The sequence below is a fragment of the Helianthus annuus genome, chromosome 15 (genome assembly GCF_002127325.2).
Source record: "Helianthus annuus cultivar XRQ/B chromosome 15, HanXRQr2.0-SUNRISE, whole genome shotgun sequence".
Lineage (NCBI taxonomy): Eukaryota > Viridiplantae > Streptophyta > Magnoliopsida > Asterales > Asteraceae > Helianthus > Helianthus annuus.
Genome location: NC_035447.2, coordinates 25,268,981 through 25,341,069, shown reverse-complemented (window position 1 = coordinate 25,341,069; position 72,089 = coordinate 25,268,981). Strand labels below are relative to the sequence as shown.

The 72,089-nt window shown below is 36.6% G+C and overlaps 3 protein-coding genes and 1 long non-coding RNA gene across 4 annotated transcripts; 2 read left to right on the top strand and 2 right to left on the bottom strand.

The window, feature by feature from the left end:
* Positions 1-31,323: 31,323 nt before the first annotated feature.
* LOC110898432 lies at positions 31,324-33,916 on the bottom strand. Its single transcript, XR_002569398.2, has 2 exons — positions 33,730-33,916; positions 31,324-31,633 (listed from the first exon to the last, which is right to left on the bottom strand). It is a non-coding gene; the product is annotated as an uncharacterized LOC110898432 (long non-coding RNA).
* Positions 33,917-45,921: 12,005 nt separating this feature from the next.
* Positions 45,922-50,364, bottom strand: LOC110898431 (protein LONGIFOLIA 2). The gene is made up of 5 exons (XM_022145216.2): positions 49,946-50,364; positions 48,990-49,039; positions 47,604-48,905; positions 47,394-47,523; positions 45,922-46,649 (listed from the first exon to the last, which is right to left on the bottom strand). Exons 1-5 carry the CDS (start codon positions 50,088-50,090, stop codon positions 46,072-46,074), a joined length of 2,205 nt encoding a protein of 734 aa, XP_022000908.1. The 5' UTR covers positions 50,091-50,364; the 3' UTR covers positions 45,922-46,071.
* Positions 50,365-52,313: 1,949 nt separating this feature from the next.
* Positions 52,314-54,466, top strand: LOC118487435 (protein FAR1-RELATED SEQUENCE 5-like). The gene is made up of 4 exons (XM_035984278.1): positions 52,314-52,506; positions 52,644-52,691; positions 53,471-54,272; positions 54,349-54,466. The coding sequence occupies exons 1-4, from the start codon at positions 52,314-52,316 to the stop codon at positions 54,464-54,466; spliced, it is 1,161 nt and encodes a 386-aa protein (XP_035840171.1).
* A 12-nt stretch (positions 54,467-54,478) lies between these two features.
* LOC110901169 (protein FAR1-RELATED SEQUENCE 5-like) lies at positions 54,479-62,562 on the top strand. Its single transcript, XM_022148014.1, has 4 exons — positions 54,479-54,607; positions 54,689-55,171; positions 61,719-61,805; positions 61,903-62,562. Exons 1-4 carry the CDS (start codon positions 54,524-54,526, stop codon positions 62,560-62,562), a joined length of 1,314 nt encoding a protein of 437 aa, XP_022003706.1. The 5' UTR covers positions 54,479-54,523.
* Positions 62,563-72,089: the final 9,527 nt, after the last annotated feature.

The window sequence follows — 72,089 nt, the reverse complement described above, 5'->3', positions numbered from 1 at the left end:
TTGTGAGTGATTCATTAATATTATATGACAACAAAGATTTGGAAAAATTATCATCTAGTTCTAATCTATAGAGACCACCATCCAGAATGCCAGTACCATAAACAACGGAATCATAGAGAATAGAGAGTTTGCGATGACCATGAGAAACGACAAAACCGTCACTTTGGTCCTGATACAAGGTTCCGAGTTACCTCAGGAACATATAAGGTATCATAAAGTTTAATACATAAACCAGTTTTCAAAAATAATTGTAATGTTCCTATGGCCTTCACTTCTAATTCCCGATCATCCCCAACTTTAAGTGTTCTTTGGTTTCTTCCCAGCTTCCGGATTGTAAGGAATCCCTGAAGTGAATTGGTAACATGAACCATAGAACCAGAATCAAACCACCAAGAATTAGCAGGAACATTTAAATTAAAGGACTCAAGTATCATGAAAAAATCGTTACCTTTCTTAGCCAGCCACTCCTTGAAGTCAGGGCATTCCTTTTGCTTATGTCCTGTCTTCTTACAGAACTTGCAATAGGGTTTGCCTAAGGAGTTCTTAGAGCTGGAAGGTGTACTTGTATTAGGATTTGGATTTGGATTTGGCTTTTGAACCTTAGAAGCATCCTTTCTTTGATAAGAGTTCTTCCTCTTCTTTGAGCTGGAGGTGGTGAAGTTTGCAACATCAGTAGTGCGATCCATCTTCATACGCTCTTCCTCCTGCACGCACATAGCAATCAGCTCACTCATCGTCCATTTGTCCTTCTGACTGTTGTAATTGATCTTGAATGCTTCATAGGACGAAGGAAGCGAAGTGATGATGAAGTGAACAAGAAAACCATCACTGATTTCCATCTCAAGGCCCTTCAGCTTATTGGCCATATCATGCATCATCATGATGTGTTCGCGAATGCCGCTCCTCCCATCATATTTAGTTGTCACCAGCTTGAGGATAAGAGTGCTTGCGTGTGCCTTTGATGTTCCCTTGAATTGATTCTCCATAGAAGCCAAATAGGTTTTAGCATCTTCAGAATCAGGAATGGCCCCTCTGATTGAGTTATGAATGGACTGCTTCATGAACATGAGAGACATGCGGTTACACCTAGTCCATTTATCATGGACTATTTGCTCAGCAGCAGTACTTGTAGCGGTAAGGTCCGCTGGCTTAGTCTCTCTTAAAGCATAATCAAAGTCTAGCAATCCTAGTGTAAGCATGAGGGCATCCTTCCATTCAGCAAAGTTATCACCAGTCAAAGGTGGAATCCCGCAATTGGGTGCTGATAGTGGAAATAAGATGAGCAAGTTATGATACAAAAGAAGAAGTCCTAATGTGATCTAATGGGTATGTTATACTAAGGCAGGCATAAATAATGACCATTTTAATTATGAAGCTGTGATAATGTCTATTACTAACATCAAAATAATAGACTTAGTTAAAAATTCTACTTAAACGAAGACAAATCAGCTTTGGCCAGAAGTGTAATCATTTAAGCATGTGTGCAAAGTAATCGTGACAAATCAGCTTTGGCCAGAAATGAGACAATCACTTTAGTTATGCACTTGTCAAGCCTGCTAAACATAAATGAATTAAATCAGCTTTGGCCAGAATTAAGACATTTCACGTTTGTAATGCATACTCAACATAGCTTTCATAATACTTGAACAATAAATAGATGTATTAAATCAGCTTTGGCCAGAATTAATACATCAGAAGCTCATTCAAGTGAAGCTATTTTGGTTTTGTAAAATTATCTGATTCTGATTAATTAATTAAGTGTTAACAAAACCAAGTATTTTTAGTTCACATTTAAACAGCCTAAGTTTTGAGATCTCGAGTGAGGTCTCGAGTCATGGTCTCGAGTTAGGTTTCGACTAAGTTTTGAGATCTCGAGTTAGTTATGAGGTCTCGAGTCGCAACCTTAGTCTCGAGTTGTAGCCTTATGGTCTCGAGTCGCAACCTTGGTCTCGAGTAGTACAGATTTGAGAGCCCTTATGATTTTGAGTCGAGACCTTGTGGTCTCGAGTCGAGATCTGATGGTCTCGATTCGCAGTCTGATGATCTCGAATCCCTGTTAACAGCTGTTTTTGTGATGATAACTGAAAACTCGAAATTTTAGGGATTGTGGGATAGTGTTACCTGTTTTATTGCTGATCTAAATTATCAAAAGATTTCGTAATAATAACTGATTATCTCTTTAACAGTTTTTTCGAAACCTTTAATAGATAAAATTAAGATCAAAACAGTAAAAACACCCACTAATCTAAATTATATTCCAAATCTTGGGGAATTTTCGAGTTTTCTTAGAACATTATGATGAACCCTAACAAAAAATAAAAACATAATCTGGGATCTGAAGTCTAAATTTTATGATTTCAGTTAACAGATTTCGGATACTAGGTTACCCATTAAGATTTCGAGTCAATTTATCAATCAATTATTTTCCGAAAACAGGGATTTCGGTAACAGGACTCGAAACAGCCGTGATTTTTATGAACTTTCAAAATTCCGTTTTCCAGATTTTTGATCCCAGAATAATGGATACAAAACCAGAACTGATTAATCAACATATGCTCTGATACCACATGTTGGATCAGTTCTGTTTAAGGGTAATGGAAAACATAAATTAACATACCTGTTACAGCAGACATGCCAGCAGAGAATCCAGTCAGAGATGCAGCCATTGAGTTCGACATGATTGTCAGAATGATCTGATTCCTCCTTAGGGTGTAAGTTAATGATGGTGATGAAACCGAAAGTAGGGTAGTTTCGGTAATGGGGAGAGAGACGAAATATTGATGTTATGAGGGTTTTTTGATTGTGTAATGTGTGTAACCCTTTAACTCTCTAATAAGCCCCTTATTTATACACCCAAGAGGAAACCCAATTAGTTAATAAGGGTAATATGGTCCATCAACAATTACCAACTAATTATTAATAGGTTATTAATATATTTTGATCTAATATAATATAAATGATTATATAGGCTACAAGATTAAATACTACATTTATATATTTAATCTCACATGCATTACATTGTTAAAATTGGCTAATACAAAAACTAGGCATAGTTTTACTATACAAGTGACGTGAAATAAAGGTAATAAACTATTTAATGAAAATTGTGATATACTATCGATCGAAGGATATGAGCACTACAATACATAACTAAAACACAATTTTGAAAGACATTGGAACTACTACTTGTGATACAATGCTCAAGTATGAAAACTACAATAAATTGGTGTGTGCAAAAGTGAATATTCCAATAAGGGTTTCACGTGTGTAAGTTTTAAATTTATAAATAGATTTTCATCATATTACTAATCCACATACACCTAGCCAAGTGTACATATTATATAATATCGGTAGAATCAAGTATTGATCTAGAGACTCAGTAGCTAAACATTGTCAAAAGAACAGAATAGAAAAGACAAACAAACTAAGCCGATTAACGCGAATACACGCTAATTAGGTTTGTATTCTTGATCCAGACTGCAAGATATCTTCAATTAAGCTCCAAAACCCTCCAAATATGAACCAAGTTCGCCTTTAGTAGTTGTCTCTGGTCGATCCCCTAAACAATGGTTGTCATATATATGTTCTTATATAGGCAATATTTTAGGGTTTCTCGAACATGGCATGCGATCCATATGACACCATACACAATGCAATGGTAAGTTGGTTAAATAACTTCTTGACCAACATATCAACTTTTAGGAACATACAACAGAATGTAATTACATATAACTCGAATGTATAAACATGTTGCCCGTATGTTGTCTTTATTAACACTTAGTTTTGCCAGCTTCACCAAATTCAACACACGTTCACTGCATCAAAACCTAGCAAATCACAATAAGTACTAAATCTAAATTAATATTATACAAAACTATTTAAAATAAAGGAAATTTTTTATTATATTTATGTATAATTAGAGCAGATTACTAACCACAATAGAATGTTTAAGTATGCAAACTTGTGTACATATTCCTTCCAACATTAGTTATGTATTTACACCTCTATTAATTAGCTTTCTAAGTCAGTAGCATGAACATCTTATTTACGACATATCTCCCATGGCCTAGTGGTAGGAGACTTGGGTTTTCCAATGGAGACTCAAGTTCAATTTTGATAAAAGGGCTAAATATGTTAAGTTTATAATTCTTGTGGCTTAAACTTGTGTTTCTATTTATGTACAGTGAAATAAGTGCAGGGGCATATTGGATAAGGGCTGCAACTGAAGGGACTGGAGTTGCAACATTTCAGGGGTTCCGATCGCCTCTGCCTTTTGTGTGGGGTTTAATGTGTAACTTTGTTGGCTGGAAATATAAAAGAGAAGTATCAGGAGTTACGCATCAATGATTGCAGTCTGTTTCTTCTTTGTCTCTCTCATTATCAAATTAGGGTTTATTCATCTTTTTGTATTTGTCTTGTTGATCATCTGTAGTGATCATTGGTCTGTATATCTTCTTGTGATCAACTGATTGTCATCTGTTGATCCGTGTATTTGTATTGTCTTCAAGATCTTACTATCGTAAGATCTAAGGTTTGGATTTGGGGTTTTTGGGTTGGTTAATCAATAAGATTTTCGTCACCGTTTTTTGTCACTATTTCTGCTGTTGTTTCTTGGTCTGTGTTGATATTATACCATTTTTACATGGTATCAGAGCTTTGTAGCTCTTGATTGTGTCCTGTTCATATCAATTTTCGATCGTTCTTGGTATTCTTGTGTTTCTGGGCTCAGAAACTATTGCCGGTGTTTCTAATTCGATTCTTGTGGTTCTTGAAATTAGTGTTGGGTTATTGTTGTGGCTAGTTCAGGTGAGATCTGAGTTGTTGAAGAATATTGGTGTTCATGTGCGATTAGGAAGAGAAACCCTAGTCTAGGGTTTATACGACGTTTGGAGATTCACTCGAAGTTCTTGGAGCTTGGAGTTATTCTCAAGATCTGCGTTGGTCTCTATAACTCTTGAAAGTTATAGGGCAAACCAACCTGGTCTTGGCTGTGGATTTTTTATCAGTATCTAATAACCCTAGAAGGTTACGGATCTGATCTATTGTAGAGGCTTTGGTGAGAGCGCTCCTATCTTTTATCTTTTTTATTGTTTTTTTGTTTCTGCATCATATTGTTGCTGAGTCTAGGCATCCCCTGTTTACCGGACTAGTCGGGCTGGCACTTGATCGAGTCTACTTGCTATTTGTTGTATTGTCTTGTTTTATTATTGTTCTGTTTATAGTCTGTGTAGTGTTGGCTCCTGTGTAAAAGTTTGTCCAGGCACCATTTGAGTGACGAACCTAGAATCTTGACCCTGACACAGCTTCGCCGTTGTTAGGTTTTCTTTGTGCTATTGTTGTTGTTATATTGTCTGATTTTTTTTCTTGTTGATTATGGGTGATAGTAGTACTTCTCAGACCGTGATCAGCAAACTGGACATTGGGGACCCATTATACTTGCACCCCAGTGATTCCAGTAATTTGACTATAATTAGTATCAAGCTGAAAGGGACTGAGAATTACTCTATTTGGTCTAGTGCAATGAAACTTGCACTAGAAGCCAAGAATAAGTTTGGATTCATTGATGGTAAATGTGAGAGATCCACTGATGATCATGTTCTAGCTAATCAGTAGGATAGATGCAATTTAGTGGTTTTAACTTGGTTGTTAAACTCAGTCTCTGAGGAGTTTTTTTTGGTCAAGTTTTTTCTAAATATGCCTCAGAGGTTTGGGATGATCTTAAGGAAACCTATGACAAGGTGGACGGGACTGTCGTGTATGATCTTTATAAAAAGATAAATGTAATTTCTGTAGGATCGTTTGCTGACCCGAACGAGTCGTTCAGAGGTTGTCTCTTGCATTTCAGATGCGGAATAATAAGAAATGCAAGTAGATATAGCTTGTTCTTTCTCCTAACTGCTTGTTTTATTGATTTGAAACGTTTTACAGTGCAATCGTCACACCGGCAGAGCTTCGGCGTGGAATCCGATAATCACTACTGAGGTCCGCCCTAAAGACCCCTATATATAGTGGATTGGGTCCGCTCATGTGACACATGTCCATAAGAGCGAACCAGGCATGTCCACATGAGCGGTCCATACTTGACAAATAAGCGATCCAGGATCAACTGACTCTATGAGCGGACCTGATTCCTAAAACCTATACAGACTCCCGTTTTCTCGTAAAACGTGCCCTATGTTATACAATACGATGTAAGACCTGATCCTAGACACCTAGACGCAATCAACAGATGTAGTGCACTAACAGACTCCCCCTCAGATGTTGATGGAGTCGCCAATACACCTTGACTTCAAAACTATATCTTCACATCTTCAGTCTAGATCAGTCTCTGGGCTTAATCTTCTTTTAATCTTCAGACTCCCCTTCTCGATTTACTGGCATTCTTTTGTTCTTCAGTAACATCTTCAGGATCGTTGTCTGAACTTCACAGGCTTTCAGAATCGAATAGCTTGACTCTAAAAACACTCTAATTCTCTTGATCAGATCTCTTGATTCCTTAAGTTCATCAGCATCAATGATAAATGTGAACTTCAATGATCAAAATCTGATTCTACTCATATTTTTAGAATTGATTTCCAGGATTGAAACTTTGCTCTCTTCCATCAGAGATCTTCAGGAATTGAAACCTAGCTACCTGCACAATCTCAACCCCGAAATAAATTTTCTTTCACAAACATTTCAAACAACTATTCACCAACACATGATTACTTTCATATGACTATGTTGAACCACATGAAGAAGATTAGATTAACAAAAACAGTTAGATTTACACAAACACTCCCCCTCAAATGCTGCTCATCATGTTTAGCACACGGAATTTTGAAAATCAGTTTTCCAACATCAGCTGTCGAAAATCTTTTTGACTTTTTCAAAATTTAGCTAAAACACACTAAAATCTTTTTGGATTTTCAATATGATGAAATAAAATGCAAAGAATGAAATATTTACAAACAATATTTTTGTGAATTCGTGCAAGAGGATCATATCAGTTTATGAGACCTATCACCAACACCGTTAAGCTAGATTACATTTTAAGTTTTAAACAATTTACCTAGATTGTCAGTATGTTTGTCCTCTTAAATTCTCAACGCAAATTTCAATTGATTCGAGATATGATATTAATGTTTTAGAGACTTAAACTTAATTGTGTATCATTCCACTTGAATATACTCCCGTATCCAGATCCCAAATATTCAATCTTACAGGTGAGTATACCACAACTGATATCTGTATAGGGGTAGATGCGAAACCGTGAGAGCTCAGGTCAGAACTTCCGTTCAGCAGAGAGATGACGGCTCGACTTTTGGTGGGTCCCCTTTAGAGGATCTTTTTTACAATAGCAATGACTATCAATTTTATTGTTTAATCAGATTGCTGAGGGCTGCGCTTTTTCAAGCATATGCAGAAAGCATTATCCAGGGACTAGGTCAGAACTTCCATTCAGCAGAAGTCCCAGGATAATACCCCAGATATCACTGAGTATAAAGACCTAGTATCTCAGAATACGGGACCTTTCAAACAAGATTTCGGGGGTTACCCATATATTCAAGAATAGTTACCCACGAATCAAGAAAGTTTGAATTTAGGTTTATATCTCGTTTCAATTTACTAAATGTGCGAAAATCTACTGACATATCCGCAGTAAGATTGTTTATCTCATTTTAACTTTACATTTCTTTAGCATGCCGTGACAGTCCACTGATGTACTATCATTTCCTCTTTTCACAACGAAACTCATTTTTGAATTTTATCATGTTTTTGTCTTTTTCAAATTTTCAAATGTTTTTGGATTTTCTGAAATTACCCTACTCCCCCTAAAATGCAAACACATTTCAAAGAAAATTTGAAAACTTCTAGACTCTTGACCCACTAGAAACATGAAAAGTAAAACAAACTGTACAGAAACTTGACAACTGACATCGAATCACATCAAATCGCCATTCACTTGTTTTAATCAAAATGATTTTTCCGGAAAATGAGTTTGAGTTGATAAAAACCACTAGTAGGTCTATCATTTTAAAAACGGGGATGTGGTTCATCATCTTATCTATTTATCTTATATGAATAATAAATCAAGTACAACTTAATGTCCCTGATTTATCATTTGCAGTTCAGAATTACTGTACCACTTGTAAATGTAAACTCTTCAAGGTATAACCAACAATACCACTTGTAGATCAATAATACCACTTGTAGGAATGTTACGTCTACACCACCATTTCACCAATCAGGATGCCGATTCCTGCTTCGCAATTACCAACCTGGAAGCTCCGGCGTAGTCCTTTCACCTGCAAAACATTAACAACATTATTCAAAATCTTTCAAACAATCTCTTCAAACACTAGAAAGATGCCGATTCCTGATCCACGATATAAACTTGGGATCTTCGGCATAGTCCTTCGACTATCATGGAAAACAAACTTCCATCCAAGTCTTTTCAGGCTTGATGGCCTTCAACTCTTGAGCCGTAGGGTTGTATGTTGCTTTTTTAGTTGCGTAAAAATCTTTTACCCCTTTAGCTCTCCCACTCAACATTTTCCCAAATATCTTTTTAACATTTCCGTTGAATGTTTTCTCGACATCAAAATCATTCTTTTCTTTATAAAACTGATTAGAAATCTCAGTTTTTCCCACTTTCTTCTTTACTTCCTCAAACTTCAATGATGGAAACTCCTCATCATTCACTAAAATCTTCTTCTCAACCTGTGGCTTTTCTGGCTTTGTGGAACCAGATTCATCGCCGACATTCACATCAACCTTCTTTGCAACCCATGCCTGATTGTCTTTTCCTTTCTTCTCATACCTGTTCTTCTTTGAACACTCACCAACCTCGAATTTTTAATTTTCAAAAACTTTATGTCTATTGGTTGTTGTGTCAACATCAACAACTTTTTCTTTCAACTTCTGAGAAACTCCCTATTTTGATTGGACACTTTTTGAACAATTCCATGCAATATGACCAGTTTCATTGCATCTATAACAGGTTCTAGTCTCTCTTTGATAACAAATATCAGCTCCCTTCATCTTTCTTTCAGCAAGAAACTCTTTATTAGACTGTCTCCAGAACGGTTTCTGCTGTTCCTCCTCAGCACTTCCACCTGACACAAATTCAGATTTTGTTTTAGAAATTTTCATACTTTTATCGTTTTCTGATGGAACAAAACCAAGACCTTTCTTTTTATAGCTACTATTCTGGTTAGGTTTCTTTTGAAAACCAGGACCAGAATTGTTGCCCCTTTTCTTATTTAAACGTTGCTGAACTCTAGAAGTGTATTTTTTAGATTTTTCAAAATTTTTCAAAACTTTTAATTCTGGAATATTAATTTCTATAAGTTTGAAAGTTTTGTTTATTAGTTCCGTTTTAATACTCATTATTGGGAACTCTTTATTGTAATATAATTTGTCCGAACTATTCAAAGTATACACAACTTCGAATGTTTCATCATTCAAATCTGCTTTTGACAATAAAAATTCTTTACTATAAGACCGTTTATCCGACGAATTTTGACTGTTGACTGACGACTTTGACTTTCCAAACCCAGATTTCGACTCAGACTCCTCATCAGTATCCAACACCTGATCGACAACCTTTTTGATTAATTCAGACTCATGATCCATATCGGACGAAGTATAAGTGACATCAATGTTATCAGGTAAAACGTCAGTTGTGTCGGTTTTAAGCTTTATATTGACTGCTTTTTCCAATTGCTCCTCATTTGGTCTCCTAGGTGAATAACCATCCCAAATCGGAGGCGGACATTTGTTGTAACTAACAGTCGATTTCTTACCACAATCTTTCTTGTCTTTTAACTTCTCATCTTTAAAAACTTCCATACCTGCAACAGTTGGGTAAATACGATCAATGAGATAATCAGAACTAGAATAACTTTGCAATAAGCGTCTAATTCTCTCATTCTCTATCTTTTCTGTCTCCAACTCTTGCTTCCACTTAGCACTCTCTTCGATGTAGAAGTTTATTGCCTTTTGTTTTGTCATTAAAACTGCATTCAACATCATCAATGCTTGTTCTCTCTCTGAGTTTGTCTTTTGAAGACCAGTTACTGTTTTGTTCAGAACATCATATGATTCTTTCACATAGTTGAGATTGAACAATAACTGCTCCTTCTTCTTCTCATACTCAGCTATGATGTCGTCTTTAGATGCACAATTCTTGCAAGCTTCCAAGCACTTCTCACACGGCTTGACGACTTCAACAATCTTTTCAACTTCGATTGTTTTAACAACTTCAACCACTTCTTCTACCTCAATCACCTTTTCTTCTTTTTTTACAACCTCAGTAATCTTCTCAGCAGCACTTTCAGCGTTTTGAATATCACCTTCAGATTTAGATTGTTGTTCTTTAGCAGCTCGTTTCTCCTTCAGTTTCTCCATTCTTTCTGCAAAATAAAAATGAAAACTTTCAGGAGAAAGATGAGTTTTTGCAATATTTATATGTTTTTCTTCTTCATCATCACTACTGCTGTGATCAGGTGATTGATCAAATTGTACAGACTTATCAGAATCACCATCTGATACATCGGAATCAGACGGTGTTTTATCAAAAACAACTTCTTTTTCTTGAATATTTTCATTTTGTACATTTTCATCAGAACTTTGTGATTCTTCATCTGAACCCTGTAAACCTTCATCTGAACTTTGTGACACTTCCCCAGAATGTTCTGAAAGTTTATCAGTACTGTCTAAACTTTCATCAGATGATACAGACTTTTCATCTTCGCTTTTCACAGTCTCTCCAATAGATTTCATCCAAGTAGCAAACAAATCTGGCTCTCGGACAATCTTGGCAATGAAGGCTTTGAACTCTCCCTTTTTATCCACAAACATATCCCAACTAAAACCTTCTGGTAGTTTCTCATCATCTTGATCACTAATGCGTGCTGCTGTGGCTTCAGATGATATGTAATTACTCCAGCTGAAATCTACCAAACATGCTCTCTTCGGATCTTCAATCTTTCTTCCGTGAGCTGTCTGCGGTTCTTGGGATTGACCAACTTGCTGATAGATAGCTTTGCGATAGTAATCATCTTTCCCGAATGGATTCTGTGCTCCACTAGCTTCTCTTCCTTTACACTCCCGCTTGAAATGGCCTTTCTCCCTGCATGGAAAACAAGTAACTTTAGATTTATCAAAACCTAAAGTAGAGACATGTGCATCAAGAAAGTCATTTCTCCCGGTAATGGTTTTGAATTTCTCAGCTCGTCGAAGAACACTTGCAAGACACCATTTAATATCCATGAGTTCCATTGCTTCGGCATCTATTTGATCGTAATCCTCTTTGGTAAGCATAGGATTTCCGATCCGACCAGCAACAAGACCCTCATAAGATAACAAAACTGAACCAAGAAGTGCCATGTGATCTTTCGCAGTGTCTTCAGAGAAACTTTGGCTTTCTGGAAGGTTAAGAGCTATGTTGCACTGAATCACATATCCGTTTCCTGTTTTTGTACTCTGAGACTGAAAACTCGTGTTAGTCTCTTTCGGATTCACACTTGGAAACGATGAAAACCCGCTGCTACTCTTGTTCGAACTCTGATCAACTTTCTCAGATGAATCACCAGCACTGAATGCAGTTTGTATCTTCGAACTTCTTTCAGAATCAGTGACTGGAACACTACCCCGGTAGTACATCTTCACGTCCTGTTGACCACTCGGACTATTCATCCTAGCAATCTTCTGCTGCTCAAGATCCTGACTCTCAATTTTCTCAATGAACTGTGAAATTGTCAGCCCGTCATACACACCAGTATTCTTTAAAATCATCAAATACGTTCCCCACTCTTTCTGAGGTAACGCGTCAGCCAATTTATCCACCCATTCTTCACGACCTTTTTCAACTCCCAACATCGATAACGATCGCACCAAGTGACAGTATCTCTCGATTAGCTTTTTAGTATCCTCTCCCGGCAAACTGCTAAACAAATCGAACTCTTTCTTTAACAATGCCTTCTTGCTTTTGATCATGTTTTCACTTCCCTCGAATTTAACCTTAAGAGCATCCCATATCGACTTCGCAGTTTTGTCATGCTGTAACAAGATGAATATATCTTCCTTTATTGCCTGCTGCAACAAACTAATCATCATTTTCTCGGCTCTATACATTGCACGTTCTTGATCGGTAAATTCGGATATCTCTTTAATGACTTGCAAATCTGTTCGAGGCAAAGTGTACTTCTTCAGTATGCATTCCCATGATCTGAGATGGTTTGCCTGAACCCAGCTTTCAAACCGATCCTTCCACCCATAATACTCCTCAATGCTCATTAATCTAGGGGGCTTTTGAGTCGTTCCCGTCTCGTTTTCTAAATTCATAGCTTGAGCAATTGCAGCTGGAGTAGTCGATGTAGCAAAAGCGTTATAAAACTCGGAATCCATATTAACGAACGAATTGACAAATGAGCGAATCAATTAAATTGTTCAGATAAGCGGATGTCCGTTCGAGCGAACCAACAGATAACCAAAAGAGCGAACCAAACTGATCCAAATGAGCGATCTAAGCGATCCAGAAATGATCTTTGGAGCGGTCCAGAAATGAATTTTGAGCGAACCAACTGAAAAATTTGTACGAATGAGCGATCCAAAACGTGACTTAAGAGCGGTTCAAGATGACGTCACTCCGAGCGAACCATATAACGAACATGTTTTGACTTGTTTTTAATCAGAATTTTGACCTGAAACTTCCAAGGGTTTGTCTTTGTATGATAATGCACAGTCTGTGAGTTTTTGGACGAAATTTGACCGTGAAATCTTCTGAAAATGAGAAAAGAAGGTGTAGAAGTGAGAAGAAATGATGAAATCCGGCTATAATATGCAGAAAACCTCCTCCTATGCTCTGATACCAGTTGTAGGATCGTTTGCTGACCCGAACGAGTCGTTCAGAGGTTGTCTCTTGCGTTTCAGATGCGGAATAATAAGAAATGCGAATAGATATAGCTTGTTCTTTCTCCTAACTGCTTGTTTTATTGATTTGAAACGTTTTACAGTGCAATCGTCACACCGGTAGAGCTTCGGCGTGGAATCCGATAATCACTACTGAGGTCCGCCCTAAAGACCCCTATATATAGTGGATTGGGTCCGCTCATGTGACACATGTCCATAAGAGCGAACCAGGCATGTCCACATGAGCGGTCCATACTTGACAAATAAGCGATCCAGGATCAACTGACTCTATGAGCGGACCTGATTCCTAAAACCTATACAGACTCCCGTTTTCTCGTAAAACGTGCCCTATGCTATCAACAGATGTAGTGCACTAACAGATGATACCAGTTGTAGGATCGTTTGCTGACCCGAACGAGTCGTTCAGAGGTTGTCTCTTGCGTTTCAGATGCGGAATAATAAGAAATGCAAGTAGATATAGCTTGTTCTTTCTCCTAACTGCTTGTTTTATTGATTTGAAACGTTTTACAGTGCAATCGTCACACCGGCAGAGCTTTGGCGTGGAATCCGATAATCACTACTGAGGTCCGCCCTAAAGACCCCTATATATAGTGGATTGGGTCCGCTCATGTGACACATGTCCATAAGAGCGAACCAGGCATGTCCACATGAGCGGTCCATACTTGACAAATAAGCGATCCAGGATCAACTGACTCTATGAGCGGACCTGATTCCTAAAACCTATACAGACTCCCGTTTTCTCGTAAAACGTGCCCTATGCTATACAATACGATGTAAGATCTGATCCTAGACACCTAGACGCAATCAACAGATGTAGTGCACTAACAATTTCACAAAATGTGGAAACAGTTTGACGCTATGCTTAAACTGCCCACTTGTTCTTGTAAAGCAGCAAAAGATTACAATGATTTTTCAATGTTAATAAAACTTATGTAGTTTCTCATGGGTCTTGATGACATTTATCAACCTGTGAGAACTAATTTGTTAACAAGAGAGACCTTTCCATCTGTCAAGGTTGCCTTTGCTGTGGTTTCTAGGGAGGAGTCACATAGGATTACTAGTGGTGGTTCTAAGGGTCAAAATGTGCCATTTGCTTCTAAAACTAATCAGATTTTTGATCCTAAAAGGAAAATAGCTAGATGTCCTAATCCAAATCTAGAATGTACAAACTGTAATATGCTTGGTCTACGGTTGACAGGTGTTATGAGTTAATTGGGTATCCTCCTGGTTTTAAGAAAAGATTAAGTCAAAGTGGTAAATCTAATGTGTCTAATAATAAGTCAAATATGTCTGCTGGTTTACCATTTACTTCTGAACAGATTAATAAGTTGTTAAATTTGGTAGGAGAGAAGTCTGAAACTGAACATGGTAGGTCTAATATGGGAGGTAAGAACTCAAATGTGAATGATGTTATTAGTAGTTTTGTCAGTTTCTCTAGTTCTGTTAAAGTTGGGTTTAACTATAACTAGATTATAGATTCTGGGGCAAATCAACATATGGTAATGATAGATAGAGATATGTATAACTGTGTTGATGTAACAGAGTTTAATTTAAAGGTGTGTCACCCAAATGGAACTAGTGCTAAAGTGTCTAAGATTGGTAATATAAAATTGGCAACTGGAGTTGTTTTATATGATGTGTTTTATGTTCCCAGTTACAATGTGAATCTGGTTTCTGTTTTTAAACTTTCTAGAGATAGTAAGGTGTCTGTTATGTTTGATGAGAGTACCTATTCTCTTCAGGATTTGAAGTCAAGGAAAATCCTGGTGACTGGTAGTCAGGACAATGGTTTGTATTTTGTGAATAATTGTGGTAATAATATTGGTTTTAGTTTTAATAGTATAAGTAAAGCCAATTTATGGCATAGTAGACTGGGTCATCCTTCTGACAAAGTTATGGCTATGTTAAGAGATAGTCTTGAGATTGGGTCTGTTGATAACCATCCTTGTGAAATATGTCACAGGTCAAAACAAACTAGAGTCCCTTTTTTCGTTAAGTGAACATAAGACTAAAGCATTAGGTGATTTAATTCATTTAGATGTTTGGGGCCTGTATAAAGTCACTAGTAAGGAAGGTTTCAAATATTTTTTAACTGTTTTAGATGATTTTACTAGAACGGTTTAGTGTTATCTGTTAAAAGGGAAATTTGAAGTTTTTGATAACTTAGTGTCTTTTTATGAATTGTTACATACTCAGTTTCAGAAAAAATTAAAATTTTTAGAAGTGACAATGGAACTGAATTTGTTAACAATCAAATGAATGTTTTTTTGTAAAAGTAAGGGAATTATACATCAGACCTCGTGTGCCTATACACCACAGCAGAATGGTGTGGTGGAAAGGAAACATCGACATCTATTAAATGTAGCTAAAGCCTTGTTATTTCAGAGTGGTTTACCATTAAGATTTTGGTCCGATTGTGTGCTAACTGTTGTGTATTTAATCAACAGGATTCCCTCTTCTGTGTTGTTAGGAAAGTCACCTTATGAGCTAGTTCATGGTTTTAAACCTTCTCTTAGTCATTTGAGGAACTATGGGTGCTTGTGTTTTAGTACAGTTTTAGATGAAACTGATAAACTTTCTTTTAAATCTGATAAGTGTGTATTAATTGGTTACTCCAATGTTAAAAAGGGATACCAGATGTGGAATTTAGATAATAAAAAAGAATTTTTTTTCTAGAGATGTAAAATTTTATGAAACAGTGTATCCTTTTAAATCAAATGTTTGGAGTAATCAAGAAGTTTTAACTGATAGTAGTTTAAACCACTTAAACTTTTTTGATCTGTATGATGCACCAACACCTTCTAGTTCTGATAATAATGTTGTTGAAAGTCCTGATGATGAAGAGAGGGAATTAGGTTCTCCTGAGAGACCTTGTGATGGTCAGCAGTCATCTGGTTTTCTCACATCTGCCTTACCTAGTCAGGATGTTAGTAGTCAGCCTACTGAGACGGGTTTATAGAGTAGTAGTAAGGAGAACAGTGACAGGGCAGAGGACACAGGTCTCTCACATGATGAGACCATCCTGTCTAAGGGAACTACTTCACAACTTAGGAAATCATCTAGGATTAGCAGTTTGCCTAAGTGATTTGACCAGTTTGTTATAGAGGGAAAAGTTAAGTATTGGTTGGAGAAAGTTGTTAACTATTCTCATTTGTCATGTGAAAATTTGTGTTTAGTTTCTTCTTTGAATAAAACTGTCGAACCTGTTACATATAATGAAGCTGTTAAAATAATAAATGGATGGAGGCAATGAATGATGAAATGGAAGCCTTACATAGAAACACTACATGGGTTTTAACTGATCTTCCAAAGGGAAGAAAACTCATAGGGTATAAATGGGTGTACAAAATTAAATATAAAGCGAATGGTGAAGTAGAACGGTATAAAGCTAGATTAGTTGCTAAAGGCTTTAACCAACGGGAAGGTATAGACTTTGGAGAGACATTCTCTCCGGTTGTTAAAATGGTAACTGTTAGGATAATAATTAAATTGGCTGTTAATAATAATTGGCCGCTGTATCAGTTAGACACTAATAATGCTTTTTTATATGGGTCATTTTCCGAAGATGTTTATATGACTTTGCCTCAAGGTTATTATGAAAAGAATAGTTCAAAAGTGTGTAAATTGGTCAAGTCGTTATATGGCCTAAAGCAGGCTCCGCGTAAGTGGAATGAAAGACTTACTAATGTGCTAATTGATATGGGTTTTGTTCAAAGTGTTTATGATTATTCTATGTTTGTCTTGTGTGTTAAAGATGTGCTTATTGTGCTGTTAGTATATGTTGATGATATTGTGCTAACTGGAAACAATAAAATTGAAATTGAAAAGATAAAAAAGAACTTGAGTGATATGTTTAAAATCAAAGATTTAGGTTTGCTTAAATATTTCTTGGGAATAGAGGTATTATATGCTGATAATTATGTGTGCTTGTCACAAAGGAAATATTGTCTTGAACTCTTAAATGAGTTTGGTTATTTAAGTTGTAAACCTGTTGCTACGCCTATTGAACAAAGTTTTTTAGTCACTAATAAAGTGGTTAAAGAGAGTCAATCGTTGTCAAATGTTAACGATTTTCAAAAGTTAATAGGTAAACTAATTTATTTGTCCTTGACTAGACCAGATCAGTTATGCAGTTCAGTTTTTGAGTCAGTTCATGCATAGTCCGTGTCAGTCACATTTAAACATTGCATTGCGGCTGTTAAGGTATCTAAAACAGTCGCCTGTTAAAGGTATAGTGTTTAAAAGAACAAATGACATGAATGTTTCTGGGTTTGTTGACTCAGACTGGGCTAAATGTATTGTGACAAGAAAATATGTCATTGGGTTTGGAATTTTTTTGGGAGATACATTTGTTTCTTGGAAAAGTAAGAAACAAAGTGTTATATCAAGATTCAAGGTCCACAGGAGAGGCTGAGTATCGAGCCATGTGCTCAGCTACTTGTGAAGTTATGTGGATTTTGAATGTTCTTCAGGAACTTAAGTTAAAACCTGTTTTACCTGTTAAAATGTATTGTGATAGCAAAACTGCTATTTTATGAGAGAAAAAGTTGCAACTGGTATTGTTGAACCTGAGAAAGTTCACACTGATGATCAGGTTGCTCATATCTTTACAAAAGGACTGAGTGTTGTACAACACAATGTTCTTTGTGAAAGATTGGGTATGGTCGACATGTTTACCACATGCATTAAGGGGGCATGTTAAAAGGGCTAGATATGTTAAGTTCTTAATTCTTGTGGCTTAAACTTATGTTTTTCTATTTGTGTATAGTGAAATAAGTGCAGGTGGCACATTGGATAAGGGCTGCAACTGAAGGGACTGGAGTTGCAACATTTCAGGGGTTTCGATTACATCTGCCTTTTGTGTGGGGTTTAAAGTGTAATTTTGTTGGCTGGAAATATAAAAGAGAAGGATCAAGAGTTACACATCAATGATTGCAGTCTGTTTCTTCTTTGTCTCTCTCATTATCAAATTAGGGTTTGTTCATCTTTTTGTATTAGTCTTGTTGATCATCTGTAGTGATCATTAGTCTGTATATCTTCTTGTGATCAACTGATTGTCATCTGTTGATCCATGTATTTGTATTGTCTTAAAGATCTTACTATCGTAAGATCTAGGGTTCGGATTTGGGGTTTTGGGGTTGGTTAATCAGTAAGATTTTCGTCACCGTTTTTTGTCGCTATTTCCGATGTTGTTTCCTGAACTGTGTTGATATTATACCATTTTTACAAATTCCCACTTGTATCATACTGTGGCCTAGTGGTAGGAGACTTGGGTTTTCCAATGGAGACTCAAGTTCAATTCTCACTTGTGTCATATTGTGGCCTAGTGGTAGGTGACTTCGGTTTTCCAATGGAGACTCAAGTTCAATTCACAGTTGTGTCATATTAGGATGGATATAACCCTGGGCTTATGCCCAGTGGTTGGGCAATGATGGTGACAAACCCACCGAGGGGGGTTCGATCCTGAGCCGCACCCCGGTTTTCATCCGGCTGTTACTTCAGCGAGGCAACTTGTGTGGAGGCAGTACGGTTTCCGGGGAACACCGTAACCAAGTCTGACTAACCCAGCACGGACCCTGTTAAGACAACGTAGTCTGGGCAGATCTTGGCTAGGGCCGTCGTTTAGACGGTGTGACATTGGGTCACTCAAAAAGAAAGTCACCGTTCAAAAATAAAATCTTATTTACGGCATGTTTTTGAACTCCAGAAAGAGAGATACATGAACATCATTGACAACATCAAATATTTAAAAATATACAACTTATGTTGAATGTTTGTTGAATGAGTTGTTAATCGGTTTAAGCATACCTTTAACAATCATTCTCGGTCTAATCTCGATCTACGTTTAATGTATCGGTAAGGGCATTAAGATGTCTGCAAACCTCAGAGGCTCAACTTTATACTCTTTAGAAAGGTTAAAAAAAATCTCAATCTTTTTTAAATGAGAAAAAAAACTTGACACAACACCCTACATTTTTTAACTATTGGCCGGCATGAAAACTTACGAATATGTGTGTCATTAGTCATCCAACTAGAAACGACGATGGATCTTAGTCATTGGTAGGTTGATAGCATCATTACGTATCATTTATAAACTAATATTGATTCATATATATAGGGACTTATGCATTGTTTAGAGAAGTGTTACGAAATTGGTCTATAAATTCTAATAGTCATATACGTGAAAATTGGGGACAAATGCAACACTTATTTGCGTATTCTTTGAACTCATTAGAAAACATACGCTTTACTGATAATGCATGGTGAAAAGGTGATACGTCAGAAGTGTTTCTGGTACAATGGAAATTTAATCAAGCCTTTCCGATGATATATTGATAATTTTTTTCTAATATGGTTGTAGGAGTATATCATACCTCAACTAGCTAGTTTTGTGATTTTCTAATATATTAATTAAACATGAATATATTTCTATCAAAATAAAATACGTTTAATAAACTTAAAAGTTACTCTCACTTATAAATGATAGAGCTATGGATATGACTCGGTTTTTGTTACTCACAGTCTCATGCTTGAATGTAAACCATGTTTAGTCGGGTACCCGTCACTTGTTATTTGCCGATTTCGCTGGTTTCTCTGCGAGTACCACATATAATTATTTAAGATCTTGTATATATGGTTGAAAATTACCCCTTTGGGTTTTCACTACTGGAAATCCAATATCAAATGCCGACTTGATGTCAAATACTCAACTACGTTCTATCAGTTCTAGCTACATTTTTGATAATTTCAACTTTCTATTATTTTAAAATATTTATATCGAGTTTATACTACAATAAGCGCATAAATAGGCATGTAAACGAATAGAACCAAAGAGACATGTTCGTGTTCGTTAAACTATATCATGATCGAACACAAATAATTGTGTGTTTTCTTTCGTTTCTAAGAAAATAAATGTTTGTTTTCTTTCGGTTTTTTTTTTTTTTTTTTTTTTGGGTTTAAAAGAGCAGCATACAAATGTAAACAAACAAACATGACTGAATAAGTGAATGATTGGTAAAAATGGGCTTGGCTAAGAAAGTTCTAACAGAATCATAGAGGTTTTTATTGGTAAGAAATATAGTGATCAAATGTACAAACAATAGAGGTTTTTATTGAGCCCCGCTTACAGTATGCGCATATAATGTATATATGTGTGGGTTATGGGGGACAAAAGTGAAAGTGCACTAATTTTAATGTTATTTTACTAATTTCGTGAAAATAACGTAATCATGCATTATGTGGTAGCGTCGATAGCTGAAAGACAAAAAGGTACATGCACTAGTCAGTCTTTGTCCCGATTGCCGAGTGTTATCTGCCTTATGTCCAAGGCTTGATGCAAAACTAATATCGAGTCGAGGGTCTCACTGGAAGCAGCCCTCTCTATTCCTACGGGGTAGAGGTAAGACTGTCTAAATCTTACCCTCCTCAGACTCTACATTTGTTTTGCTATTGGTGGGATTTACTGAGTATGATGATAATGCCTTTGTTTTGCTGAAATCATAATCTCCTTCACATCCTATAGTATAAGGGTTCGTTATGTAATTAGTATAAAGATAGTTTATGTTAGAATTAGATTAGTGATAGAAGTGCGGGAACTAGACGCGACAAAACGAAAGTTAATAACCTACATGTTGGATCGATACATCCAGGGGACGTACCCCTCTCTGATCGACGACAGCAAACACAGGGACAAAGGACGCAACTCTTCATCTTCAATCACAGCCACAAGATCAAAGGACACGACTCTTCGTCAAGGGACACGTCTATTGGATCGTACCTCTTTGATATGTATAAATAGGGTTAGGATTTTCAATTCTAAATACAATTCTCAATCATTCTGTACAATCACATTCAATCAGGTACAATTGAAACTCTTGTTGTTTTATTCTATTACTTGTTTCATCTTTATTTTCGTATCGAGTTCATAGATTGGGGCCAACAATTGGTATCAGAGCCTAGGGTTCAAATCTGATACGTTTTCAATTCGTTCTTCAACCCGTGAATCAGAAATCAAATCGATTCAGGCAATAATTCGATTCAGCAAAATCAAATCAGTATTGAAGAAGAGAAGCAAATCGATTCAGTATAACATCGATTCAGAACCAGAAAGCCATGAGGAAGGAACGAACAAAAGAAACCAAATCAATTTTAGTCGATTCAGTACCAATCGTTTAAACCTTAATCAATTCAGAACTAGAAATCTTGAAGCCAAATCATCAACATCAAATTGTTTCAGCAATATCGATTTGGATATATATATATCGATTCAGTCAAGAAGATCAAGAGAGAATCGATTTCCAAAGTCATAAATCGATCCAGTTCAAACCAATTCTGAGTAAATTGATTCAGACGTGAAAGTCACAAAGCCAGGAAAAGAAAAACAATTTTAGAAGCAAAATTTGATCAGAAACAAAGAAAGGTTGAAGACCTGTTTTGTTTCAGCAAATACAAAACAAAGACTGCAAGAGAAAAATCATTATATTCAAGAAGGGTGATTTCAAGTCAACGTCAAAAGCCTTATAGATCAGAATTACAAGTGGAGAATTTGCAAAATTCCAGGTTATACGTTATTATTTTGGAATTTCAATTTAAAGAATTACTACAGATTTTTAGTAATTTAGTTTAGTGATTCCCGTTAGAATCATTGTTGGTTTAGAAGAAAACCTAAGTCACGATGTTAGAAAAATCATCGTTAGATACAAACAATAGTGCAACTGTACCACACAAGGATATAGGATCCTTGACACTTTTCCAATACCCCATTTTGACATCTACAAACTATACCATATGGGCTATCCGTATTAAAACCATACTTGAAGCAAACGGGCTATGGGAAATGATAGAACCAAGTGCTGGTATGCAACTTGATGTCAAGAAAGACAAAGCCGCAATTGCATACTTGTTTCAATCACTATCAGAGGATATAGTATTACAAGTTGCAAGTTATAAGAGCGCAAAAGAAATTTGTTAAGCTTTGAAGGTCAGATATGTTGGTGTAGACCGGGTGCAGAAGGCACGCCCACACACTCTCAAATCAGAATTTGAGATGCTACAAATGGCTTGGGATCAACATTTGATCAAGCAACCCTAGTGCGGAAACTTTTAAACTCCGTGCGAGATAGACCCATTCAAATTATTGCATCAATTGAACAATACTCAGATTTAGACACTATGACTCTTGACGAAGCAATTGGAAGATTAAAAACCTTCGAAGAAAGAATTTAGTGTAAGAAAGGAATCCTTGGAGATAGCCAAGACAAACTCTTGTTCACACATCACGACAACAATTTTGGTCGTGGTAGACACTCTGGAAACCGTGGACAAGGAAGACTTAATCAGTCACGAGGTCGAGGCCGTGGCAGGTTCAGACAAGAAGAAAGAGAAGATGACATGTCACACGATAATAATCATGATTATGATAGACGGAAGAGATACCCAAGAAATCAAGACAAATTCATGTTTGACATAAGTAAGGTAAGGTGCTATAATTGCAATGATTATGGACACTTTGCCTCAGATTGTCCTAAATCAAACCAAAGAAAAGAAGAAGTAAATATCGTGCAAGAAGACCAAGAACCAACTCTCCTAATAGAACAAGTTGAAGAACTGGATCAAGATGTCAAGCAAGTAACGGGCAGAAAGCCGATGCTCAAAGACAAGGATCTACTACAACAAGCTCGTGATAAAAATGGAGAAGCACATGATGGCAAGCAAGACATAGAGAAAGATCAAGGTGCAACTCAAGGAAGTTCGAGATTAGGGGGGTGAATGAAATCATAATCTCCTTCACATCCTATAGTATAAGGGTTCGTTATGTAATTAGTATAAAGATAGTTTATGTTAGAATTAGATTAGTGATAGAAGTGCGGGGACTAGATGCGACAAAACGAAAGTTAATAACTTACATGTTGGATCGATACATCCAGGGGAGGTACCCCTTCTCTGATCGACGACAGCAAGCACAGGGACAAAGGACGCAACTCTTCATCTTCAATCACAGCCACAAGATCAAAGGACACGACTCTTCGTCAAAGGAGACGTCTATTGGATCGTACCTCTTTGATATGTATAAATAGGGTTAGGATTTTCAATTGTAAATACAATTCTCAATCATTCTGTACAATCACATTCAATCAGGTTCAATTGAAACTCTTGTTGTTTTATTCTATTAATTATTTCATCTTTATTTTCGTATCAAGTTCATACATTGGGGCCAACATTTGCTATTGGTTTTTGCTGAGTATGATGATGATGATGATGATTGTCACACCCCCAAAATACCACGTGCGGACACCCCGCGGGACGTGTGACGTACCAGGATCTAGCCACCAATCATAGTGAACTCATAACAAGATTTTAAATAAAAACTTTCATTCATTAACATAAAGTATTACAAAACGTTAATTGTATTTCAACATACATAGCGGAAGCATAAATCATTTGTTTAGTGTTTCATAAACCAGATGTACGAAAACCATTAGACCCGTCTTGCGATTCCATGAACCTCGACCTATGACCACTCCAGCATCCCAGACAGCAAGTCCCAATGATATAAACCTATAGACCTGCAAGCATGCAGACAAGTGTGTCAGACGACGCTTGGGAGTTCAAAGTTTTGTTAACACGTTTAGTTACCAGATATGAGTATATTTCAATGATTTGATGTCGTTAATAACTCGATTACCGCAGATGGCTCTAGATTATTTGCCCAAACCCCAATGCCTCTATCAAAGCAATGGTCAAGACTGGGATCATTAGTTCACTCCCGACCTCCCCGGTGTGGTGTGAGGTTGCCAAACCTAAATAGCGTTATTAACTAATACCACGTTGCCTCCCCGACAACAATCGGTAGAAGGGACTTAAGTGATAGATATGAGTGTATTAACCAACATCCCAATAACCCGACATTCCTCCCTAGAACGTTTACCAGATGTCCCTCCCCGGGACGCATGCTTGGAAAAAGAGCAGTGAACTCACCTTAGTTTGCTAGGTATATAATGTTACCCGTTCCCGTTAGTCAAACAGACCCTATCGTGATTATCAATTATATCGGTTTCATAAACACATAGATCACGTATTCCTTATACAGACTACTCAACTAGTGTACACATATATTATCATGCAAGTTGTAATAGTTGATCATGAAGTCCAACAGTCTATATCACACATCACATTTCCTTTCAACAGTTAACATATGAGGTAAGTCATCCTTATAACATCTATCAAGTAATTCGGCTCACACAAATAAGCATGCAGGTTCACAATCATGTAGCAACTTAACTAATTCAAGGTATCAATCATTCAAGTGTGCGACCACGTAACTGGTCCTCCTACATAGTTCGGCCCAATCATACTTTATACATATGTTTGCGAGTCCATTTTTAAGTAGTCCAAACGATTGTGCGACTTTCTAAATAGTGTGCGATTCCGGTTCCATTTACGGCCCAACACTAAGGTGCGGCCTAAAAGAACGTGTGTGCAACCCACCAGAGAACGACCCATAACAAGTGTGCGGCTTTCCCCCGAGTGTGCGACTCCCGGTTATGTGGCCCAACAGTCTTCGGCCCGCCATACCCATGTGCGATTGATCGCCGGTGTTTAGCCCAACTGGATTTATGTTCATCTAAGATTTGTGTAGCATTTAAATGTGCGACTGAATCGGTTTAATGGTCTGCTACACGCGTGTGTGACCTCGGTAGAGGTGTGCGATCTGTTGTTGTGCGATGGGGTGGTGTGCGACTACGTTATACGTGTGCGATCATGCATTACCGACTGTGCAACATGCCAATACAGGTGTGTACGCTAGCGGCTAGACTAGTGTGTCAAGACTGGGATCATAGTTGATCATGAAGTCCAACAGTCTATATCACACATCACATTTCCTTTCAACAGTTAGCATATGAGGTAAGTCATCCTTATAACATCTATCAAGTAATTCGGCTCACACAAATAAGCATGCAGGTTCACAATCATGTAGCAACTTAACTAATTCAAGGTATCAAGCATTCAAGTGTGCGACCACGTAACTGGTTCTCCTACACAATTCGGCCCAACCATACTTTATACATATGTGTGCGAGTCCATTTGTTAAGTAGTCCAAATGATTGTGCGACTCTCTAAATAGTGAGCGATTTCGGTTCCGTTTACGGCCCAACACTAAGGTGCAGCCCAAAAGAACGTGTGTGCAGCCCACCAGAGAACGGCCCATAACAAGTGTGCGGCTTTCCCCTGAGTGTGCGACTCCCTGTTATGTGGCCCAACAGTCTTCGGCCCGCCATACCCATGTGCGATTGATCGCCGGTGTTTGGCCCAACTGGATCTATGTTCATCTAAGATTTGTGCAGCCTTTAAATGTGCGACTGAATCGGTTTAATGGCCTGTTACTTGTGTGTGTGACCTTCGTAGAGGTGTACGATCTGTGGTTGTGCGACGGGGTGGTGTGCGACTACGTTATACATGTGCGACCATGCATTACCGACTATGCAACATGCTAATACAGGTGTGTACGCTAGACTAGTGTGTGACCAGATTGTTTACAATTACACATTATGCATCACAATGGTGTACGAGGTGTGTGCTGGGTGCCACCCACCCTTATGCGGTTCCATTATTACCCCCACCATACACTATCAGTCAGTTACCAACCAAAGTCTACGAAAACCCTAGTTACCTTTTAAACAATAAGAGATTATTCCCATTATTTAATTAGACCAATCCATACATAATTATTTCTTGATCATGCAACCTAGTTCCTCAATGTTGACATTAATTACGAACAACAATGCCAATAGATCTAACCATCCAATCATCGCAAAGAATCGTCTACCACTAAACATCGTACAATCATACACGTATACGGTTCTAAATCACTGATCCATTATCATGCAAATCTTTTGTATTAACTAACCATTCAGTCATAGATGGAATTTATTTATTCACATTCAGTTATTGATCGTATTTCATACAATTCAAACACGGTTTCTAATTACTCTAAACCATAAGAACTTACGTGACCATAATCACCAATCACAAATCACGCAGGTTCGCACATAGCCAGAACAATCAATCAGAGAATTACAACAAGTACGATTATACTAACCAAGGGGTCGAGGAGGGTATGCTGGAGTGATGAAGGTGATGTTTTCGAGAAGGAGAGCTCGCCAAAGAAACTGTCGTCGCTTGTGTGTTAGACAGGAGATTAGGGTTACCAAGAATTTGAGAAGAGGATGCGTATACCCCTGTGTTACACATACATAGAGAATTAGTGGGCTGGGCTCTAATGCAGCTGGATCGAAGCATAGGAGGGTGCGGCGTAGGTTGGGCCGACCGGCTTTAAAACACAAGACATACTCGCACAAGAGTGTGCGAGATGAGAGATGGGAAGTTAAGTATGATTAAATGGTACTATATGTACTAGTATTTCATGCAGTTTATAATATTTGAATATAGCGAGTAGGTATTCTCAATAAGGTGTAGCAAGTTTAGCTCCTCGTTACAACAAGGAATAAAGTGATATGAAACTAAAAGACTTGAAAATACGGGTTGTCACATCATCCCCAACTTGAAAGAAATTTCGTCCCGAAATTTGATAAGCATTCTCCGAGGAGCGAAGTGATATCACGGTAGGCAACTCAAGATGACTGTGGATTTTCCTCGGGTGCCACATCATCCCCAACTTGAAAGGGAATTTCGTCCCGAAATTCACCAATCGCATCAGGATCTGATTTCGCAGTTTCAAACTGGTTAGGGTACTTGAGCTTCATCTAGTCTTCGCGTTCCCACGTGAACTCCGGTCCACGTCTTGAGTTCCAACGAACTCTCACGATTGGGATTCGGCTATGTTTACGAACCTTAACTTCCCGATCCATGACTTCAATAGGTTCTTCGACGAACTACAACTTATCGTCGATTTTTAGTTCTTGAAATGGTACAACAAGTGTTTTATCCGACAAACGCTTCATTAGATTCGAGACATAAGTGACATCGTGAACGTCACCTAATCCGTCAGGTAGCTTGAGTTTGTAGGCCACGTTACCGATTCTTCCCAGAATGTTGTATGGCCCAACGTGATGTAAGTTAAGCTCGCCACGCTTCCCAAGCATACCACACCCTCCCAGGGTGAGAGTTTCAACATGACACGATCGCCTACAGCGATCTTCAGCGTTTCCTAAGCTTATCAGCTTTCCTGACGGTCACGCGTTGCCGCCAAACAACTCCCGATCCAAACAATCTTCCCAAGGGTTTCGAGTACAAGTCCTGACCCGTAATTAAGTTGTCAACCATCTTAGTCCAACAGGGAGGTTGACACTATCGTCCATGCAATGCCCTAACAGAGCTGTCTGGATACTAGAATGGTAACTGCAGTGGTAGAACTCAACCATAGGTAAGAGTCCTTCAAATTTTCACTAAAGCCAAACACACACATGTTCGCAGCATGTCTTCGAGTGTCAGGAGGGTTTGCTTACTCTGACCGTTTGTCCAGCGGCGATAAGCAACGCTCTGGTCCAAACGTGAGTCAAGGGTGTTGTGTATTGCCTGACATAAATCATGTATAGATCAAAACTAGAGGTAACAGGAGTTGGCACCCCGTACCTAGAAACCGCCCTTCACAGGTAATTACCCTCAGTATACGAAGACTTGTCAATTTTCCCTGATTGCAAGGGAGTGTATCAGTTACACGAGACAATCAGCAATCACTCAGGTGATATCATTTCCGTTTAGAGTTTTAGTAAAGCCGGTGACAAAATCCATGGCAGTTTGCTCCATTTTCCAATGGGTGTTTCTGGTTACTGACACAAACCAGAAGGTTTCGGATATCCCACCTTGACTTTCGCATGGGTCAAACATTGTTAGGTGGGCCTTGATGCCTGGTTACTTGTACCAGATTTATAGATTCTTTATCCTCTGTCAAAATCCAGACGACTAGAATATCAAGGCTGGTGTGGTTCGCTCAAAACAAGTTCCCTAGGGTTGCTGTATAGTGAGGTCCACATTCGCTCCAGGAAGTAGTGAATTTTGTTCGATTTTTAGCTACATATTGTTTTTCCATGCCCTGCACGGATCCAGCTGGTAGGTCCTCGTCCTTCAACGCTTCGGTTTGAGCAGAACAGATCTAATCAAGTAGCTTAGGGTCGAGGGTTTGCTACAAGGCTCATTCGCGTTTAAGTTCCATAGTCGTAATCGTTCGAGAGTTCCATCCAGCGACACCGTCGCATATTTAACTCTCGTTGTTCAAGATATGCTGAGGGTCCTTGTGATCGGTCTATATAATGCCCTTGGTACCGTCCAAGGAACACCTCCAAATTCCAAATCCAGAGGCCATGGCTTCCACCCCAGGTTGTGAGTCGTGCAATTCTTCTTGTTAACCCACTACGTAAGCAATCACCCTCTCGTGTTTCATCGGTGTGTAACTGAGACTCCGATTCGGACCTCCATGGTATACCACAAGATCACCCGTACCCTCGGGTAAAGACGATGCCCAGTGCATTGTAGAATTGGATTTCAGAAGTTGAAAAGACGTTCTCCTGTTTCGTCTCCCATGAATACACAGCACCCCGCTGTGTTAAAGTGGTTAAAGCTGCGCAATCTTCAAAAATCCCGCGATGAATATGCGATAGTATCTAGCGAAACCAAGGAATTGTTGTATCCCCGAAGGAATCTTTGGTGTCGATCAGTTTCTAACAAAATGGGTCTTAGCGAGATCCACATGCATTCCCATTCGTTGGTTACACGACCAAAAAGGTACCTCTCGAGTCCAGAAGTTACATTTAACAAGACTTCGCGTGGTGTGGCTCCTCCCTCAGGAGCACTAAGATAAGTTACAAATGCCGCCCATGATGTTCCTTTCTCCTGGAAATGATTCAAAGCGTCTTCAATAAACACGGTTGATCCATGCGATCCATAAAGCTGCTTGTAACGCCCTACCCTTCGTACTTTCCTTAATTAGAAAACGTGCTTTGTATTTTCTATTTTTGGAAGCTTGTTCCTTTTGTATTTCGTATTTCGTTTCAAACCGTTGTAAACCCGAGACTTCGATCGTAATGAAATTCTATTTTTTTTACATACTTATACGTGTCGCAATACTTGGGTTATACGTTACCAATCTCGAATACATACGCTTAACCGATACCCGACCTACTGGTACTCATAACTTATACGTGCTTGTTAACTATTAAATACGTGGTCAAATTCTGGTAATATAATAATAATAATAATAATAATAATAATAATAATAATAATAATAATAATAATAATAATAATAATAATAATAATAATAATAATAATAACTATTGTAATAATAAAATAATATATATATATATATATATATATATATATATATATATATATATAATGCTATATGAACATAGAGTTTTATGACCAAAAAAAAAAGGGAAGAAGCAGCTATTGTGGCCCACTATTAGTGTGTTCACTAATTTTAATATAAATATGACTTGTGTCATATGTTGAACATCATTATGTAATATAACATATGTTGGTAAAAAAAAATAAAAATAAAAAATAAAAGATAAAAACAAAGCTTTTCACAGCCTCCTTTCCGACACAGCTTTGAATGGCTAAATTTGTTGTTTTGTGTTAATATTTAACTCCACCCTAATATTACTTTGAGTTAGTATTTAGTTAAGAAATGATTTTATTATAACAAGACACAATACACACAATGCCTTATTAAACAAAACAAGAAAAAAAGGAGTAATTTGTAGGCTGTAAACAGCAGCGGCCGCAAGGTTATGAATGGGTTGTTTTCTTTTTCTTTTTTTTATTTATTATTTGTTGTTAACCACCAACTAATCCTATTAAATGTCAACCAACCCAACCCTAATCCTTCCCTATAAATACCAAGCCATCTCCAAGCCATTTTCATTTTTCTAAACACTCTAATCACTCCCAAATCACTCAAAAACGCAGCTGAGTTTTGAAGTTCGGACAGATTGCTACCTCTTCACTAAAGTGAGCATAACTCACTCATTTCTTGTCCGATTTACTCCATTCTTTTTCCTATGTGCTTGGATTGACCTTACCTTCGATTCCATGGGTTTTTCACAGGAAATAAGTCCCTGGAACTCCGGTAAAAAGGCTCCAAAGTTCACTGTTTGTTTCTGTTTTGATTAAATCTTTACTAAACTTGTTCAAACTTGAGTCTCACTCATCTCAAACCTATGTCCTTATGCTTACAACCACTTCAATGGTTAGTTAGGCTTAAAAACAAGGTTGAGACATTCAAAATCAGAGGATTAATCCTCACAAACTTTCTGTTTTGTTCAAGGGTTTAACCCATAAGTAATGTTAAAGTCTAAGACTTAATGTATGTGTGATTATGGATTAACTTGGGTTGTCCAACATAGATCCCCACATTACTTGATGATTTCTCATAGTGTAGTTGTTTATTATTCTTGTATTAATATTAGTTCATGACCCTCCTTGTATGTTTTTACATCAAGTGTAGTGGTGAACCATAAGAGGTACCTAAATGGAAGCTTGTTCTTCCTACCTCCTACATGACTTCCATGATACTAGAGGTGCCTAAATGAAGAGAAATCTTCTACCTCATGCTTGACTAATGGACTAAATAATACATATGATACTTATACATATATATACTATTCGAACCCTTGATGATGGACTTGTGTTCATTCGTCAAGATATTAGAATAACATCATCTAAGACATAAGACTTGTTACGATTCTAATGAGTATATTACTCATGAAAACAGTAACCCTTGAGGTTTCATAGTGTCAAGAACAAGTACTTGGTGTTAAAGGATGATTACTTTCGAATACAAATTCTTGTGTTTTAACTTCCTAAATCCCTACACGAACATATTCAACCTTCTAACCTCATCAACTTCGTCACATTGGATAATCGAAAAGCATATGCAAATTTGTGAGTATACTCGCAACCCACTTTTTATGTTTACCACTTTTTTGGCGTGTAACATCACTACTAGAAAATATGGCTTTTGACACCGCATATTCGGTAGCAAAACGGTAGCAATTGCCCTATTGCCACCATTTTGTAACCGAAAATGCGGTGGCAAAAACACCCGTGTCAATTGCCCTATTGCCACCAAATAGCCACCGCTCTTATACTTTGCTACCAGATTTTTGCCACCACAAAAACGGTCAAAATTATTTGTGACCGCTCCATGTTTGCTACTCGATGGCCTTGTTTGCTACCAAGTTGTGACGGTTTTTTTGCCACCGTTTTGGTACCATTTAGCCACCGATGTTGTCACCATTTAGCCACCGTTTTCATTGAAAATTTGCTACCATTTCATTAAATATTTGCTACCATAGCGTTTTCTCTATTTCCAGATTTTTCATTTTCCATGCTTTTTTCATCATAATGCATTTCTATAATATTACAAATTTATATACAATAATGGAATAAAATTACAAAATCCCAAAAATATATAAAATTATAAAACATTCTAATATAAATGCCAACTAAAACATCAAATTACCGAAATTATCCTAATATGGTAAACATCAAAACATTCAAAGCCAAGTGTAGCCTATCTTTGAACCATAGCGGTTAACATAGCTTCAATTTGTGACATCCTATTGAGCATGACATCTTTGTCCACCTTATCTTTTTCTTTTTTAGCCAACAAGCCCGCAATAACTCCATTTAACCTTTCTTTTTCTTCATCATTTTCCTTAACGAGCTCCTTGATAACCAAGTTCGACTTTTCAATCTACAAAACAAACAATGAACAAAATCAAGAAGTCAGAATCAAACATACAAATTCACACAACCGGACGAAAGAAGTCAAGTATTGGTGAGAAGTATTAGAAGTTAAGAACAATGTACGAAGTAATAGATACAAGCATTTAAATTTTTAGTTACTATCCTACTAACTATAACTCCTATTGATCCATATCTAAATATATGACTAGGGGTGAGATTTTTAACCCAAATCTGATTACAAGGAACCCAAATCCAGATAACTCGAACCTAAATAATGTCAATAAGCGGGAACACAAATACGGTATTTGGATTGGTAATTAGTTAACTTTAGGGAGATTCTCATTACCCGGTTAATCCGATTATATTTAAAAAAAGCCGCCAAATGGGTCGATTTGATTGTTTTTTAATCAGTCGTAAACTATATATGTCTTTATTTGTTTCAGGGATCGGGTAACGGGTCAATAAACATCATGTTCAAATATGTTATTATAAAGTATGGGTCACAAGGGGTGGGTTAGCTTTGGTTGACCCGTTTGAGATAAAAATTAACCCAAATTAACCTAATGCCCAAATACATGAATTAAAATTGTCACATCTATGTTATATCATCCTCATAAAACTTTCCAGTGAATAAACTTAATGCAACCATGAAAAAGAGAAAACCACCAAATTTATGATGAAGTTTTCAGTTTTGTGTACTAGCAATAGCGATCTTTATAAAGCTACACATGATATAGGTCTACTAAAAATAGAGATACATCACATTTTAATTAGTTCTCAAGGCTCAGTGAAATCCATAAACACTCATCAGTTCATAAATATAGAAATTAAAATCCTAGTTCCTTCCGTCTCCAGCCAAACATCCCCTAACCCGTTAACAACCCAAGAATAATTACATCCTCCTTACTTTGCAGAAAGACTACACTTCAAACTTTAGACCATGCGTACTCTTTGTGAAACTGGGCTTTTGTGATGAAGCACGACAAAACACGCCCGAAGTCAGCCCCCCAGGGCGTTTTTTTAAATTTTGGCTGTTTGGCGTTGTATATTCCACGCCTAAGCCCCATTTTGATGGTCCAATCACATTTAACCCACTTCTTCTTTAGCCAATCAATTTTTAAATGGTTTTTTTATTTATTTAATTCTTTACATCCCTTTTAACATAATGTCCACATCCCCACTACACCCAATTAGAAAAAAACGCCCCCTTGCTGACTAGGACGACACGTGGCGGACAACGCCCAAGGGTGAGGCATTATTCACCCCAACCACTACGCATGGTCTTAGTATCAAACGGGCTATTACCAGTAAGGATTCTCAAAAGCTCACTAACAACTACATTCACCTTCAAGAATCTACAAAAACGATTCCTGGTCTATAATCGTAAGACATAACAAAAAAAAAAAAGAAATCAAATCCTACACAACAGGTTCCTAACTAACTCCAGTTAGCTACATCACATCTATAACACCAATGAATGATATCTCAAATCTTATTGCTAGAAACAAATGTGAACTAGCGGTTTAATGTATTAAACCCTAATCTAAACTATTAATCATTAAAAAACAACTAAAGCTCTGTACTCAAACTCCACATGTAACAAAACTGTATCATCGTAATCTCATATAAGCTAAAACAATATTTAAAAATCATTCTACTCAATAACAGATGAACTGAATCATACTTTTTACATCAATAAATTTCAATTGAAATATGCCTAACAATGTCAAATATAAAAAAAAAAAAATCAAATACTGGAAATTGAAGAAACTTTAAGGTATAATGTTAAACTGAGTCATAGACTCACAGGCCTAACAAGACGAATGGAAGCCAACTCATATGAATCACCAATTCAACAAATAAATATTCAAATCCCCATCATTATTCAAGATTCAGTAGCGTACAAGTAAAACCCCCAAAATTCATGATACGCAAATCAAAACCCTCACCAAAAGAAAAAAAATACGATACAAAACCCCAAAATTCATGATACGCAAATCAAACCCTAATTCAAGATACGATACAAAAGAAAAAAAAAATCGCTAATCAAAACCCTCACCAACAAAAAAAAAACAAACAAACAATGCATAATCATAAACATACCTTGCTGGGAAATCGTTGGCACTCTTGGTGGAGCCAGGGAATATTCTATCTACGGATGAACTGCGATGAGCGAATTGTGGGAGTTGTTCTAATCACTTGGACTCAAAACCCTAGTGATAAGTGGAAACGCTAAAAATTCTTTTTTTTTAAAATTTGGCCTGCGCTCAATTATGCCGCCCTCGATAAAAACTTAAAATTTGTTGTTGCTACCATTAAGAACGGTGGCAATTTAGTATTTTTATCATGTAGCTTTATATTTATCACGAATTTGAGACCGAAAATAAACGGTCACAAAATTTGTGACCATCTTGCTACGATATCGTAGTAAATACATAAAAATATGCGGACTTTAGATTTATGTGTGAAATGGGTAGCTAATTTGCTACCGTATTATTTTGGTACCAAATTTTGGTGTCAATTGCTTAGTTTTCTAGTAGTGCATGTTTTACTATTAAACTACACTTAAACTTATTCTTTATGCAATGCACAAAACAATCCTTATACATGAATACTATGCTATGATACTTGATGCTTACGTGGACCATACTTATGTGATATGTTTTAGTCATTAGCTCTCACGAGCCTCCCTTCGACATGTATAGCGCTATATGAGTAACGCACCGCCCCCCTTAAACTTGGGTCATGTTGAATTAATTAAACTTTCTTGCGTAAACAGAGGTTGGCTAGAAATATTGCATGCCACGTTAGGTTGATCTCGTATAAACTAAGTTGCCATGTGGATTCGTTTTAAACCTTTATACTTATACTTATACTTAAACTTGTATACTCGCCTTTGCTTTTGCATTGAACTTTATTTTAAACACGTTACAGGTTGAGGATGATGATGCTATGAAATGAAGTAGCGTTGATACCTAGATACACATATAGACGTTTAGGTTTAATCGTTGTATCAATTTTGATTATGTTGTATTGTATTTCCTTTGAACTTGACGTTATTTGATTTCTTTGTAATGTTGACAATTTATTTTATGAAATGAAATCGGTTTATTAAATATTGTCACAAATAGTGTTATGAAGTCTCTAGCAATCTTCACACTTCGTCTCATCCCGATGTTTCCGCCATTGGTTGGGGTGTGACAGATTGGTATCAGAGCCATAACTATAGGGAATTGGGTAGAATTGTCGTGCCTTTTACCTAGTCTATAGTTCTAGAGCCTTATTCTTATGATTTCTTTGAACCATTTGCATGATACCTTATTTGCTCCTTATTTATCTTCTTTTGACCTTTTAAACATATATGTCACTTTTGTGTTAATACTTCCTTTATTATTTGTTAATACTTGTTGTATTATTCCATCCTTTATGTGCTATCCTTGAAATGTCTTTTACGTATTATTTCTTGAGATGCTTATTGTGCTTATAATTGTTATTATTATTTTGAACATACATGTTTTTACTCGTTTATACTAAAATCAAAACCACTCTTAATACACAAACGAGACAACTTCACCAAGCTAGGCGTGAAACCCACAACTTGGTGAACAACTCTCGACCCATCTACTTTTCTTTTTACATGAAATTCACCATCAAGTTAGGAGTGAAATCCTCACCTTAATGGAGAAATTCAAATTTCAAATTCTAGTGGACCCTCGTCAAGTGTTGAAATTAAATTTTGACCCGACGAGTACCAACCACACTTAGGATACGAAATCGTCAAGTTAGGGGTGAAACCCGCACCTTGTCGACTAGTTCCACTCCTCGAATTTTTTTTTATAAATCCCGCCAAGTCTCGAAATTTCGATTGATTTGGGACATGTAGTAACCGGAAGGGTAAATACCGTTAACCGACTTGTCGGCGAGAGTATTTCACCTATTAGGCCAAAGCATGCTCCTCAAATTCGAAAGACTTTTCGACCACTTTGGTTAGTCAAAGTTCCGTTTTGGAGCCATCCCAAATTTTAATCAAACATGTGTTTCTATTATTTATTTTATACGATGCAATCTTTCAAATTCGAATTACTTTCGATATTCTCTTTTCACACACACAACATATTGAATCTTTTCCATACATTTATACATATGTATGATTTCATATAATTTAAATTCATATTCCTTGTAACGACAAGTGGAGACATATCATCGAGATAGGAGTGATTTCCTTACCTTGACGATTAACTCCACTCCCCTTTTTTTAAAAAAACGACCTCACCAACGAGTTAGGGGTGATTCCCTTACATAGGTGATCGTTACCAAAACGTCTCTTCAAAATATCTTATTATGCAAACTCGACCATATTTTATACCCAAATTGTTTATCATTATTCAAAATACCTACTCATACCGATTTCAAAATACATTGTTTTATCAAACGTACTTCTTATTCTACAATCTATTTTCACTCAACTCATACACACGAGATTCTTCATCATGTCTTAAAACATTTTATTACCCAAATTTCAAAAGCTTACGAAATGCTACCTATCAATTTAGTTGGCCCAATGAATCTCTTACCCACGAACATCATATTCGAATTAATCACTAAAACACTCACTCACGTTGTATCACCATACTAAGGACTTTCATTCTCAAATGGAATTCAAACCAACCTTCTCACATACTTGTAGGATACTATAGATATCATACGACCGTTTTACCAAAGAGGCTTTCCAACATCAACAAATCATTTGTTAATTTTTTTTAAACAATCACTAAGTCCTTTTGCTAAATTTCTTTTCTAAGGGTCGACGTTTTCACAAGAACCTTCAAAATTTAAAATATCTTGGTTTGATGCAAATGAAACAAACCCGTTATTTTCAAAAACCTTTTCTACACCGCTTAATTCGTCATTCAAATTTCAAAACACGTGGGCTATAAGACTTCAAGGGGACCGACAATCTTCAACATACGTAACTCCCTTTTTTAAAACAAAAGTAGCATTTCATTCATTACAAAATACGTTATGCATAACCAATGAGTACTTTATGTTCCTTTACATTTACAAACTATATTCTACATTCCAAATCAAACTCAATTCTATTTTGATGCGATAAACTCAACTTGTCGCTTAAACAACTATACATGCATGTCGTCATACACGCCTTAGTCGATACCCCGCGACGTTTTGTTTATATCATACGTTTTACATACTCAAATTTCTCAAAGATTTCCTATGCGTAAATTTGTTATGTTCAACATATATTATATACGTAATCTTTATTATTCGTACCTATACTAATACTCATGACAATACATTTATGCTTATACTCATGTTCATATTATACTCATACGTTTTATGTTTATACATACATTCACATGCGTATTCATACTTACACTTACACTCATACTTATACTTTCATTCATATTCATGATTCATACATTCGTACCCGTACGTGAGCGTAACCCGAAGGATTCGCTTACGTGGGTCCCAAACATACTTGAGCATGGACTTGCTTATATACTATATTCTTATACGTCCACATTCTTATTTTTTTATATATTTTTTTTAATTTTTTTATGTATACCCTGATTCATACACAACTAGTACAAGCTATGCGGATCATGCGACGATCAAAATAATCGCGGGTGCACACGGGATTATAGTGATGGGCGTATGAAAAACTATAGAGTGTACTACGGTGTACGGTGAGACACGGAACGTAACATGACACCGAATACGAAACGGACGTCACATGGTCAAAATATGGTGGATACGCCACTGGTACTTCCTATATATAAGTGTTTTCATCATGTTACCAAAATTTGTAAGACGTGCCATGAGAAATTCAGTGTTTTGCGGACCTTTTAGACCTAATTCAAACTTTAAGCAACTCACAAATGCGTTATATCCGATTATCCTTGACGAGACTTCATTCTTAGCACGCTACTTTCGTCTATCCAGTACATATGCCATGCTTATACTTGCATTCGTTTATTAGGAGTCAATCGTTCAATTCCATATACGCAACTATACGTTTCTAATTATGTTTGGTACCTCAAATCATTTTAGAGAAATGAAATCCTTTGCAAACCTATCTTGTCATCCTTCAAAATTTCATACTTTTTACGTTTCAAAATTTTCGAGTCTCAATTCTTAATAATCACATTTGGCCAAAACTCTTTCAAGTCTTCCTCTTGAATAAATTTCGGGACGAAATTTCCTAAAGGAGGGGAGACTGTAACGCCCTACCCTTCGTACTTTCCTTAATTAGAAAACGTGCTTTGTATTTTCTATTTTTGGAAGCTTGTTCCTTTTGTATTTCGTATTTCGTTTCAAACCGTTGTAAACCCGAGACTTCGATCGTAATGAAATTCTATTTTTTTTACATACTTATATGTGTCGCAATACTTGGGTTATACGTTACTAATCTCGAATACATACGCTTAACCGATACCCGACCTACTGGTACTCATAACTTATACGTGCTTGTTAACTATTAAATACGTGGTCAAATTCTGGTAATATAATAATAATAATAATAACTATTGTAATAATATAATATATATATATATATATATATATATAATGTTATATGAACATAGAGTTTTATGACCAAAAAAAAAGGGAAGAAGCAGCTATTGTGGCCCACTATTAGTGTGTGTTCACTAATTTTAATATAATATGACTTGTGTCATATGTTGAACATCATTATGTAATATAACATATGTTGGTAAAAAAAAATAAAAATAAAAGATAAAAACAAAGCTGTTCACAGCCTCCTTTCCGACACAGCTTTGAATGGCTAAATTTGTTGTTTTGTGTTAATATTTAACTCCACCCTAATATTACTTTGAGTTAGTATTTAGTTAAGAGATGATTTTATTATAACAAGACACAATACACACAATGCCTTATTAAACAAAACAAGAAAAAAAGGAGTAATTTGTAGGCTGTAAACAGCAGCGGCCGCAAGGTTATGAATGGGTTGCTTTCTTTTTCTTTTTTTTATTTATTATTTGTTGTTAACCACCAACTAATCCTATTAAATGTCAACCAACCCAACCCTAATCCTTCCCTATAAATACCAAGCCATCTCCAAGCCATTTTCATTTTTCTAAACACTCTAATCACTCCCAAATCACTCAAAAACGCAGATGAGTTTTGAAGTTCGGACAGATTGCTACCTCTTCACTAAAGTGAGCATAACTCACTCATTTCTTGTCTGATTTACTCCATTCTTTTTCCTATGTGCTTGGATTGACCTTACCTTCGATTCCATGGGTTTTTCACAGGAAATAAGTCCCTGGAACTCCGGTAAAAAGGCTCCAAAGTTCACTGTTTGTTTCTGTTTTGATTAAATCTTTACTAAACTTGTTCAAACTTGAGTCTAACTCATCTCAAACCTATGTCCTTATGCTTACAACCACTTCAATGGTTAGTTAGGCTTAAAAACAAGGTTGAGACATTCAAAATCAGAGGATTAATCCTCACAAACTTTCTGTTTTGTTCAAGGGTTTAACCCATAAGTAATGTTAAAGTCTAAGACTTAATGTAGGTGTGATTATGGATTAACTTGGGTTGTCCAACATAGATCCCCACATTACTTGGTGATTTCTCATAGTGTAGTTGTTTATTATTCTTGTATTAATATTAGTTCATAACCCTCCTTGTATGTTTTTACATCAAGTGTAGTGGTGAACCATAAGAGGTACCTAAATGGAAGCTTGTTCTTCCTACCTCCTACATGACTTCCATGATACTAGAGGTGCCTAAATGAAGAGAAATCTTCTACCTCATGCTTGACTAATGGACTAAATAATACATATGATACTTATACATATATATACTATTCGAACCCTTGATGATGGACTTGTGTTCATTCGTCAAGATATTAGAATAACATCATCTAAGACATAAGACTTGTTACAATTCTAATGAGTATATTACTCATGAAAACAGTAACCCTTGAGGTTTCATAGTGTCAAGAACAAGTACTTGGTGTTAAATGATGATTACTTTCTAATACAAATTCTTGTGTTTTAACTTCCTAAATCCCTACACGTCAACCTTCTAACCTCATCAACTACGTCACATTGGATAATCGAAAAGCATATGCAAATTTGTGAGTATACTCGCAACCCCCTTTTTATGTTTACCACTTTTGGGGGTGTAACATGTTTTACTATTAAACTACACTTAAACTTATTCTTTATGCAATGCACAAAACAATCCTTATACATGAATACTATGCTATGATACTTGATGCTTACGTGGACCATACTTATGTGATATGTTTTAGTCATTAGCTCTCACGAGCCTCCCTTCGACATGTATAGCGCTATAGGAGTAACGCACCGCCCCCCTTAAACTTGGGTCATGTTGAATTAATTAAACTTTCTTGCGTAAACAGAGGTTGGCTAGAAATATTGCATGCCACGTTAGGTTGATCTCGTATAAACTAAGTTGCCATGTGGATTCGTTTTAAACTTTTGTACTTATACTTATACTTATGCTTAAACTTGTATACTCGCCTTTGCTTTTGCATTGAACTTTATTTTAAATATGTTACAGGTTGAGGATGATGATGCTATGAAATGAAGTAGCGTTGATACCTAGATACACATATAGACGTTTAGGTTTAATCGTTGTATCAATTTTGATTATGTTGTATTGTATTTCCTTTGAACTTGACGTTATTTGATTTCTTTGTAATGTTGACAATTTATTTTATGAAAGGAAATCGGTTTATTAAATATTGTCACAAACAGTGTTATGAAGTCTCTAGCAATCTTCACACTTCGTCTCATCCCGATGTTTCCGCCATTGGTTGGGGTGTGACACTGCTGGTGTGTTGATTAACCCAAAGATCATTGAATAGAAAGTCGTATGGCCGTACTACGTTTGAGATGCCGCTTTAGGAGCATTCTCCCCTTGGACTTCCATCTGATGATAATCCGTTCGTTAGTTGACCCTCAAATAGTAGTTCGATCCTCGCAATTGGTCAACAAGTTGTCAATACATGGTCAAGACAAACGGTTCTGGACTGTCACCTTGATGAGTTTTTGATAATCAATACACATGTCCAACGATAAGGCTTATTTTCACGGATGTAATCAGGGCTCCCCAGAGCGAAAACTAGGTCCGACAAAACTCCTGTCCCGCAGTTCACGTAGTTGAGTAGACAGTTTTTGCAACTTATCAGGCACCAGACGATAAGAAGTACGAGAAATCAAGGCTGCCTCTGGTCGCGAGATCAATCTGAGACTCTAGCTATCCAATTGTGGAAGTAAACTTGAAAGTTCCTCAAGTAGCTCGCTGAGAGGAATCACGAACAATTGGTGGATCCTCGATCCTCTTTCCTTAGCCCAAACATTGGTAACGGTTGCCAACATAGCGGGGTAGTCCCTCCGTAGACGCTCCTGGCTTTCATTGCTGAAATGATACTAACCTTTACACCACACTGATGCTTTAGGACAGACAACGATTCACCACAAGGGAGAGGGATACTCAAGATTTTCTCCTTACAAGGTATATTCACGCTATATCTGGAAAACCAATCCACACTAACTATTACAACAAAAACCATCAAGGATAGCAGAAGAAAGGTCGATGTCGAACACTTGTCCCATAAGGTCGAGTTTGCATCCCAACAAGCACATGAGGTTTCAATTGTCTTGCGATCAGCCGATCCCACAACAGGTTCAGATTCAAGAAGCATCAGGGTTAATCAGAACAGAGATGAAGCGATTAGCTACTCCTACTAGCTACCATGTTGCTATTATGCCTGGCGTCGCTCACGCAAATCCTAAATGCCCTTCCACAAGCACCACTACCAGTGTTGTTACGGTTACGTGGATTCCCAATACTGTCATCGTTCCTTGGTTGACATTTTGACTTAACAACAGTCAATCCTTATCGAAGTCACCTTCGTTTCCATACCGTAGGCTAAGATTACGAGTACTTTGATGTCGCCGTGACTGTTGCCTCTAATGTCGCTGCTTGCAATGGTGTCTTGCGGCCGTTCACCAATAGGGGCCATCCTCTCATATTCCATGTCACGTCCTAAGGCACTACTCGTGCTAGCAGTTACACACCATACCATGCTATAGTCAATTGTCACCGTTTTGTGCCCCGATTAATTCATAAGAGTTGGTTCCCATAACTCGCTAGCTAGAGTTAAGGATTCGATTGAAGTCAATTTACTGGTGTTCGTTGCCGGTAAACAGGGTCATCCTAATACTGAGGTCGGTAAGGCACTACACTCATCCGCTTGTCCATCGTTCTTGCAAGTTGATTGAGTAATACACGGTATGTTGCGAGAGTGTTGCAGAAGTGATCACACTTCGGGATCTAAGACGTCAATACGTTAAGTTCCAGCAAACAAAGAAAGGTGAGAAAGGTATAGACCAATCATTCGCCGCTGCAACATCCAACACAGATACGTTCGTACTAGCACCTAACATCCTACACAGTTCACTAGACGTCCAGATATGTGTTCAGGTAATACTCGATAGCTTCGAGATTCGCAAGGATTCAGTAAGAAGTGAAAAGATCATGTTCGAGTAGGGGACAATCACTACAACGACTCCTATATACTGTTGTGTTTCACATTGATCAAATAACGGAACGGAATCCCTTTTTCACTCGTTAAGCCTCACTGGGACTCGCATGCACCCCACACTATTATTATGTGTGCACCCACAATAATATTGCGATTTGCATGCTCATCTCAGTTCCTCCTAACTCATGTCAAATGGTTCCTCAAACTCGAGTGCCAAATAGAGGTTATCATAACGATAAGATCTCAAGAATCTAAGGACTACAACACACCAACTACGCATCATAAAGTAAACTAGCAATTCATGAAATTATGCTATAGTGACGAGTGTGTGTTCGCAAGCCACATCATAAACAAGTGTACATTAGCCATGCAATGTATACAACAGATGAAAGAGACGAACCTTGCAATCTGGAGCTGAGTGTCATGGTCGTATTCTCGTTTTCAGAACTGTTCGGTTATAGTCTGGTTTTATAAAAACATTTTTAAAACCAAGTTCACTATAACCAGTGGCTCTGATAACGAACTGTCACACCAGCAAAATACCATGTGCGGAAACCCCGCGGGACGTGTGACGTACCAGGATCTAGCCACCAATCACATTGAACTCATAACAAGATTTTAAATAAAAACTTTCATTCATTAACATAAAGTATTACAAAACGTTAATTGTATTTCAACATACACAGCGGAAGCATAAATCATTTGTTTAGTGTTTCATAAACCAGATGTACGAAAACCATTAGACTCGTCTTGCGATTCCATGAACCTCGACCCATGACCACTCCAGCATCCTAGACAGCAAGTCCCAATTATATAAATCTATAGACCTGCAAGCATGCAGACAAGTGTGTCAGACGACGCTGTTGAGTTCAAAGTTTTGTTAACATGTTTAGTTACCAGATATGAGTATATTTCAATGATTTGATGTCGTTAATAACTCGATTACCGCAGATGGCTCCAGATTATTTGCCCAAACTCCAATGCCTCTATCAAAGCAATGGTGAAGACTGGGATCATTAGTTCACTCCCGACCTCCCCGGTGCGGTGTGAGGTTGCCAAACCTAAATAGCGCTATTAACTAATACCATGTTGCCTCCCCGGCAATAATCGGTAGAAGGGACTTAAGTGATAGATATGAGTGTATTAACCAACATCCCAATAACCCGACGTTCCTCCCCAGAACGTTTACCAGATGTCCCTCCCCGGGACGCATGCTTGGAAAAAGAGCAGTGAACTCACCTTAGTTTACTAGGTATATAATGTTACCCGTTCCCGTTAGTCAAACAGACCCTATCGTGATTATCAATTATATCGGTTTCATAAACACATAGATCAAGTACTCCTTATACAGACTACTCAAGTAGTGTACACATATATTATCATGCAAGTTGTAATAGTTGATCATGAAGTCCAACAGTCTATATCACACATCACATTTCCTTTCAACAGTTAGCATATGTGGTAAGTCATCCTTATAACATCTATCAAGTAATTCGGCTCACACAAATAAGCATGCAGGTTCACAATCATGTAGCAACTTAACTAATTCAAGGTATCAATCATTCAAGTGTGCGACCACGTAACTGGTCCTCCTACACAGTTCGGCCCAACCATACTTTATACATATGTTTGCGAGTCCATTTATTAAGTAGTCCAAACGATTGTGCGACTTTCTAAATAGTGTGCGATTCCGGTTCCATTTACGGCCCAACACTAAGGTGCGGCCCAAAAGAACGTGTGTGCAACCCACCAGAGAACAGCCCATAACAAGTGTGCGGCTTTCCCCTGAGTGTGCGACTCCCGGTTATGTGGCCCAACAGTCTTCGGCCCGCCATACCCATGTGCGATTGATTGCCGGTGTTTAGCCCAACTGGATTTATGTTCATCTAAGATTTGTGTAGCATTTAAATGTGCGACTGAATCGGTTTAATGGTCTGCTACACGCGTGTGTGACCTCGGTAGAGGTGTGCGATCTGTGGTTGTGCGATGGGGTGGTGTGCGACTACGTTATACGTGTGCGATCATGCATTACCGACTGTGCAACATGCCAATACAGGTGTGTACGCTAGCGGCTAGACTAGTGTGTGACCAGATTGTTTACAATTACACATTATGCATCACAGTGGTGTACGAGGTGTGTGCTGGGTGCCACCCACCCTTATGCGGTTCCATAATTACCCCCACCATACACTATCAGTCAGTTACCAACCAAAGTCTACTAAAACCCTAGTTACCTTTTAAACAATAATAGATTATTCCCATTATTTAATTAGACCAATCCATACATAATTATTTCTTGATCATGCACCCTAGTTCCTCAATGTTGACATTAATTACGAACAATAATGCCAATAGATCTAACGATCCAATCATCGCAAAGAATCGTCTACCACTAAACATCGTATAATCATACACGTATACGGTTCTAAATCACTGATTCATTATCATGCAAATCTTCCGTATTAACTAACCATTCAGTCATCGATGGAATTCATTTATTCACATTCAGTTATTGATCGTATTTCATACAATTCAAACACGGTTTCTAATTACTCTAAACCATAAGAACTTACGTGACCATAATCACCAATCACAAATCACGCAGATTCGCACATAGCAAGAACAATCAATCAAAGAATTACAACAAGTACGATTATACTAACCAAGGGGTCGAGGAGGGTATGCTGGAGTGATGAAGGTGATGTTTTTGAGAAGGAGAGCTCGCCAAAGAAACTGTCGTCGCTTGTGTGTTACACAGGAGATTAGGGTTACCAAGAATTTGAGAAGAGGATGCGTATACCCCTGTGTTACGCATACATAAAGAATTAGTTGGCTGGGCTCTAATGCAGCTGGATCGAAGAATAGGAGGGTGCGGCTTAGGTTGGGCCGACCGGCCCAAAAACACAAGACATACTCGCACAAGAGTGTGCGGCCGATAGTGTAGTGTGCGAGATGAGAGATGGGAAGTTAAGTATGATTAAATGGTACTATATGTACTAGTATTTCATGCAGTTTATAATATTTGAATATAGCGAGTCAGTATTCTCAATAAGGTTTAGCAAGTTTAGCTCCTCGTTACAACAAGGAATAAAGTGATATGAAACTAAAAGACTTGAAAATACGGGTTGTCACATCATCCCCAACTTGAAAGAAATTTCGTCCCGAAATTTGATAAGCATTCTCCGAGGAGCGAAGTGATATCACGATAGGCAAGTCAAGATGACTGTGGATTTTTCTCAGGTGCCACAATGATGATGATGATGATGATGATGATGATGATGATGATGATGATGATGATGATGATGATGATGATGATGATGATGATGATGATGATGATGATGAAATAATGTAAATGAACCAGGAAGACATGTGTTCATGTTCATTCGCTTATTAATACGAACGATTCATTAATAGGAATGAATGAGTGCGTTCGTTTAAATTTATGTTGATTTAATCAAATGTGTATTCTAGAGGCTATGGAATGGGCTTAGGTAGGCTTGGCCCGTTGGGCCTATCGGGTTCAAACATCCCTCTTCGGTAGCCATTTGATGAAAGGGCTTCTCTCCTCCCTCTCTACACACACTTACTGACTTGATTCTCAGAGCATTTTACAACGGGACCCTTTTAACTAATTTCTACGTGTTGTAGCTTATCTATTGTCTTGAAAATGCTAGATGACACAGTCCAACTCGACAACAAAACCCGAGCCATCGGATTCATGTGTATATATAATCTATTTCAAACTATAATATATACACACATTTCACTAATCCGATGAGTTTATATATATATATAGTCTATATGCATTTGACATTACAATTATACTTAGAAAAAGAAACATTATATCACTAGTAGGTTGTTGTACTATTAAACTGATGCCCTTATCATGAACCAGATGCCGCGACATTCTTGATCTCGGTAATCAAATCTTTAAAAATAAGCCGTTCTATATCTAACACCAGAGCTGGAACCTCATTACAATAGTCATCATCCCAGTCTTCTGACTTTTTATTAGTATGGAGATCATTTATTTCTATGCACAATTCTTCTAGAAGCTTCTTTGCATCTAGAATCTTCCCTTTTCTATTGCTTGTCTGCGACAGTTTTCGGACAAGTATATTATTAACAGTATCAAATATCAATTTTCTTTTGATTTTTTCCGATTTTGAGGTGCATTCTTTGGTTTTCTCCAAAATGTTGAACAACTCAGGGTTGATCAAGCTGCCTGTTGGATGAAGATGAACTATTGTAGTGGCAAAATCGAGATTTTTTAATAAACCCGAGGCGGATAAAATTTCTTTGATGTATATGTGGTCTTCATGTGGATTGATGGTAGCTTGCAATTCACTTTGATGAACATGTTGCTTAATGTTTTTGAGCTTTTTTTCGTTTAGTTCTGTGCTGCTGGTCAAGTCATCAACTTGACTCCATTCTTGTTCATCAAAGCATGAATCCTCATCATCTGTAAAGAGAAAAAGTAAAAAGATGGGTAATTTTAATATAGCCAAAATGGGTCGGGTTGGCCTGAAACACTTCTCTTCCAATTTTATAAATAATTATTGAAGGTTGTATGCCTTAAAAGTACACTTCTGGTGATTTTTGACCCACTCGACGTGTTATTGTTTTACTAAATTTCTATTTGGCCCGTTTGACCCATCGGAGATAAAAGCATACCCAAATTGACCCGTTCATTAATAAATGGATAAAATTGCTAGGGTTTTTTTTTATAACTGAAATTGACTCGAAAAGTTATGTGAATAATTCAAGTTTTATTTTTGTTTCATCTAATTGGTTCTGTTCAATGTTCATTAGGGTGTTCATAAAACTGTCCAAACTGAAGCAAGTCACCCACGTTCATGGCCCGACCGATGGTTTGGAACTTGGAACCCATTGTGTAAACCAAACCGGCCATTTAACCTTTATTATTTGTATATTATTTTTCATTTCAGGAGTATGCTATTATGTATATGCATTAGATCATGAACCATCTTTATAATTCTAGAAATTTTAACACATAATAAAGATTGTGAAATAAAAAAAAAATCAGTTCAAATCGATAAACTGGTTGGTCCCCGTCTGACCCACTCAATCCAGCCCGTTTTGGGTTTTTCGTTTTACCAAACTGTAGTCAGTGATTTTGTCTAGGATTCTCATCAAAACTGGGTGAAACGGACCGTAAACACCCCTAGATTAACAAGAAATGTACCTTTAAAAGCATATGATTTCTTCTTCATTGGAGATGGTACATCTTCTGTGTAAAATGCATCAAGAACTGAGACAGGACTTGGTTGTTCAGCCATTGGCTTATATCCCATCATCCTTTCTGCAAATTTATTCTGAAAAAAAAAAAAAAAACACTTATGTTACAAACCAAGTTCATGGCCAAAAAAGATCCAAGTTAAATACACATACTAACCTTGGTTTCTCGAGTTCGATCCTTGCTATCGACGTCTGGCTCGTTCTGTGAAGCAAAACTTGCATCACTTTCTTCACTCAAGTTTCTTATATGACGGGCATCCCTAAACGAACGGTCCCTTATTTTCGAGCTAGATACGATCAGATGTTCGTTCAATTGCTTTCTGATCTTTGACCGCTGATGTTTTGGGCTCACTCCAGTTAAGCAGTCTGTTGTATGTGAAGATGACACTTGTTGTTTAGTCCTACCAGTTGCTTTTGTTCCTGCAGGTGTTAAGTTTCTTCCATGTCCCCTGCCAGGGTTGACTTTCTTGACTTTTTGAAGAGTTGTGATTACAATGGAATCTGAAGTTAGAGTGGCTGGTTTAATAGCACTTTTATGGGGCTGTGTATTGTCTAACTTCATCTTTGTCTTCTGCATTGCTTCAAGTGTATGTTTAAGAGCTCTAAGATCCTTACCAGATGTTCTAAACCCGACTTCGGTCAGCCTTTGTTCAATATGATCATAAACAGATTGGCAGGCGTGATCAGGCCGCTGTTTGACTTTCACATTGGCCCGTTTTTCGACTTCCTGTTTCCATGGAGCTGGTTCTAGTGGAATTCTTGTCAATGCATTGGAAACTATAATAGTTTTATCATCTAGACAGGGTTTAATCTTCAACGCTTCACAGTTTATAACGTCTAGTCCCATTAACCGCGCCACTACACTTGATGGTGGTGGTTTGTTACTTCCGGGCTCACGGGTGACATTTGCATTATGCTTGATAGAACTTTTCTGACTATCCAAGGATAGCCTCGGGTGGTCTTTGATATTTGCATATGATTGTAACTTATACGGTGATACACGATCATCATATGAGAATCTTGATGTCTCCTTTACATCTTTTACTCCCATTGAAACTGGAACAGAAGTTTCCTTATGCTTAACAAGGTTTTGATCTCTTCTTTCATATGGAACGGGCTTCGGGGGTGGTTGTAAAAGCCTTGGGGAATCGACATGTGTCATTGTAGGACCCTTTTGTCCGGCTTTTGCAACAGGTTTAACTGGCACCGCTCGAGGCTTTCTAGTCATTGAGTCCTTGACTACATCTCTAATATTATCTACTGGCGCGAGACACAAAATGTGTTTATTGTTTAAGGTTGGAGACGCGGGCTCAGAAACAATGCTTGGGCAAAATGAGGATGGTTCGGGTTGTACTCGTTTACAACAATCAAAAGATGAACACGTAGATGAAAATGAGTTTCTTGATGATTCAACCGATTCTCTGTGTTTTTCGTTTATGACCGTATTCGGGCCCTGATCCTGTGAGTTACCAAAACTGAGTTCTTTGGTTTGAAATATTATCATGGTTGAAATATAAATCTATACTACAAACCTTGGTCTTACCTTAAATTTAGATGATGCATTGTTGAATTTGTTGTGAGTAACACTTTTACCTAAACAAAAGTTTATAAATAATTTAATTAGATGATTAAACCTTAACTGCTTAATAACTATCATTTGAAACATAAAAGTGACAGGTTGGCTTGGCCCAAAACATTTTCTTTTTCATAAAGTTAATTTCTATGATTGTTTTCTCCAAATAAATTTCTATGATTTTTTTCTCCAATTACGAGTATAATAATTGGATTATTTCATAAATAATCTCACTTAGTAGATACCATTAAAAACCAAACATAATTTCTTATTTTTTAGTAAAAGTCACTCAACTTAAATTTGGGATATTAAAATCATTAAACTTGTAAAAAGAATACATTAAAAAGTCCATCAACCCAATTGTGGTATATTAAAGAGAGCTTAATACACCAAAATTTAATTGAGAGGATTTTTCATATATTTTTTTTTAATTTTACAAAATCAGGGAGATTTTTTCTTACAAAATAAGAAATTATATTGGGTTATTATGGTATTATCCCTTTTATTGATTCAATGGTTAGGAGGTTTTGTGCATTAATACTATACCCTCTTTCCTTTGTAGCTATTTTAATGTTACCCATTGACCCGTTTAAGATCAAACACAATAACTCAATCAATCAAAGTAAATGGGTCGAAACAGATTATAATATGCATATAGTTTGTTCATGTATTTTTTTATTTTTTTTTTATCTTTTTGTTAATAAGTTCTGTCATCAAACATAGACTCAATATATTGCTTGCTTTAAAGTATAATTTATTTCTTTTTGTTACATCCCTATCAAGAATTTAGTTACATTTATATAATTATGTTACCAATTATGAAACTTAGAGCAATAGTTACCATAATGAAAGACCTTAGATATTGAATTTGATAGTCAAAATATTTTTCATATGAACAAGAAAACTACTATTAACTACACACACACCTTGAAGTGGCTTCTTGTGATGGTTGCGGCGTTGGCCAAGTAGGTAACGCCGATCAAAGAGCTGAAAAATCCCATTCATGCATCCCAACTGCTTCTGTATATCTTGTTTATCTTTTTCTAAGGTATACATAACCTCAGTAGACATTTCTTTTCCACTTTTGGAAACTAACAACCAAAACTAAACTGCTTTTTCGGTTAATAGCACCAAGAATATACACTTACCGTCTTCTCCTGTTTTCTTGGTTTTAAAGAAGACAAAGAATGTGCAGAACCAAGTGAGTATTTATTTCTTGATTCTTTTACTTCTTTCTAGCTTTTTTATTGCGAAGAATTAAAAGCTATTGTTTTTGGACTCAAAAAGAAAACTAGAGGTGTAGAATGGGGTTTAACTGCATGTGGGTTTTAATTGGTGACAAATTTTAGGACTCAAGAAAGAAGTATTGGCATTATATATGTATCATAATGGGGTGGGGTGGGGTAGGTGTGGGTTAGATCTACTTTGGCCTTCCACTTCCAAATGAACATAATAATGTAGGTGGGATCTAGAGTCTGATATCTTCATGTGGAGATTGTCTAAGTTATACAAAAGGGTATGTATTTTTATTTATTTTTTTAACGACAAAGTAATATATATATATATATATATATATATATATATATATATATATATATGAGTAAATTACGTTTTTGGCCTCTATGGTTATATCACATTTACTATATTAGCTCAAAATAAGAATTTTTAACATATCTGCCCTCATGGTCTCTATAACTAATCATTTTGGCCCCTAAGTCTAACCATATTTTAGCCCTCATGGTCTCTATAACTAACCATTTTGGCCCCCATGATCTCTAGACTTAGGGGCCAAAATGGTTAGTTATAGAAACCCTAGGGGCAGATATGTTAAAAATTGTGATTTTGGGCTAATATAGTAAAAGTGATATAACCACAGGGGCCAAAAACGTAATTTACTCTTTCTCTCTCTCTCTCTCTCTCTCTCTCTCTATATATATATATATATATATATATATATATATATATATATAGGGTAAGGTTCATGCGAGAACCACCTTTATTGCGAGAACCGCGAGAATCAATGTAGACACAACCTAAAATAGCTAAAAAAACCTAACCCTCCCCCCCCTCCAAAAAAAAAAAAAAAAAACCTAGCCCCCCCTCCTACAAGCTAAATGCTAAAAACTAAAACCCCAAAAAAACCTAAAAAAAAAACTAAGCCCCCCCCCCCCCCACACAAGCTAAAATGCTAAAAACTAAACCCTCAAAAAACCTAAAAAAATCTAAAAAAAATTAATATTTTTAAGTTAAAATCGCTACTTTTAGTAGCCAAAAAAATATTTTTTTTTAAATTTAAAAAAAATTGGCTTCTAAAAGTAGCGATTTTTTTATAAAAAATATTAAAAAAAAATTTTGTGTGTGTTTTTTAGCTATTTTTAGGTATTTTTGGTTGTGTTAACATTGGTTCTCACGGTTCTCGCAATAAAGAGTGGTTCCTAACGGATCTTTGTCCTATATATATATATATATATGCTAAAGATAAAAAGAAAACCACTTTTATTGAGAAAACCCGGGAAACTCTAAGCTCCCGACTTTTTTTTTTTTTTTTGAAAAAATTAACACACGTAATATACATGTTTTTAAGAGTTTTGGGCAAAAAAAATCGAAAAAGCACCGACTAGATATTTAAAAAAAAATAAACAAGTTTTGGTGTAACATATGTTACATTTGCTGAACATATGTTACACCAAAACTTGTTTATTTTTTTTTAAATATCTACTCGGCGCTTTTTCGATTTTTTTGCCCAAAACTCTTAAAAACATGTATATTACGTGTGGTAATTTTTTCAAAAAAAAAAAGTCGGGAGCTTTGAGTTTCCCGGGTTTTCTCAATAAAAGTGGTTTTCTATATATCCTTACCCTATATATATATATATATATATATATATATATATAGGCTAATTATAAGAAGAAAACTCACTCCAGTTGACTAAACCCTGAAAACTCACACATGTGGCTAGGATTGATCCACGTATGAACTTAGATTAAGAGTAGGCAAGGGCATAACCGTCTTTTTCCCTCTTTACCTTTTGAGATTTGTGTGACCCCTTTTGATGTGTAAGTCTGCACACGCAGACCTTTCAAGCCCTTTCAAACGTTGCTTGTTCTTGTCATGGGTTTCATTAATTACATTTTGTACTTTTGTATATTAAAAAAAAGTTTCTAATATCTTCTCTTTTTGTTCTTCTTACATATTCATGGATATAATAGTCTCGCATCTCATTTATTTCGAACCAGAGAGAGTGCAGTGAGAGAAAGAAACCATACTCACCATTGAAGGCTATTTGCATTTAACATGGCTGATTCGAACAGCCAACACCATCGGACCGTTTTCGGTGGTACGGAGACATTCATTGATCATCCTGGTTCACCCTTAAATGTTGTTCCTCATAATCTTTCACCTGTTTTTGCATTTAATGAAGATGAAGATGCATTGTTTGAGAATAGGGTTGTTGAAGACCCTGAACCTATTTCTTCAGAGTTTCCAGGTGAGTTTTTTTTCTGTTTTATTAAATGTACAGCTTCAAATGCATACGAGTACTTTTGTAAATTAAGGATTTCTTGTTTAGTTTTTCATTGGATTGTTCTTGATTCATTTTCTTTGTTTTTTATTTTGTATGTGTAGTTCTGGATCAAAATGCCACAAATGATGATGAAGATGGTGTTCAGAATTGTACTTTTACACAGTTGCTATGGTCATTTTTGTTTATGTGAAACCATGATTTTTTTTCTATAGGGTTATTGTAACATACCCTTAGTTTTATGCTTCGTAGTTTGTTATTATTATTATTATTATTTATTTTATTTCTTTTGTTGGTAGAGGAGGAAATGTGTGGTTAGACTTGTATTTTTATTTTATATGAAACAAGCTTTTATATTTTGTAGAAGGTGAAAAATGTGTGGCTACACTTGTATTAAGTTTTTATGAAACAAGCTTTTATATTTTGTAGAAGGTAAAAACATGTGTGGTTACACTTGTATTAAGTTTTTATGAAACAAGCTTATATATTTTGTAGGAGGTAAAAACATTTGTGGTTGGACTTGTATTTTGTTTTTTTATGAAACAAGCTTTTATATTTTGTAGAAGGTAAAAAATGTGTGGCTACACTTGTATTAAGTTTTTATGAAACAAGCTTATATATTTTGTAGGAGGTAAAAACATGTGTGGTTGGCCTTGTATGAAGTTTTTATATTTTTATTGGAAGGGGAAAACAGGCTGGGAAAAACATTCGAGTTTACATTTTTGGGCTACATAAAAAATTCCACCAGCATCTACACTTTTTGGTAACCAAAAAACAATGTACTACCATGTTTTTTTTGCATTTTTAGTGAAACGTGTTAAACTTGTTTTTGAGAATACAATGTTACATGTAAAAAAAAGTTTTCAACCTATACGTGTTAAAATTTATTAAACAATACAATGTTTTCTAAGACTCGTGACCTTTTTTGTAGGTATTCATGCGAACGAGGAGTTTTATGTTCACCACACACCCAATGGCACTAGAATGTGGTGTCCTAATGTTCCTATTGTTTTAAAGCCTGTTGTTGGTTCTGTATATGGAACGTGGAACGACGTGTTCAGTATGTACAAGGACTATGCTGTGTATTCTGGGTTTTCTATTCGTAAGGGGCAAACCAATAGATGGAAGGGTTTTGTCACTCACCAGTACATAAGGTGTACTAAATATTCAAAACCACAAATTAGGCGTAAAACTGATACCTTGGAGAAGTCAACCTTGACTATTAGGCAAAGTAATTTCACAGTGACAGATTGCAAGGCTAGTATACTGGTTAAGTTTTCTGAGGGCAGCTCTATGTGCATAGTGGTAGGGTTCCATGAGCACCATAATCATCCCTTTGTTGAGCGTTTTAATTGTGACCTAAGTAGGATTTCAAGGAAACTACCCTTTACATCCAAACAGTTTATCCATAACATGAGTTTGAACAGAATTGGTCCAATTGTTTCTCATAGAGTTTTAGTATCCCTGATGGGTGGACATCACAACGTACGTGGGACGCCAACTGATTTTAAGAACTGGAGCCAGTCGGTTAGGCTTTATATTGGTGATCGTGATGCGCAACTTGTTATAGATCGTTTGAAAGAAAGATCGGAGAGCTTACCAGACTTTTACTATGAGTTTGTGGTTGAGAAAGGGCAATTGAGGTCGATTTTTTGGGCAGATGAAATTTCCAAGATAAACTATGAGGTGTTTGGTGATGTGTTAGCTTTTGATGCGACTTATCACACTAACAAGTAAGGTTTTGCAAACTGGCACTTTTTTTCCCCTTTAACATATTATTACCTTTTGTTTTTTTTCTTTGTCATGCAGGTACAACATGATTTTTGTTCCTTTCACTGGTGTTGATAATCATAAACAATGTGTGACATTTGGTGTTGGCTTGCTATTCAATGAAACCACCGAGTCTTACAAGTGGTTACTTAAATAATTTCTGAAGGCACACAAGAAGCAACCAAAGTTAGTTCTGACGGACCAGGACCCTTCAATGAAAGCTGCCATTTCAGAGGTTTTCACAGACGCTCGGCACCGCCTTTGCATGTGGCATATTATGAAAAAACTTCCAACCAAGGTTTTATTAATTTATCAATCTTGTTTGAGAAGTTTTTATTTTGTTACTTCTTTTAACAGCTTGGGGTCCTGTTATTTATAGATTCATGGAGACCTATTACAAAACTCTGAGTTAAGGGCATTGATGCATCGTTTGGTGTGGAGTATTCACATGAAACCATCTACATTTGAGACGTGTTGGCAACTTTTGATGGAGGAATATGGGTTACAAGATCACGACTGGTTGAATGATATGTACTCAATTAGGGACCAATGGGTACCTGCCTACTTCCGTGATATCCCAATGTGTTGTCTGATGAAGACCACATCAAGATGTGAAAGCTCTAACTCAAGCTTCAAGGTCAACTCTACTAGTGCTAACACACTAGTTCAGTTCATGCTATGTTATGAAACTAGGATAGACAATCAGCGTTACAGGCAACGTGTTGCAGAGTTTAAAACCTCATCTAGTGTATTCATGGACAGTACTGATTTAGCTATCGAGAAGCACGCTTTTGAGCTGTACACACATGCAATTTTCACAGAGGTAAGAAAAGAGATATACAAGGGGAAGTTGTTTTGTTACATTGTTGGGATTGAACCCTACAGAGGAACAGATGATGTAAAGCCAAAACTGGTTCAAAACAGTGGATTCATCATAAGCAGCGGTTTACTCTAAACTTTCCCCTTGACAGTGGCTCCAACATCTGATGCAACTCAAAGTACTGATATTCTACAACAAATGTTGACCTACAACAATTGCTGATTCCTAAAGACTGCTGGAGACAAAGCACTGATGTCCAATCTACTGATGTCTCAAAATACTACTGAAGTCCAAAGCCCTGTTGAAGACAAGCACTGTTGAACCAAAGGCCTGATCAACCAAAGGTGAACCACTGCCCAACCACAACAGCGGCTTAGTATCAACAGCAGATTCAACAGCGGCAGTTTAACTTGTATCTTGTAATCAGTTGTTTAGTAAGCAAGGTTTGTACCAGTCAGTAGTTACAGGTTGTTAGTTTGTTAGATGTCACTATCATGGTGACGTCAGCTGAGATGCTTCAGTGGTTTGGTTTGCCTATAAATGGAGCAGTACCCTGTACTGTTACATTTGATCGTTTTGAGTGAGTTCTTCTCCTCAATTCAATCCTTCCATCTTGTGCAACCAGCTCTGGTGTATCAGGCTGAGGGGGAGTTTAGATTGTAAGCTTGCATTGTAATCTTTTGCTTTTATGTAAATCTTTTGACTCAATGAAAAGCAATTGTTTATCAATCTATATTCTCCTTTGAATGTGTTTACAAAGTTTGCTACTCATTTCCGCTGCACTTAGTATTCGTGTTATGCAAACAAACACAATCATGATGGCCCCAGATCCTAACAATTGGTATCAGAGCTTGGACAGTAAAATTCGATCTAACAATCAATTTGACATAACAGTTCAGCTCAAAATTTATTGATACTGAGGTTGATTGTATTTAGTTGAAAAACAGAGCAACGAGAAATCATGTTCAAAATGATGGATCAGACACTCTGTAAAACAACCAAGATGTCATATGACACACAAACTTCACATAACAAGTGATATCATGCATAAAACACCTATAGCGCTCAGATCTGAAAATAAGTCTAATAACTATGGTATAATCTCTTTATTTTACAAAATTGATTTCAATTGTTGTTATGAAGGTTGTGATGTTTTTATCATGACTGCTGCTAAGGTGTTTACCTCATGTCAATGAGAATCTATGTTCGGATGATAACATTAGTGTTTTTGTTAGCATAAAAAGAGGGAAATTAAAACTTTAGCTATTTAGATCTTATGTATTGAAAAACAGGTTGAAAATCCTCTAGAAGGACCAAAAATCAACTGTGTTAAGAATACATTAAGAAAATCAGCAGTCAAAATATCCAGATCATGAGTAATGTGGAATTTGGCATAAGCAAGTGCAAAAATGTCCAAATCTCTCAAAACATTGCTGAAAATGATTTCGGATTGAGTATTCTTTCCTGGAAAACCTTCCAGTAAAAAGTTTCAATACTTGTCTATGGAAAGGGCAAAAAGGGAAAGAAGAAAAATTACAAAAACTCAAAAGTGTGTTTATCTCGAAACTTTTTGAAATAAAAGGAAAAAGAGTATAAATCTAAAATACTTGAGAGTCCACAGGTTTATCCTTCAAAAGGAAAACCAAAAATAGATCTGCATTTTTGGTCAAACATGTGTCATCAATCAACCATGCTCAATCACCGTTTCAGGGAAGTTCAGGTAGCAAAAGTATCTCCAGATAATTTTCAATAAAGAGGAATAGGCCAAATTTCTCAGAAATTACTCACATGGTAATAAGGTTCACAAAGAACTTTCAAAACCTTTGTGAACAGGCTCCTCATAGTAACAATCAACTGACAAGGAAATGGTACCAAACAGTGGTTACAGAACTTTGGTTTAAACCACTGACCATTATCCTAAGCTTGAGAATGAAATGATCTTGACCTTATTCGAAGTTACTTTAACTCTTGAGACACACCAGATCTAATTGATTTTATTATCAGAAAACTTTTACTCTTTTTCTTTGTAAAGTTTTCTCCAAATAAAACAGGATATACTATTCTTTATTTTTTAAGAATGATATATTTTGTACTTTTACTTGTTTTTGATAGCAAAAGTTCAAACACCTGTCAGGATGTAGAACCCTTATTTTTTTTTTTTTTTTTTTTGTGATACTATCCTTGAAAATAGATTAAAAGGAAATGGTGCAAGTGTCAAGGTCATGTCAAACTCAAGTTTGTTTTAAACATTGATCAAAGATTGTTTGCTAACAGACCTTAAAATTCTTGGATGCTCATGTTGTAATTCAAATATTATGACACAAAATGAGTAGCCATAGTAAAAAGGTTTCCATCATCTGGGATACTAAACCACTGTCAGGAACCTATAGAAGTATTCAAAACTTTTAATAAACATGTGGTAAAACCTTGAATGCTGAAACAAGTGAATTCTCTGCATTAAAAATCCCTGTAAAACCTGCTGTTATGATTAATTTTGATGAACTTGCATCTAAAATGTGTTTGTCAAGAATTTGATTCTGCATGTAACTCACAATCACCTTCAACAGATGTAGGACATGATACTAAAAACATTTCCATCATCAGAGCAGCAGATGTACAAAACAGCTGTTAAAGCTCATCCACTGATGCACAAACAGTGTTTGACCAAAATAACCCTATAATTCTCTACCACTACTTCACCAAACCACTGTTGATAAATATTCATAAAAAATGGATAAAAAATTATCAATGTGCCAAACCCCTCCTTCAAATCCTTTCACATCCATTTCAAGCCACTGCTGGATCATCAAAGTCACCAGCAGTGGTTAGCTCAGATGAGTCACATCTGCAGCCTCACCTTTTGAACACCAATGCCATTTTAAAAATTCATTCATGTTTCCATCCTCTTGACAACATCAACGAAAAAGGATTCTTTTAAAAAGTCAATCCTGAAACACTTGTTCTCTTGGTGGCCTTCTACCATTCCATCAACAAGTCATGTACCTTATAGCACTGAAAGACAGTAAGTTGGGTAGCTGTCATTTAAGAGGAGCTTCAGCAGTTCTGTGACAACAAGTTTGAAAATCTTGTGCCACAGCCAAAGGATGAGAATCTATTTAGCAAAAAAAAATGGGTCCTCAAAGAACATTGCATATGTTGAAGCATGGTTGACAAGTTTTATCAAAATCAAAATAAGTACAAACATCAAGGTGTTGACCGTGCACATGCAGCAGATATTTCAAACCACTGAATAAAGAGTATTAAGATGCTGCTGCTGTTGCTGAAAAGTCCAACTGTTTATAACTTCAAAATATGTTATTGAATTTTGGTATAGTTGCTCAAAAGATTGTTTTTATGCAGGGCAGTCAAGTAGCTGAAATATATCATCAAAAGTTCAATATCTCATTGATTCACCATCATTCATTATCAGACATCACTTTGTGAGGGATTGCTATAAAAGGTTTGATTTCATCTTTAACATGTCCATCCTAAAGATCAGTTAGTAGATGTACAAACTTAAAAATTGGATCCATCTACTGTTAAAAACTTGATCCCTATGGTTGGAGTGCTAAACATGGATTAAAGCAAGATTTCTTGTATTCCATGTGTAAATAGCATAAAAATGTTTTTAAAAAAAATAACCTTAAAAATAGTTTAAAATTGAATTTTTCAATAAATCCTCAAAGTTTGTTTCCAAAACACAAGCAGAGGTGGCTTTGCAGAATTTAGCAGCAACCACTGCTCCTCGGGTATCTGCTGCTGAGCCCACTGCTCAAGGTGATCACAACAGCAAAACAACTGTTGTGAAACCCACACCTAAATCCACCATAAGACCAAGACTAAAGAAAATTCAAAAGCCCCCCAAACCTACAATAAAGGCAACTCTGGAAGATGAGATCCCAGAGCAACTGCCAGTGACAACACAAAAGTCACTAGAAACCACTGCTGCTACTTCCTCACAGCAGATGGTAGAAAGGTCTCAACCCATGCCTCAAACTCCTCCTGCTTCTTCTCAAAAAGAACAGGTTGTAAGAACAGGGACACCAAATTATGATGCTCTGGAATCACTTGATTCCATCATCCACAGCCCACTGCCCGGGGCAAATTCACTTTCAACTCCCATCATCATTTCATAAATACCACCATCAATAATGACCTTGTTGCATGCTTTGGATATAACTCAGAAATAAATCAGTTCCTCTCAACCACCTATCACTGAGAGTACACTCCAACAAGTGACTGAGTCTGATGCTTATACCTTTGTTATCCCAGCAACAACTGGGGAGGTTACACCCCTTGAGTTACGAGTAACTCTTGGTGGTAGTTCAAGTGAAGCAGCTACTACAAGTGCTGACCCCACTGGTTTGCATTTGGACAGTAGTTACATCAATAAGACTTCCTTGGAGGCAATTCCTTCCAAAGCACCTTTGACATCCACCGGTGGATCTGTTTTGACCACTGGCAACATCAAAAGGTTGTCAAGTGTTGAAGGAAGAAGACCCCAGTACCAAGAAAAAGGGGCATCAGTGGTTAATGTTTGGAGTACACTCCCTACCTCAACCACTGATAGTGGGAAATCAGATGATCCCATTAAATTGGGTGATGGTTTAAGGTACCTAGAATTGAGTATTGACGGATAGAATTGAGAAACGGGATACCTCTGTTGCAGAAATCTAAGAAATACTGCATCAGTTGTTGAAAGTACAAATGGTGCAACCCACTGCTGTTCCAACTCAAGCACTTGCTCCACCACAAGCACCTGCTGCAAATGAGCTATGGAATTTATTTCAACCCCTGCACTTATCTTCGAAAGAGTTGATGATGCCAAAAAGGGGGAGAAAATGACTTTGAGGAAAATCTTTCAGTAACTTTTGCTGAAACATCTGTCAAAGAAAAGGAAAAGGGAGGTGATGAAACCTTGAAATTTCAAGCAGATGATGAAGATACACAAATGAGGATCGTTCAAAGTCAAGTCAATTCAGCTGGTCTCAAAACCACTGCTGATATTAAAAAGGGAAAGGGATGAGAGCGGAGCTTTGGTTGAGAAAAAGATAGTTCTGCAAAAAGAAAAAGAAGAGGTTGGTACTTCATTAAAGAAGACTCCTGTTAGAAAAACAAGGCAATCAACCACCACAGCTTCTAAAACTAAGCCAGTTACTATTTCAACCACAACTCCTGTTCCCACAAAATCACTTGCACCTCCACCATTAACACACACCACAACCACTGCCATCCCTACTAAATCAACCACTGCCCCATCTAAAACATCATCATCATCACAAACACCACCTGCGGCCATCCTTTATCAAAAAAAAAAGGAAACAAAGCAGATGGATGCAGAAATACCAAAAGAAGACCAAGCTTCAGAGAAATATATCATAAAAATGGTTCTTCAGACACTTAGAGCAGAACTACAAGAAACAGCAAAATCTCAAGACACTGCTCAAAGTTGTCATTACCAGGCATCATTCTCCAAACTCATCACGCAAATAAACCTCTCCCAAGAAACCCACTGGACTCAAAAATACTAAAGTGGATGTCTGATCAAAAGACCCACGTATTGACTTTGCTCAGGTCCAATGGTGAAGTGAAGCATATATCAAGGGAAACAACACTTGGCATGGGTGTTGAAGATTTGTAAGATCTCCCTGAGCTTACACTGTGCAGGGATGAGGATGACACAGATTCCATGAACTTTGAATTACAATTCAAAGGACAAGTCAGGGAATTATTGATGAAAAATAAAGATTCTGAATAATGAAGTGTTTTGGCATCATCTGTTCCAGGGGGAGATTGTTGGGATTGAACCCTACAGAGGAACAGATGATGTAAAGCCAAAACTGGTTCAAAACAGTGGATTCATCATAAGCAGCGGTTTACTCTAAACTTTCCCCTTGACAGTGGCTCCAACATCTGATGCAACTCAAAGTACTGATATTCTACAACAAATGTTGACCTACAACAATTGCTGATTCCTAAAGACTGCTGGAGACAAAGCACTGATGTCCAATCTATTGATGTCTCAAAATACTGCTGAAGTCCAAAGCCTTGTTGAAGACAAGCACTGTTGAACCAAAGGCCTGATCAACCAAAGGTGAACCACTGCCCAACCACAACAGCGGCTTAGTATCAACAGCAGATTCAACAGCAGCAGTTTAACTTGTATCTTGTAATCAGTTGTTTAGTAAGCAAGGTTTGTACCAGTCAGTAGTTACAGGTTGTTAGTTTGTTAGATGTCACTATCATGGTGACGTCAGCTGAGATGCTTCAGTGGTTTGGTTTGCCTATAAATGGAGCAGTACCCTGTACTGTTACATTTGATCGTTTTGAGTGAGTTCTTCTCCTCAATTCAATCCTTTCATCTTGTGCAACCAGCTCTGGTGTATCAGGCTGAGGGGAGTTTAGATTGTAAGCTTGCATTGTAATCTTTTGCTTTTATGTAAATCTTTTGACTCAATGAAAAGCAATTATTTATCAATCTATATTCTCCTTTGAATGTGTTTACAAAGTTTGCTACTCATTTCCGCTGCACTTAGTATTCGTGTTATGCAAACAAACACAATCATGACGGCCCCAGATCCTAACATACATTCTAAACACGGAGGATTGTGATGATGTTCGTGTTTACTATGTGAATCAGTTGGACAAGCGAAGCAATGCAACCAACACATTCACGGTAACTGTGTTGTATCCTTATAATGACATCTTTTGTTTAAGCTTTCATTATGCTTTTTTTCACAGAAGGTTAATAATGTGTTTTGGTGTTTTTGTAGGTTAAACTTGAGTTGAGAAATCAGTCGGTCTCTTGTTTATGCAACAACTTCATCCGTATTGGATATCTGTGTAGGCACATCTTTTGTGTTTACCGGGTAAACAATATCGAAAAAATCCTTGCCCAGTTTGTTGTTAAGCGTTGGACTAGGGACGTGCTTCCCAAAAGTATATTTTCTATTGAGCATCGATACTGCGTTGACACCCGTCCACAAGCTGCTGCGAGAAGTCAGATTCTTAAGATTGTAACCGAATGCGTAGACGCATTAAGAAGTGATGTTGGAGGACTTTCTACTTTCGCTGAGCAGATAAAGGAACTGAAATCCAAGTTACTAAATGGAGGACCAGTTGATGACGTAGCGAAGAATGATAACTATGCTGCTGTTGTAGAATTGCTTGGTGTTTCTTTAGATGGGGACGTAACTCTCAACAATCCAGGCGGGATCAGGAACAAAGGATGCGGCAAACGTCGACGATTGTCTAGAGCATCGCAGGATGGAACGAGCAACTCTGCTGTCAAACCTCCCAAAACACCAAGGCTTTGCCGAACATGTATGAAGTACGTGACTGGGCATGATTCAAGAAATTGCAAGAAAAAGAAGAAGAATAAATCGGATAACGAGGATGAGGACTCAAGCTCTGGGAGTCAGGAGTCCACTTGATTTGGTATTTATTTTGATGTGTGTGCTGTGCGTGTTTTGAAAACTTGTATGACGCCAACGTTTTGGTCTCCATTTTAGTGGAGCGGAACTAAACTTTGATCATCCCTTTTGTATTTTTTGGGCTACCTTTTTGTAGATGCACATGTTTGCATGTGTAGATTATCTGAAAATGGATGCACATGCATATGTTTGCATGTTAGGATGTATGTGGGTTTGGTATGTATGACGGTTTTCAGTTTAATGACTATGGTTTAATTGATCAGTTTGCATTATGAAATGATATGCACAATGTTTGCGTGAAAACTAAACGTTGTTTGTTCAGTTTTTTGCCATTTTTTGTCGACATTTTTGGTTGAAGCTGAGAATTTTCTATGTTATGGTTTTTTTTGTTTTGTTTTCACCATGTTACATTTTTTACCCTGAGATTTTTGTAGATTTTTGCTGTGTTGAATCTGAGAATTTTCTATCTTATGGATTTTCTGGTTTTGTTTTTGTTCCAAGTTATATATATAATTAGTCAGAAAATGACCCATTTCGTTACAAAAAATAGTAATCAAATAAAAAAAATTAAACACATATAGTATTTTGTAGTTTTCTTTTGTTTTTGTGTTTTTTATTTTATAAAACACAAGCCGTTTTTTTCTTAAAGAGATAATATATCTGGATGAAGGTTGGATGAATATTACTTGTTATTATAACAAATTATATTATACATAAAGTAACATTTTTTTATATGGTCAAGTTGTAGATACAAATTTTATATAAAATACATACAACAAGATGGGCTGCCCCAACAAGATGTATCTTTTTGTTACTTTCTCCTTTTTATCTGGTGATACATTTAATTTGTCATTTATTTTCATATCTAATCACCACCATCCACCCCCAAAAGTTTACTTTTTCATTATAAATAGTTTCAGCATACATAATATGTACATCCACAAACCATTGTTAACTACTAATCACACCCAAAGCATAACAATGCACAAGAGGCCATCCGCGGGATACAAAGTCCCGGATGCTGAGGTGATCGATCTCAATCTTGGAAAAAATGAGTTCATTAATGTCGGGAAGAGACTTCGAAAGTATGCATCGACTCCAGTTAGTGTTGGCGATATGCATGCAACCCCTTTAGCGCCTATGTCCACACACACGCTTAGGGAGATTTTTACCATTGATGGGCACCCCCGCGGAAAGAGGAGTAGCTTTTGTTCGACCCCAAAGGTGGAACCCGACGTGAAGCCTATGGCTCGAGCAATACCGAAAAACATGCGTAGTGTTAAGCCTATAGTTAAGTTGGAGCCAAATGTAGTGCCCAAGGGTGAACCGTTTGGCTTTGATACACACACTACCGTTGATGTGATGCCTAATGATGAGCCTACAATATACCCAACAAAGAGACATGTTGATGATTCCAAAAACAGCGATTGGGTTGATGATGTCTCGTGGATGAATGAAATTGACTGGGATTCATATTTCCCAATAAACATATCAGTTTCCCCGTGCCACCAAACCCATGCAAGTGCAAAAAGTGGTTCACATGAAGGAGCTCAAGTAGAAATAAGGTGGTGTTGTTGTGTTTTTCTAATTATGTTTGTTTTTGAAGATGTGTGTTTTTAGGTTAATTAGAAATTAGGTGAAGTATCATGTTATGAACATTAACTAAGGAGTAATTTATGTGTCTAATGATTTTGTAATTTTTTGTGGTGTAATATATAATGAAAAAAAAACTCTCTAGTTTGTGTGTTGTTACTTCTTTATTGGGATGAATTTTTTTTCTGTTAGTTATACAAGTACAAATGTGGTCGTAAACTCTTTCTATGGGTAGGCCACATGCTAACAAAAGAAAAAAGTAATAAAAAGTAGAAAAAGAAAGAAGTGTATGGATGTGGGTAATGACAAAAGAATATGTTTATAGTGGGGCCCACAAATCCTTAGTACATATCTTTTGTTCTAGATGGATGTCATAGATCATCATTCAACTATAAGTTTCCAACTATCTCCATATACAACTACTCTAACTATATTCAAATATATCATTTTCTTATCTCTCTATTTTCTTTACAATTCATCTATCTGAGCCTCATCTACCCCTCAAAAAAACATGAAAAGGTGTTTATGTGGGAGGATTGCTACCATCCGGACATCATGGACAAATGACAACCCAGGAAGAAGGTTCTATTCATGTCCGTTTAAGGTAAAAAATTCGAACCCTGTTTTAATAAGTAAATGTATGTTCTAATCGGGGTTTATGCCCATTATTTTTAATGTAGCCTAGCAACTGCCCTTTCATTGGTTGGGTCGACCCACCGATGTGCCTAAGGTCAACTAGGATCATACCAGGTCTTTTAAGGAACATCAATAACCTACAAGCTGAACTCTTTGCCCGTGAGCAAGAAATCCGGAAGAAGAAGAGGGTTATATGGTTACTGATATTAGCGTTAGTGATTGGCAGCTTACTTGTTAGCATTGTTTGTTGAGGGTTTTGCCATTGTTTGTTGAGACTAAGAAATATGTGGTACTTAGTTGGATTATCCTAGGTAGTATGTACTTATTGATGTTTGGTTGAACACGAGAATCTTCTACGTGATGGATTTGTTGGTTTTGGGTTTACCATGTTACATTTTTTTTCTCTTAGATTTTTGTAGATTTTTCCTTTGTTGAAAGAAATAATTTGGTTGTTTTGACCATGTTACATTTTGTTTTTCTCTGAGTTTTTTGTACATTTTTGCTGTACGTGTGTGATCATGTGCTTACGTACCGTGTTACATTTTTTTTCTCTGAGATTTTTGTACATTTTTTGTTGTATGTGTGCACGTGCTTACGTACCGTGTTACATTTTTTTTTCTCTAAGGTTTTTGTACATTTTTGCTGTATGTGTGTTTTTGATTATGTGCTTTTGTTGACGGTTGCTTGAATCTCTTTTTTAGATTTGATCATGTTACTCTTTTTCATTTATTATTTTTTTCCTAAAGGGTGTAACTTATGTAAGTTTTTTTTTATGTTTAGAAGTCAGTATTTGTTGAAATCATATAATAATGACACGATTTTTTTAATAACGTAGATTGAAAACATAGATTTAACAGAATAGTTCAGTAGCCCTAGTTGAGTACATAATAACTTAAACACTAGATATGGTAAAGTACATTGGATAACATAGGATAAGGAAAGTAGCCCCTATATATTAGAGGGAAAATGGGGGTACTTTCTTTTTCACACACATACTAGTAAGTTCACATAAACACCACTATTTAGTCAAGAAACGATCTTGGAGTGCCATACTCAATTTCAGCGCTAAGTGGTTCTGGGCTAAGCTCACTCTCCCACGGGTTGTGGTTGGCCCACGAGATAAGGGTGTTTGGAGAGTAACAAGAGTAATCATCATCTATAGGATCATCTTCAGGATCATCGATAGTCTTTGGATCAACTGCCGGGGAGGTCTCCTGGGTGGCGTTGACTGGTTTTGCTTGGTCTGCGAGCACCACAGATGAAGAGTTTTTTACAGGGGTAACTTGTGTGGTGAAGTAAAATGATCCCCAGTCAACATCAAAAAGTGCCTCATCTAGCGACATCTCATCATATGTTGTTACTTCAGGTTTAGTGTTAGTAAGGAGATCACTTATAAGCTTAGCATCCATATCCAGATTTTCTTCAACAGTTTGCGGCGTTGACGGAATAGAACGGGTGTTTGTGATTTGAGAACACTCTGGGTTGCAATCCGATTTTGGAGTTTGGAGTTCGAATGAAAGAGTTCTCCGCAATCGTTTGGTAACCCGTTTTGAGTTAGCTGGTGATGATGGACTAGACATAATAAGGTTGTTTTTTTTAGTTCTTTATGGTGAACAAGTGATGAAACTAATGTTTTACATTTCACCTTAATTTATAGACAATCAAATGATGTTAGGTGGATAAATTAATTAGATTGTTTACATCAGTTTACATCAACATTAAATGTACTACACTGACCAACATAGAAGTTAATTATTATTTTTTTTTTACTTTTTTCTTTTTGTTTGAAAGCAATTAGTAGATTTACATTTGATTTAACGAGTTACAAGTTTCTTTAAAGTTTTGAACTTTTGATTTTTCCCTCGTTTTTGTTTACCCAAATGTGATAGGTGTATATATATTTTATATTTTTATTATTACACCGCAAAGAGTCAATTGGGATTTATTAAATGCGTGTACTATAGTTATCAAATCATGTCAGAGATACATTAACAATGCATATCGTTAGATATAGAAGTAGTCATTTTTTCTTTTTTTAAATGGACATAAGATAGAGATAGAAGTACACGTATTTTCCTTTTTATTATTTATGCATTTTCCTTGGTGTAAACATTAATGAGTGATAAGCTTTCTTTTTGTCTAATTTAGATTCCCCATAATGGGGCATTTTATGAGACTGTACTTTTATATATTTCTTGGATATAGTGTTCGATATGTATGTACTTCTTATGCAGATTAGACACTTCCAAGTTGGCACAACTAATTTGTAAGACTTCACTTTTTCTTTATAAAAATACTATAAGAGTATTACAATTGAGATAAGATATAAGTACAATTGAGAACTATCCTTCCTTTTTGTCCATCTTAGATTCCCCATAATGTGGCATTTATATGAGATTGTACTTTATATATATTATTATAATAATGGGTACTATCATATATTTCTTGGATATGGTGTGGGTACATGCGTGTATTTTTTTTGCAGATTTGACAATTCAAAGCTGGCAGCATTTTTTTTGTAAGACTGTAGTTGTTTTTCTTTATGAAAATATATTATAACGAGTAGTTAGCTTTGCATAGCAGGTAACTCGCCCCTCAATTTAATATATGTTGTTACATTTTTTTTTGGTACTGTTTTTTGTACAAAGAAAGGTATTTTTTTTGTAACAAAGTAATTTGTAATGATAGTTATGGCTGCTTGACTAACGCTAATTATTATAGCAAAGAACACACATATTGATTAAAAAAGTTATCAAACGGAAATATTGCTTTGTAACACCTTTTTTTACATCATCTTATTGTATGCTTGTCAAAAGAAAATATTTATCTTAGTCAAACTTTCCAGTAGTTTACTTATGGTTCACCAAAATGTAACACTAAACGTACACATAAATTGTTTAAGTTGTCCAGATCAACGACAGACATTAATAGTTAGATACATATAGGCAACTAACAAACTACGAGTTTAAATTGTTTAAGTTGTCCACAATAGGCCCATCCACAAAAAAACATAACATTACCATACGGAGCAGCAACTTACGCTGATAATGCAGCATCGCGAACCTTTCCCTTCATTACATTCACATCAGAGAGTAGTATGCGTGTAGCGAATTTTTTTCGGAGGGTAAGAATCTGTTTTTGCTTTTGCTTCCAGTTGCTACTAAAACCACATTCAAAGTGTTTACTAATGCCGTTAAAATTCTGCATGTCGTGCATAAGGAATACTGCACTATCCATTGGATGTGCAGTTGTCGCCCAATGGATATCACACCTCTTAATCTTGGCTGGCGCAATTTTATCCTTTGACGGATGTTCGGAATGCTCCAAATAAGCCTCCAGCATATGCTTCTGTAAAAAAACGATAAACTAATCAGTTTTTGTATGAGTTGCTGTTTTTCATCGTAATGTTTTATGAGAAAAGAAAATGACTAACCACTTTGTATGGTGTATCTTTTTTGTAGTAGTCTTGATGATCCCAAATGCCAGCTAAGGGTGTGCGATCAGGCTTGTGGTCTATGACGGTTATTTCACCGTTTTCCAGATCGAAAACACTCATGTAATATTCATCATTCTCCAGGATTGGAAAGAAACCCATTTTCATCCCAATGAAATCATATGCGCCGCCTACGACCATCCTTTCGCCGAACGTTTTCATACGTTCATCATCATCACAAGTAGAATCCGTCAATAACCAGCTGTCCTGTTTTTTTTTTTCAAATAAGATGTGTCAATAAGGTGGTGCAAGCCCCGAATTACAATAATTCAAAAGATGCATTTAGATAGACATACTTACAACGTTCCAAAAGACTTAATAAATCCAAAATCACAGACAAAGATCAAGTAATATAGTATGAATACTTACTATCATAGTTGTGCTAAAATAAACCCGCGTCGGGCAGCCGTCGGTTCTATCAAGTTCTTCATAATTCATCACATCTACCCAAGCATCAACTACATCAGAGCAGACCTTCACTTCCTCCCTCAATGTGCGCATCAGCGTTTTTGTGAGTTCCAAGCCGTATATACTCTCGAAGATAACATCTCTGCATAAGACAATGTTAGATATGTAAATTAGATTCTGGATATCAAGAAACTAGGACTATTATGTTTTACGTATATCTTTTATAGCTGAACTTACCCAGCAGATTGACTAAATTTTTTTGTTACCCCGCTAGACAAGGAGATGACCATTTCCCGTGTCCTGTTTTGTGAAAAATCATATGCTGTTATACATTTAAAACATAATAGACTATTTTTTTAAAAAAAAAAAACATACTATTTGGAGCAAAACATTCCATAATCTATCAGAGGACCAAAGTTTTGCATAATGTAACAACTAGTATTTTTAATATTTTTAAACTGAAGCTTACATTGAGTACTTCACATCGAATAGAACTCCCAAATACGCTGTTCTTCCGTTGTAATGTCGATTTCCATTTCGTGTTCATGGTCATCATATGAGCGGTTGAACCTATCAACTGGTTTTCTTCGCCTTGATTCAAGTTCCTTTACCCAAGCATTACGTGTGATATCATTTTCAGCCGTTCCCTTCCCTGCTCAATTTTAGTTTTTGTTCGTTAGTATTTAATAAAAAATGCCAAGTTTATTATAATTTTCGAAAGAAGTAAAAAAACATGTAGAACTCACCTTCTTGATTTTTGTCATCACTTTTTTGTATCATAGTTGGTACGGAAGCTTCCATATTATGCGTATCATCGACATCATCACTTGCAATTTTTTTTGGTTTTGATAAGTCGGATTATCTGTTGTGTACAGAAATAACACATGTTCATTTTTTTTGGGAATCATGAGTTACCTAATTCGGTGTCTTGTGTGAGCAGGTGAAAGGTAGGCGCATCAAACAATCCTTGCATGTTTTGTGTTTCATTGTTCTTGTCTATTTATATTCATTCACATGTACACAGACACATACCTGTTAGTTTGTTTGTGTATGATCGGGTTTTCTTGATTTTTCTACACATGTGACGGGTTATATGTAAGATGTAAAACTTACTTGTTGTTGTAGTTATCGTCTCTTGATGTTCTGCCTCATTTTCTTCATTGCCTATGAATCCACATGTAGCACTTTTTTCTGTAGTGGCATCTCCGCACCTTTCTCCATGTATCATCTCTTGTGTTTTGTCAGCCTTACCCCCATCTATTTAGTTAAATGTGGTCACATACACACATGTTACGCTTAGTTTGCAATTTAGGACATACATTTGGTGGTTTAGTTTTTTGTTAGTTAAACATTTTACATTTTTTTATATGTAGAGAAATGTAAGATTGATGTCATTATTTTTTTTTATTATTTTTGTATCTACAATTACTGCACGTGTATGTTGTCGTGTATGTTTCTATAGTGGAGTTTCTATTTCAAATAAAGAAATTAAAGTTAGCTTTTCCTCACATAACGTTTTTGTTAGGATTGTCATCACAAAGTTACCTTTTGCTGACACATCATTCTTCCTTCGCTTGCCATCGCCATTCCCCCGATCATTGCCAGATGCTATATACGTTTAAAAAAAATAGTATCAGTTTATTATCACACGCGCGTGTATGATATTTTTTTGCACCTTACCTTTTTTCAGTAAATTATCAGTCGCCGCACTGCATTTTTTATTTCGCACTTTCCCATGATTGTGTTTATTCGAATTTGTCAATTATCATTATTTTGTGTTAGAAATGATTGGTTTTAAAGAGTCAATACATGATCATGATCCATTAAATGTACACTAAGGTTTTGAACTACTATACATAGGCGTTTTTAATGGTACTGTTATTTTTTCGGGGAAATGTAATCAAAATGGAGCTTGTTAATCCATCTTTTAAATAAAATTTTAACGTGTAGGAGTAAATTGATTGAATACGAAGAACGTAAAAAATAGTTTATGGCTCAACGAATCTGAACGAAGTACGATAAGTACATTCTTGTTCCAGTAAGTCTTACCAAAAAAGTTATCTCGCACTCTATATTTTTGAGCTACAAATACATATGAATACTTTTTTCGTGTAAATGATTATTGCAAACAAAAAAAGCTAAATATGTTTTGTAAAAAAGGTCATACCATTGATCTTTGCCACTTCAGCCGCGTTTGCCACATCATCTTCAGGGTCTGCATTTACAAAAAAAAAAAAAATTCAAATTAGTTACAGCTTGTAGAAAAACTTAATACATATTCAATGTAGTGATTTATATCCGTTATCCGTTGTACCTTCTGTGTAATCATTATCTGGGTTTTGGACTGTCTTGTTAAGAGACATGAGGACCCCAGCAAATTTTTTCCTTGGGGAATCAGGCGACAGCCATATCCTTGTTTTTTTTAGTGTACAATTTTCTCAAATCGTTGTATCAATTTTTTAACTTGCTCGTTGTGTGGATGAGCATTGAACACCACATCCAATTTTGTTTCCGCCTTAACTCTTTTCGCTTCCATCACATCCAAATGTTTTTCTATCGATGCAATCTCATTCTACAAACAAAGTTATAAAATACGTTTTTTAACTAATTTTCGAAAGAACATAATTATTTTGTAACTGGTTATAATTATTAATCTTACACTCAGAACTTCATCATTAGCATGTAACTCAGGTTTTCTTGGATCCCGTCGAACCACACCAACTTCATGCAAATCCTCTCCACCAAAGCCACCTCTTTTTATCTCCAACCGTTCTCTTTTTTTCAGTTCGTATTTGTTCCAGAATACGATTGGGTATATTGTCCGGTCAACTGGAAATCCTGTGCGTTTAACTCTGTCGACATATAGCAGCTGTGTAACGGCAAAAAAAAATAAACAAAAAAAACAACAACAACAAGTGGTAAGATAACAAAACAAATGTTGTATGCCTATATTGTTAGTAAGTTTTGTTACACAAAACACTTACAGCCAAAAGTGTGAGTGGTCCGAAAAATGGAGATTCAGGATCACAACTCTTCCATCCATCTTTACATGATTTAATTTGTTGGATCAGATAGGCACACCAATTGATTTTACTGAAATCTGTGTCTCCAGTAAAAGTTTTCAAAATCCACTCTTTCATTCGCCCATTTTTGTTACACTCAACCATGACGGTTAAGAATAACATCAGGAAGTCCAGTCAGAAATGAAAACTGTTGGCTTCATCACTTGTGAGTATAGATTGTGCCAGGTTCGTCGGTGCCACAAATCGTTTACGATATCGTTTTCTCCATGCTTCAACAGCAACATCAAGCTTTGAATATGCTCGTACAGTTTGCATGTCTATGCCCTTCTTAGGAATCCCTAGAAGGTCATGGACAGACTCAACATCAACATCTA

Excerpts from the sequence above, each read along its gene's own strand:
- LOC110898431 (XM_022145216.2), bottom strand. The coding sequence starts at position 50,090 with ATGTCTACTGAGGTTATGTATACCTTAGAAAAAGATAAACAAGATATA. Across the intron at positions 48,906-48,989 it reads ATGCATCATCTAAATTTAAG|GATCAGGGCCCGAATACGGT; the intron begins GTAAGACCAAGG and ends GGTAACTCACAG. Across the intron at positions 46,650-47,393 it reads GAAATCATATGCTTTTAAAG|ATGATGAGGATTCATGCTTT; the intron begins GTACATTTCTTG and ends TTCTCTTTACAG.
- LOC118487435 (XM_035984278.1), top strand. The coding sequence starts at position 52,314 with ATGGCTGATTCGAACAGCCAACACCATCGGACCGTTTTCGGTGGTACG. Across the intron at positions 52,507-52,643 it reads TATTTCTTCAGAGTTTCCAG|TTCTGGATCAAAATGCCACA; the intron begins GTGAGTTTTTTT and ends TTGTATGTGTAG. Across the intron at positions 52,692-53,470 it reads TGAAGATGGTGTTCAGAATT|GTATTCATGCGAACGAGGAG; the intron begins GTACTTTTACAC and ends CCTTTTTTGTAG.
- LOC110901169 (XM_022148014.1), top strand. The coding sequence starts at position 54,524 with ATGAAAGCTGCCATTTCAGAGGTTTTCACAGACGCTCGGCACCGCCTT. Across the intron at positions 55,172-61,718 it reads AGGGGAAGTTGTTTTGTTAC|ATTCTAAACACGGAGGATTG; the intron begins ATTGTTGGGATT and ends ATCCTAACATAC. Across the intron at positions 61,806-61,902 it reads ATGCAACCAACACATTCACG|GTTAAACTTGAGTTGAGAAA; the intron begins GTAACTGTGTTG and ends GTGTTTTTGTAG.